Source organism: Myotis lucifugus, unplaced genomic scaffold (genome assembly GCF_000147115.1).
Source record: "Myotis lucifugus unplaced genomic scaffold, Myoluc2.0 scaffold_18, whole genome shotgun sequence".
In the NCBI taxonomy this organism is placed as follows: Eukaryota; Metazoa; Chordata; class Mammalia; order Chiroptera; family Vespertilionidae; genus Myotis; species Myotis lucifugus.
Genome location: NW_005871066.1, coordinates 8,800,470 through 8,872,558, shown reverse-complemented (window position 1 = coordinate 8,872,558; position 72,089 = coordinate 8,800,470). Strand labels below are relative to the sequence as shown.

At 41.2% G+C, this 72,089-nt stretch overlaps 1 protein-coding gene and 1 pseudogene across 1 annotated transcript in view; both read left to right on the top strand.

Moving 5' to 3' along the window:
• The first annotated feature begins 38,043 nt into the window (after positions 1-38,043).
• On the top strand, positions 38,044-39,100 carry LOC102439716 (annotated as a pseudogene).
• Positions 39,101-62,813: 23,713 nt separating this feature from the next.
• Positions 62,814-72,089, top strand: part of PRKAR2B (protein kinase cAMP-dependent type II regulatory subunit beta) — an 80,264-nt gene continuing 70,988 nt past the window's right edge. The window contains exon 1 of the mRNA XM_006085447.2: positions 62,814-62,838. Within this exon, the coding sequence (XP_006085509.2) occupies positions 62,814-62,838 (25 nt within the window). The remainder of the gene's footprint in view (positions 62,839-72,089) is intronic.

Genomic DNA, 72,089 nt, shown 5'->3' with positions numbered 1-72,089 from the left:
ACAAGGAGATAAGCACCTCATTCTCTTATTTTCTCAAGTTTATAATGGTAATGATAAGAAAAGCATTTACAACACAGCAGAAATTAAGTTGACCGATAAAATTAAAGCACTTAGTACAGGGCCTGGCATTTAATAAGCATGGAATAAATGCACTAGCATCAACATCATTATTATTATGTCGAGTAATTGTCTTCTATTCAAAAACCTTTCATAAGAATGCATGTGTAGCCCTGGCCAGTGTTGCTATATGGTTAGAACATCGTTCTGCACACTGAAGGGCTGCAGGTTTAATTCCTGGTCAAGGACACGTACCTGGGTTGAAGGTTTATCCGTGGCCCAGGCTGGGTGAATGTGGGAGGCACCCAGTCAATGTGTCTCTCTCACATTGATGTTCTCTCTCTCTCTCTTTCCTTCCACTCTCTCTAAAAAAATCAACGGACAAAATATCCTCAGGTGAGGATTAAAAAACAATGCATGTGTAATAATGTATGTGTAATAAACTGAAAGATAAAAGTAATCAGGGATGATTAGCCCTACCATATATGAAAATTTACAAAGAAAGCCACTTTAAGTAAAATGAAATGAGGTTCATGCAGAAAGGGATGAATATAAATTGTTCTGAATTCCCTCAATATTATAAAAATATTCATTCATATTTTTCTTCTCTTTCATTCTTTAGATTGAAATCTTTAACCCACGTAGAATTTAAATTTGATATGAGGTGAATTAGAGATTTTATTTTACCAAGTAACTGTGAAGTTGTTCCAAAAATAGTTATTAATAAGTTAATAATATATCTTTTCTTTATTAATTTGAAATGCTACCTTTATCATTAACTAAATCCCCATATATATGTAATAGTGTGGAATGTTTTTCTAGGATAAAAAATATTCTGAAGGCATTACAAATTGCTAACTGTAATTAAAAGCAAATATCTGAGGGAAAAGTTAAAAGCATACATTTGAGGAAAAAGTTAAAAGCAAATGTTTGGGCAAATTTTTATGAAGTCAAAAAACAAATAACAAATACAGAGAAACACTTGCAACACAAATGAAAGAGCTCTTAAAAATCAATTTAAAAAGAGCTGACCTTTCAATAGAAAAATGGACAAAGGACATACAAATGACTAGGGAAAGTATTTAATTGCTTTATAAAATAAATTTAAATTGTAAGAAATTATCATTTTGCAAGTATTAGATTAGCTGACTTAAGTTATAACAGTCATGTTGTTGAAGCTGCAGGAGAAACAATTTGATTCACTGCTAGAAAGAGCATAGATTGGTGCAGTGGTTTTGAGGGCAATTTGATCATATATTTTCCATTAGACATGTACATTTGCTTTTAACCAGCAACTCTACTTCTAGACACTTAGGCACAAATTCAAGGTTATGTATGATGTTCGCTGCTACATTGTTCATAAGAACAAAATACTGGAAACAGTCTAAATGTCCATTGATACGGCACAGGTTAAATACATTCTATACACTAGAATTCTACACAAGCACTGTTAAATTATTACTAGAGGGACCAAATGAAATGCGTCTTTGGCCTAGATGTAACTCATGGGTAACTTATGTGTTGTTTTAGGATTTTCTGTTTATTCCTGCCCTCACTCTTCAATTGATAATGAGATCTACCTATTATCTAAACCCCATCATTCCTACGAGAACATAAGCCTCAAACAAACAAAGACTTTAACGAAAAAAGTACTTTATTTACCAGTCATTTGGCTTTTATGAATAAAACTGACAATGACATTTTCATGAGTTAGTGAATAATGCATCATTTTCTGGGTTATAATTTCCAGTAAATTTCAAAGCCCTTTGTTTTGTTTTATTTTCTAATGGGTTTGCGTTTGCATTTAGGTACCTTTGAATACCCCCTTTCTCTTTGGCTTGGTGATAAATGGCTCCACATTCTTGCTCCAGTTCAGTGAAGGTTCTTTTCAAAGGCGTGCCGGCCAAAGTGTACAGCTAGGCGTGTCCTGCCCTCACCTGTAGATGCATTTGCAGAAAGCAACCCCCAGGGGTCAGAATTAACAAACTAGAAGTGTCCTCAGCGGATTAGTCATTGGCTCGTCACTCAAGAACCCTCGGCTCCATTCCTCTGGGGAGTAAGCTCTCATCTGTTGTGAGGGAATTGGGGTTTTCCCCCAAAGAATTCTTAGCTTCACGCAATGATATCAGAGTGGATCTGGATGACAAAGGGAGGATGATGTAAAAGTCACTGTGAGTAGGCTAGTGAACCTTTTGTATACGGCACAGAAATGTTCCTGACTTGACAATCGGAGTAACTATTTTAAGTCTTTCTAATCCTCTAGCAAGGGAGAAATGTTCTGTGCTGATTTGCCAATTTAGACCAAATAGGCCTTATGTTCATACTGACAGAATTCTTTTCCCTTGTTATGAAACCACTATATGTATCTTTTTAGGGGAAAAAAATTACATTATACATATATTTTTAAATTATAATTGATTTATAATTATATAAATCTTTGGAAAACCATTTTCACAGAAGCACATTCGTATCTGATTTCAGTTATAGAGTGTGGCAAAGGCTAAGAGTTGAGAAGTGCTTCATGTTTAAAATGTTTATGGTCTTAAAACTTCAGATTAACACTTAGTACTTTTAGATATTCCTACTAGGTTAGCATGGAACACTACTCCCCTGGGAGGAAACAAAAGCCCCAGAATTCCCTGCGTTCCAGTTGTCTTCACTTTTGCCCCATGGAGGGAGAAAGAATAGCAAAGGCCACTGTGGTGGGCAATGACCAGACCTGAGGCACCAATTATAACCCGAGTTTTCTCCTAATTCCAAGCAATCCTGCTACAATGCTTGGGGATTCTCAACATTTCAACTCTCTCTATCACCTGTCCCTTCCCCTACTCTGCTCCTCAAATCCAATTTCCCACCATTTTCTTTTTTCTTGAGACTTACTGCCAGCTGTCGCTCCCCACTTGATGATAAACAAACCCCTTTATTATCCCCAACCTATTCAAAGAGGTTCCCTGCCCTCTATGTCCCCTGCTTTCCTTGCACTGAAGGACACTAGGCTCTCCCTGAGACTACCACTTTCTCAGGGTAGTCTATCTGGGGTAGAAGCTGGTCTATATTTCCAAGCTCTGCTTGTGTTCAGAACTCTCCCATTTCTATTTCCAAGTCATTAATACTTCCTCAAGTCCTTCGTTGTCATTCTCATCTCTGACCTCACTGCACATTCGTCTCAAACTCAGGCACTTAGAGCACTAGCTCCTCTGGAGGACCTGTATCTCCATGCCTAAGGCCATCCATGGGCCACCTTAGTCTCATAACACTTGATCTTTCAAGACCACAACTTCAGTTTAATTACTCCCTAGAATCGCTCCATCTCTGAAATCTTAGACTCAAATGCCCACCCGGTTGACCACATTCCGTTTTTCCAGATCACCCCAATATAGCCACCATTCAACCAGACTGGCACCTCCAGTTCTAAATCCCACCCCTCTCTCCAGCCGGTCAACCCCATCTGTGTTCCCTTCACTCTTGTTTCCACATCAGGCTCCATGCTCTCTCACTTTACTCCCTTGCCTCTTGACCTGCTTCTACTGTCTCCAGTGCCCCCCCTGTGTGGACTATGTACCTTCTTCTCCCATCTCTTTCCTCTATATTTTCATATTACATACTCTGCCTGAGTGACCTCACCTACTCTCAGAGCTTTCACTGCTACATAAGCTAATGCTTCCTGGATTGCTATCTCCAGCCAGATCTTTCTCCTAAATTCAAGAGGAGCCGCATAACTAATTGTCTATTGGACATTTCCATAACCACTTGCAATTAACTCAAGTTGTCAAAACTGAACTAATCATCCCTTGCCCACAGTTGGAGTAAAAAATGTGATCCTCCTTTTATATCCCTTTTCTTAATGAATGGTGCATTCCACCTATATCCCCAAGTGTTCCTAGGCTACTTTGTGTAATGCTTATCATAGCATTTTTTTCACATGTTTGTAGCAGCTTGTTCACTTGTCTAGCTTTCACAATAGCTTATATTTTCAGAGGACAAAGGCTTTCCTTGCTTCATAGCACAGTGTTTGGAACATAGAGCATGCTTAACAAATGTTTGCTGAATTAATGAACAAATAACTGGTCCAACGAATTTCACATTTATCAAAGTAGAATCTGAAATCAGGGTGCTTACAGGCAATATAAGAAAACCAAAGTGAGAATTTCAGAGAGAATTTTGGGAAATGTTTATTAAGATAAGAAAGCTACCTCTGTTAGTTTCCTTCTGTCTCCAGGAATAGGTCTCCCCACAAAAAACTGTTATTAAATTAAAATGGAAATAACAAGTTTCTGAGTCTGACTTTTCCTGAAGACAATGAGCAAGAACCCTACATTAACATAACGCAAAAAGTGTAGCATCTGTCTTCTCTGACATAAAAAAATGAAGAGTTCATGGATATCAATGAGATTCTCAAAAACAGTAAGAAAACTGGAGCAAAGAGAAGGGGCGGAAAATCCAGCTTCCCTGAGGATGAGAAGACCTCTCTTGGTCCATATATAGGGGATACATGGAAGTGACAGTGAGATGTCCCATAAGAAACAGAAGTAAGTTGACTCTCTGAGAGTAAATATAAATCAGCACTTAATAGATGAGATTGGAGATAGAGTTGCTACCTCCTAGGGCTGTAAGATTTGGCTACAGTATAATTAGTTTACCTTAAGAATGTGTAACTTTGGACTTGGGTAAGGTATGTCAGCAGCCACTGAAGCATAGACAAGGCTGAGCTGTGAGCCCTCGGTCTGAGGACCTGACCACCTGGACGAAAGTGAATTTACTAAGATTACAAAGTGAATTTACTTTAGAAGCCAGGCTGGTACTTCCTAGACACACCTACTATGGACTGAATTGTGTCTCCCCACCCACTCATTCAAATATTGAAATCCTAACCCCAGTGTGACTGTATCTGAAGGTAGGGTCTTTAGGAGATAATTAAGATGAAATGATATCATAAGGGGGTGGGGGTGCTGTCATCTTATAGGAAGAGGAAAGAGAGAGGTTTCTCAGGTTTCTCAGGTGAGACACAGCCAGAGGACCCAGAGAGAAGGTGGTTGTCTGCAAACCAGGAAGAGAGCTCTCCCCAGGGACCAAATCAGCCTCCAAACTGTGAGAAACAGATTTCTGTAGTTTAGGCCTCCCATTCTGTGGTATTTTGTTATGGTGGCCCAAGCCGACTGAGGCAACACCCAACATCAAGCTGGGCTCTCTACTTGAACGTTTATACTCTCCTCTGAAACAATGGGTTTTCTTATACGAAATTCAGATTCACAGTGTAAAGCCAAAACATGAAATCAGATGGTCTTGTGGAGTCACCCTCTGGGATGCTCTGTTTTGACCTCTGTAAAATGAGAAGGACAGCTCCTGCCCTGTCTGCCTCACTCACATCTTTGCTGTGAAGATCAAATGCCCGAGGACACCCTCTGCAGAACTGGAAGTGCCAGGAAAAGCAAGCCCACAGGGCCAGGTCCTCCCTACGTCTTTAGCCCCGAAGGGAGCCACGCATTATGAATTTTGGCTCTTCGCTTTCTTTTTTATCCAGAGCAAATGCTTATTATAATTCCTAGCTGGAATAAGTAAATGAGGAAGTGTTCAGAAGCAGCAGGAAAATGTCCAGCAGCCTATGCTGGGGAAGTCTCCAGTCAGCTCAGGAGGGAAACTTGGAAAAACTGAGACAGGGAAAAAAAGAGTAAAACAAATGTGCAATTTAAGGGCAGGGGTGCGGGGGGGAGCCAAAAAAACTGAGAGAACTCTGACTTCTTTTCCCAAGACAGCAGCCAAGGGAAGCGGGAGAAGTTTCCACAGGATAGCTCGCTGGCTGTGGGGGTTGGCGAGCGGTGAGGGACTGTGTATTTGAGATCCAGAGAAGACAGATCACTCGCACTAGGGTAAAAACGAAAGGAACAATGAGAGGAAGAAGGCTAATAGCCTGAACTTGGGCTAAAGTAAATTCCGTCAAACACAATTAAACATACACAGTGCAGAGAGCAAAAGCAGGAGCTCAAGTTCATACATCAGCCAAAACCCCAATCTCTCACCTAAAGACCCAGTGATGGCGAACCTTTTGAGCTCGGCGTGTCAGCATTTTGAAAAACCCTAACTTAACTCTGGTGCCGTGTCACATATAGAAATTTTTTGATATTTGCAACCATAGTAAAACAAAGACTTATATTTTTTATTTTTTTTTTGAGTTTGACTTTTTTTAAATATATATTTTATTGATTTTTTACAGAGAGGAAGGGAGAGGGATAGAGAGTTAGAAACATCGATGAGAGAGAAACATCGATCAGCTGCCTCCTGCACACTCCCTACTGGGGATGTGCCCGCAACCAAGGTACATGCCCTTGACCGGAGTCGAACCTGGGACCTTTCAGTCCACAGGCTGAAGCTCTATCCACTGAGCCAAACCGGTCAGGGCTATTTTTGATATCTATTTTATATATTTAAATGCCATTTAACAAAGAAAAATCAACAAAAAAAATGAGTTTGAGTGTCACCTCTGACACGCGTGTCATAGGTTTGCCATCACTAGCCTGTGGTCGGCAAACTGCGGCTCACAAGCCACATGCGGCTCTTTGGCCCCTTGAGTGTGGCTCTTCCTAAGCCTTAGGAGTACCCTAATTAAGTTAATAACAATGTACCTACCTATATAGTTTAAGTTTAAAAAATTTGGCTCTCAAAAGAAATTTCAATCATTGTACTATTGATATTTGACTCTGTTGACTAATGAGTTTGCCGACCACAGCCCTAGACCAGTGGCTCTCAACCTTCTGGCCCTTTAAATACAGTTCCTCATGTTGTGACCCAACCATAAAATTATTTTCGTTGCCACTTCATAACTGTAATGTTGCTACTGTTATGAATCATAATGTAAATATCTGATATGCAGGATGGTCTTAGGCGACCCCTGTGAAAGGGTCATTTGACCCCCAAAGGGGTCAAGACCCACAGGTTGAGAACCGCTGCCCTAGACACAAACGGCCTACCCAGGGGTTCTGGGTGAAGCAATGATGGACAGGAGGCCTGGCAACATCGCAGGTGTGGTCATGCTGCTGCCGGGGAAAGTGGGGTATGCAACCGAGGTGCGTGCAGGGTTAGGTGCACTGAGTGCTGGGGTGAAGCCCTTATGCTATCTCAAGGACAATAATTTTCTGAGACTCGCAAGGGAGGATGAGTAATTTTTATTTGTATGGATTGCATCCCGGGGTTTCCGCAGTCCCATTTCCCTTAACCCAGTCCTGGAAGGAGTGTAATTAGGATTCCAGTAGAGCTAAAAGCAAAGCCAGTGTCCAGAGTTTCCACTCCATGTGGCAGCCAGGTCCAGTTCAGCATCAGGCCAGCTACAGTCCATCAGCCCTTGTGTGGGGGGGTCCGCATGGCCCACAGCAAATCAGGAGAGCCAAGAGAGTGCTTCCTCTGCAACAGGAGTCCCAAGAGCACAAGAGAGAAACAGAGGGAGTGAACTTCTCTTTTCAGGGGATTAAATATCCCGGACGCCGTGCCCTTGCCGTGGCCATGCCTACTCTGGCCAATGGCCTGTTCCTAGATGTGAGTGACAGTAAGCACCTTTGCTCGTCTCCCCAGCTTTACTGGGCAGACATCCACCTTCCCTTTGCCCGGTCCCCTGGGGAATGGAAGGCTGTAGCTTCCTGGCAAAGCTGCCCAAATGACATGCCTATAATATTCAGCCTTCCCTTTGCTCCTTTGCTGTTATTAATAACTAGGTTAATTACAACGGTAGCAATGCCACATCCAAAGCACCGGAGAAGCATTAGTGAATCCTATGAAACTCTGTATTAAGAAAAAAAAATGGCAGGTGTGTGTTAACAACAACTAAAAAGAAGCCAAAACAAAAAGTGAACAAATAGGACACCACTAAAAGTTCCCACAGGCATGTTCCACTCCCCGCTCTACCCCTTACAAGTCCAGGCTCTTCAATAATTCGCTTCACCTTTACGGACCCCAATCTTCTCCTCTACAAAATGGGGTTGACAAGACCGGCTCCATCAGCCTTCCAGGGTTGTTAGGAAAATCAAAAGAGTTACAGGAGAAAGTATTTCATAAGTGAAAAAGTGTCATAAACTTCACTGGTATTCAATACACGTGTTTCCGCAAAGCCCACCTCCCCTGCAACTGAGGTGCATGCAGAGTTAGATGAGAGCTGCTCTGGGACCTCAGCGCAGTTCACTAAAAGGAGCTCACTGCCCAGCCACAGAGCTCAGGGGATGAGCTTCGACCTATGAACCAGGAGATCACAGTAAGGGCATATGCCCTGGCTGCGGGTTCGATCCCCAGTGTGAGACATGCAGGAGGCAGCCAATCAATGATTCTCTCTCATCATTGATGCTTCTATCTCTCTCTCTCTTCCTCTTCTTTTCTCTCTGAAATCATTAAAAATACATTTTTAAAAAAGGGAGCTCACTGCTTTCTTCCTGGGAGCTTGAGCTGTTGGCCCCGCTGTGGCCCTGGTGGTGGCAGGACTGCCGCCCTGGGCTGCACTTTCTCTCCTTCCTCTCCTTCCCCAGAGCCCTGCCCAGCAACAACAAGATGCAAAACCTCCAGACTCCTGCACTCCCCACCCACTTCCTCCTGCTCAAATCCCTCAGCTCCCTGCTTCCCCATAAATGGCATTACTCACGGAAAAAACAGGCTGCTGCAGGGTGTGCTGCTCGCTCCACCCGCCTCTACCTTTGAGTGCAACAAAACGATGGCCCTTTCTCCTGCCAGTGGGAGGGGAATGTATCTGCTTAGCCAGGTTGGGATGGGAGAGCAGTGGGGATTTTCCTGTGATGGTGGAGCTAAGCACCTCCAGCCCTTAGGGAACTTTTGGGGGCCCTCTCGGAGCTCCCTTAGAGGCACGAAGGCAGAGGAGGCTGTAGTCCTGACTGGCATTTCCTCTCCACCCACCTGGCCCCACCCTGGGATGGTTCTCCCCAGTCCCTGGCCTCCCATGGGCCCAATGCACTCACTGGTCCCCACACTAGCTTCACCTTTTCCTGGTCTCCTGCTCTCCCACCTTGAGGACCCAAATAGGGGCCCAGGACTCTGATGAATTCAGTCACGCAGGGCTCACGTTTGTCTTCTTTCTGTTAGGAAAAACAAATTTTATTTTTCCCTCTGGGCTCACCATCCAGTTTGGTGCACCGTTTTTACAAGGGCTTATTCATCCTCCCGGTTTGCTCCTGACTCCGAGGTCTGGGAGGAAAAGGGGGCTTGGAGGCCACCTGTAATGGTGACAGGACATACCAGTAGGTTTCTGTTAGCTTCACAGTTTACAATGGCCCTACACGACGACAGTATTTAGTGGAGCCTCACAACACCCATATTATGGAGGTTGTTCAAATTAGAAATAGAAAACGGACAAAGGCTGAAATAACTGGCCCCACACACAGCCGCGCTGGTTAGAGAAGGGCCTGGATCGCTTCCTTCCGCTTCCTCGCCCTCCCTGCGGGGCCTCTGCAGCCTCTGCTGCCTTCTAACCCCACCCCATGCGACCCTTGGACCAGAGGGAGCCTCTGCGGAAGGAGACCCTGCAGACCCGGCTCCCAAGGAGCAGCTCCCGGAGCAGCAAAGCCAAATGAGAGTTAAGCACAGGGGCCATCAGAGAGGATGCGGCCTCCAGAGCGCCCCTAAAGAAGGCCCCTGGGTCAGAGAGCCCCTCCACTCCCTTCCCCGCCCCCCCCTCACCTTGCCCCTGTGGACACCAGTCTGCATGTCAGGTGCACGCTGTCGCTGTCCTATGGCCTCTTCCAGGAAGTTTCCTGGAGGCCAATGAGAGGTTGAAGCATCCATCTTATATAAAAACTGCTGTTTGAAATTTTAACCCTGCATTTCTGGCTTCTGTAAATGCTTGCTGGCTTACATAGTAAGGAAAATAAGACTACTCCCATTTCAGAGCGGCCATTAAACCTTCCCCAGACGAAGTTATCACTGCTGGCACCAGGCCAAGCCTTTGGTTGAGGTCTCAAAGGCCCAGCACATAGGGCCCTTTAAGAACTTGCAAAGGGAATCAGAAAACCCCATATATGGGAGACAAAGAGAGTAAAATGGTATAAATACAGGAAACTTCCTGTGTGATTTTGCCCAGAATTTTAGAGACATTTTTCTCTGGGCCCGTGTGTAATAATAAATGTAACTCCATCTCTCTAAGCGTTGCTTGGTTCTTCTCCGGTTTTCTGTAACAAGGTGACTCCAACTCAGTGCTCCTCAACGTCGTGCCCCTGAGAACCACCTGGAGACCTTATTAAAGATGCTGATTGCCTAGACCAGCAGTTCTCAACCTGTGGGTCGAGACCCCTTTGGCGGTCGAACGTCCCTTTCACAGGGGTCGCCTAAGACCATCCTGCATATCAGATATTTCATTACGATTCATAACAGTAGCAACATTACAGTTATGAAGTAGCAACGAAAATAATTTTATGGTTGGGTCACAACACGAGGAACTGTATTTAAAGGGCCAGAAGGTTGAGAACCACTGGCCTAGACCCACCCGCAGAGCAATGGAATCAGAGTCTCTGAGAGAGGAGCCTAGGCATCTGTATATTTTTACATTCCCCAGCTGATTCTGCTGCTCAGGCCTGATTGAGAATTACTGCTCCCAGGGGCTCAGAATGAGTGAGGTGCAGACAGGGGATGACAAAAGGGGGACCACAGAATAGGAGCACCCTGAAATCAAATCAGTGTGCTGTCACTCCTTTTCTCCACTCTCCCCACGACATTCCCTTTTATCTTTAATGTCATGAGAGAAAAGTACATGCTGGTTTGTTTAAGTCCCTAACTTTCTATCAGATAGCAGGCTCACTCATTGATGGGGAAGAGCAGAGGAGCGGTGAGGCAATAAGATGAGGAACTGTCTGGTGCTGCGACACCAGCTACAACTCAGCACTTTCAGCTGGAGACCGAGGGGGCTCAGAGATTCAATTATCATCATTAGCTTTCCTTCCAGACATTAATCTAACAAACTCTGAGCCAAGCTTCTCCCAGGCTCCCACTGCTTCCTGCTTCCCGGGGCTAAAGCAAGTAGCCCCTTAAGAAGCACCCCCAGAACCTAGGACACAGCTTAATCGTAACTCCCTCCACCCCAGAGGGTCCCTGTACCCAGACCACGTCACCGGAGCAAGGAGACTGGAAACGGTCTCCTGAGTGGAGGGAAGCGAGGTGCTCACTGCAGGGATGGGGAGTGCTCCCTGCAGCACCCGCAGTTCAAAGGGAGAGGGCAGACGCTCTCATAAACTGTTTCAGTTACCTCACAGCAACCTGTGAGCCAATAATCATTGTCTCTGCTTTAGTAACTATGATCTCAGCTCCACAGAGACCCAAGGAGGACACATACCCGGAACCTAGGAGGCAATAAAAGCAAAAGCATTGCCTATAGGCCTCAAGCTTAGGGGGTGGGGGAGGGGTTTTAACTGCTCCTCAATAATAATTCTGTGCAGAGAAGTAGGTGCTACAGAAACCCACTGGCCTCTCATGCTAACTAAATCCCAGGGGGGGGGAATATTATGCAGCCATAAAAAGAATGACGTTCTGACACATGCTACAACAGGGATGACCCTTGAAAGCATTTGCTAAGTGAAAGAAGCCAGTCACAAAAAGCTACATATTGTATTACCTCATTTATATGAAAAGTCCGGAATAGACAAATCCACAGAGTAGATTCCTGGTTGCTGGGGCCAGGGGCAAATGCTAAGTGACTTTGGGGGTGAGAAAAATGTTTTGGAATTAGATAGTGGCCATGATTGCACAACCTTGCAAATATACGAAAAACCACTGAATTGCATACTCTTTATGGTATGTGCATTATGTCTCAAAAAGAAAAAAAAATCCAAGGGTAAAAGGTTTCAAAACCTGAAAGCTTCCCAGAGTTCCTTGAGGACCTGGAGGGGGCCTGAGAATAATTTTTGTAAGATCTCCTAACTAATAAGTGGCAATAAGCTAAAATTTGTCTGACTCTGAATATTCTGCTTTTGTCCCGTCCAGTGTCAAGTTCAGTCAGTCTCCTAACTCATCAGCAATGCTTGTCAGCTCAGCTGGGTCCCTGGTGCCTGGCACAGTGTCCCACCCACACCTTCTGAGCCTCAACCCATACACGCTGTGACACCTGGTCAGGCCTCCGAAGTGGCAGCTGCCGTTCCCTGAGCACCAGGACCATGTGCCTGAGAGGCTCAGCCCCTCCCTCATCTCAGACACCATTAGGCCTCCCCTCCCTGTTAAGCTCAGTCACCCAAGGTCCAAAGGCCCCGACACTCATCATTACCCAGGGTCATGTGCCCACCTTCGGGTCTTCATACTAGCTGTTCAGTCTTCTTGGGCCCCTTTTTCCTGGTCACCTGTACAGCTAAACTCCCCACCTCCTTGAATCTCGCCTCTGAATGAGGCCTATGCTGACCACTCTATTTTAAATCACATACACACACGCACACGCACACGCACACGCACAGTGCCATTGCCTCCACACTTCTCATACCCTCCTTATCTGGCTTGACCTACCATGTCTTACTTTTTCTCCATAGCATTAACACCTCAATATAGCACATCAATTACTTGGGTTTACTTTTGCTATTTCTTTTCTATTTCCCACAGCTAGAACATATGGGAAAATCTTTGTTTATTTTGCTTATGCTGCCCAACCCACTAGAACAGTACCTGACATATCATAATGCTTTATGAACACATGTGGAGTGGCAGATGAATGGATGAATTTGCATTTTGGTCTGTACCCTAATCTACTAGACAACCAGGGACTCACCTCAGATACATCCCTCCCAGAGTCCTCTGGGACACCTGCTCTGAGCTCAGCACTAGTACCATAATCTCAGGCTTTTACAAAGTCTTTTTTGAAAGACCTCCTCGCCTGAACCCAAGCCTGGCTCTTTGCTGAGACAATCACTTCATCTGCAGTCCTCTTACAAAAGGCAATTTTTTCTCAGCTTAAGTGTATCATCCACTGCGGCACCTTCCCTATCTAGATTAAACACTCCAACTCTCTGTTCCACTGTTCTCTTCTTTCAGCCCTTTCCCTCTTTTGTTTGAAGAATATGTTCCAACATGAAGTTATTGTTTTTTTCATTCTCCCTCTGGAATATAAGCTCCAGGAGGACAGGAACTGAGTCTGTCTTCACTGTCATACCAGTGGCAATTGGCACATGAGACAGGTGCTCTGTCTAAGGCAGAGACAAAGAGCTGAGGGTATGGGAGGCACCAAGGAGCTGGACTTGTCCTTGTTGTTCTGAACTCTTCTGCTTTATTGGGCAGCAGAGAAGGATCTGATGCCTGGCCAGCGTGGCTCAGTGGTTGAGCATCGACCTAGGAACCAGGAGGTCACAGTTCGATTCCCGGTCAGGGCACATGTCCAGGTTGCAGGCTCGATCCCCATTGTGGGATGTGCAGGAGGCAACCGATCAATGATTCACTCTCATCATTGATATTTCTATCTCTCTCTCCCTTCCTCTCTGAAATCAATATATATATTTTAAAAAAGGATCTGATAATGGAGGGAGGAAAGGAGGGTCCTGGTCAGCAAGAAACAGGAGTGTCTAGAGCCAAATCTAAGCCTATTGTCCTGTTCTCTACCACTTGCTTGATTAGAGGAGTCACAGTGGATAATTCCCAAATCCAAGCCATGGACACAGATGGCAACCAGACAGCTAATTCTTCCAATCCAATCCCTGGTAGGATTATCTCCCTGATCTTCCAACTAAATCCAAGCATGTCCACGGAGTGATACCACACGCAATAGTCTTTTCTCCACAATTAGAATAGCAAACTCCCTGGGCCCTTGCTAAGTGCTGGCCCGTCACTAAATGCGCAATATGCATGAGCTGCTCTAATTCTCACTGTAACCATATGAGGTAGCTCTCAGCATCCCTATTTTACAGGTGTATGCCGGGAGCATGAAGTAGTACTCAGGCAGCATGGCTTTGAAGCTCACAGGCTTAACCACCACATCTTCCTGCTTCTTTTCAGAGCAACCTTCTTAATAAAACAATTCTATGTAGTTCACTCGACGAGGATAATAACCCAGCCCCTCTGTGCTCCGACCTGAACCGTGCCTGGTTGACAAAGCTGGCCCTACAGTTGTTGGTGCGAGGAAGGCTCTGGTTCACAAGAGTTAGTAGAAATATTTTTAAAAGCTGTTGTCAACAACTGCCTGTGCTGCTTTATTTTTAATTGTCATTACGTCATTGCCTGAAAACCAGGCGTGTTGCTCCCATTTTGTGAAGATGGGAAAAGCCACAAAGTGTCAGCACCACAGTGGTCATCAAGACCTATCTGTGCCGTGGGCTCCTCCCGGGCCACCTGCTGTAAAGAAAGTTAAGTAGTGGAGAATAAGGCCTGGGAAGGAGTTTTTACATTGCAAATCTCTCTCCGTGCATCACTTACTTCTCCTTTCCAAAAATAGGACTTTATTCAGATCCACTTTGTTCTCCTTCAAAGAGAAACTGCATTTTAATAAAAGCACAAGCACCACCTGCAGTGCTCTGGTGCGTGCACACGGAAGTTATTTCTGAAACAGGACGGCGGCTTTGGGGAGCATCCTCATGGAAAGGTTTACTTAGGATGTTCTGGATTTCCACCTGAGCCTCTGAGTGTGACTCCCGTGGCTTCAATGCTGACTGTGGGAAGATTGCCCAGATATTGCAGACTCTTTTTCATGGCCATCCAAGCTGTTTCTGGGATTCTGTGTCTATTTAACAAACAATATGCTTAGAAGAAGCTTCTGCAGTGGTTCTCAACCTTCCTAATGCCGCGACCCTTTAATACAGTTCCTCATGTTGTGGTGACCCCCAATTTCATTGTTACAAATTGAACATAATGAAAGCATAGTGATTAATCACAAAAACAATATGTAATTATATATGCATTTTCCGATGGTCTTAGGTGACCCCTGTGAAAGGGTCGTTCGACCCCCAAAGGGGTCGCGACCCACAGGTTGAGAACCGCTGTTCTAGGGCAACCGAGAAATGGAAAGAAAGGGGTAGAGAAAGACTGTCTTAGAACAAAGTTAGAGGCTGGAAAAATAGAAGGATGAAGGAAGAGATTGCTACAAGATTTCTTGAAGTTGCAGGGGCCTCAGCTTTTTTTTTTTCTTTCTTGTTTTTTATTTTACTTTATTTTTGCATCAGCAAGGACAGGAAATCTTAGGAACAACTTCTCTCCTACAGCTTTGAAGCTCTAATCTTCCTAGAGCTGAAGGCCACACTGACCCTAATGAGAAAAGCAGAATGCAATCAGAACTTTATCTCTTTGCCTTGAACTTGGAAGTGACAGCTCCCCCTGCCTGTTCACGGAAGCCAGCAGGTTCTGCGGAAAAGTGGCTCCTTGTCTTCTCTCGAGATGAGAACAGCAGGTGCTGGGTACCACTCTGAAGGAGCCCTGCAACTGGATTATAATGATCCAAGCCCCCGAGCAAACTGACGTACAGGCCTACCCTAAAACCACTTTGCCACCTGACTAAAGCGATAGGGCTTGACTGTATTCCAAGTACATTTCATGAGGGAGAAAGACCTTGAGATTCAACTGGTCTCTTTAAAATCATGATCTTCCATGAAGGGGACAGCGTCCTCAAATATCCAAAAGAGGACTTCTCAGAAGTGGATCTCAGGACCATCTGAATCATCTAGGGTACCTATTAAAAACTCTGAGTCCTGCTTGGCCAGTGTAGCTCAGTGGATTGAGCATCACCCCATGCACCAAGAGGTCACCAGTTCAATTCCTAGTCAGGGCACATGCCCAGGTTGTGGCTTGATCCCAGAGGCAGCCGATTGATCAATGTTTCTCTCTCATCAATGTTTCTATCTCTTCCTCTACCTTCCTCTCTCTCTAAAAATTCAATGAAAACATATTAAAAAAAAAAAAAACTCAGAGTCCTGGGCCCCAGCTCAGACCTACTAAATCAGATTCTCTGGGAGTGAGACCTCAGAATTTGTATTTTGCAGAATAGGAGATGCTGAGGTATATTAGGGTTTAGGAATCACTGGATTCGAAAACTGAAAACACAACTCTCAGAAAAAGCTGGCCCAGGTGCGATCAGATGTTTAGACTGGTATATCTTTCAAGCTCCTTCCTGTTATTCCCTTAACAGCAAGACACTCAGGGAGTTGCCGATTCATTGCAGAACAGATCTGCCCACAGACCTGTGGCATCCAATTCACTTAAATGCCTCTGCCTCAATAACAGTGCTGTTGGCTGCTTCTTGGCAGTTTGCTCTGAACAAAAGGAGCAGAGAGAAGGGGTGTGCAGGTGAATCTGACTTGTGCTTGCCATCGCCGTGGAAACAGCAGCCTTTAGCACTAGATAGGGTTCCCTCGAAGGCAGTCCTGCAGGTCCGTTTTTAAAGCCCCCACTTCTGCTTGCCTCAGACGGGAAATCCTGCCTTCTCGGAGCATGGTTCTGAGGGTTCATACATGTATGTCCGCAAAAGACGCACATAGAGAATTGTGCATTCCTAACACTCTGTTTTCGTCTCTGAAGTGTCTTCCAAAAGCATCTCAGCATAATCCAAACAGGATGGAAATTCTTCTCATCACTTAGCACAAATCTCATCTTGCCTCTTGCTTGTAGGGGAATAGGAGGGGGTGAGTTTGGGGTTGAAATCATACATTTGCCTTCTTCCTTTCCCTTCTTAATTTGTCAGCCTAATAATAAATGCATCTTCGCCAGGATTTTAATTAAGTTGAAATTTCAAAACATTGTTTATTTTAGGCTGCTTTCGGGGGAACTTTTAAATAAAAGGATGAATACGAGGGAAACAATGCCACACTTTTGTTCTAGAGACCTAGACATTACTGCTGAGCGTGCCACGCACAGCGTGCACCGTATCAGACATCATGAACTGAGCGTTTTATCTTTGCCTAAAAATGGTAAAATGACAGCAGCTACAGCATATGTGTTTATCACAGAGGAAACTAGCCTCAGTGGGCTGTGTCTTTACCGAGGGAACTTTCCACATTGCAGAGTCAGGCCTCGCCCTTCCAGGCTCGGAAACCCAAGCCCTCCCTGAGTGTGCTAATCTCCTCAGGGCAGACTCCAACCCACTGAGCTCCCAAAACTAAGTGCCAGATGGCTTCATTTACAGTGAGAACTACCTCTCACGGGGACAGGAACATATATGTTATATAACCAGCCCTTTCTCTCCCAGTTGTTCAACCTACAGAGGAAGCCAAATAACATGATGGTCAAAATGCCATTTGGCTCACTGACAATCAGAAAAAACAAACACACACACATTATAAGGAATGAAAAACTAAGAGCTTTTGTAACAGATCTGCAGGCAGAACTACAGAGGAAGTCAGCTAATAAGCAGAGGTTGTCTGGAGAGCAGGAAATTAGAATAGAGACCTCTTCAGACGCATCCAGTGTTTAATGGCATCAGGCGTGGAGAGCCTGATGCGCCCAGCTTTATACTAGTAAGAGGATTGGTCCAGCCAGTGAGAGGGGGTTATTACCTCTCCCCTGGGCTGTGCTTTGAAGAATCCTGCCAACTGCTCCTGGTGACTCCGTTTTTTGTGCTTCCAAGCTGATCACTATGCTCCTGACTTTCTCATTATTTCATTAGCTCTGCTTTTAGCATCAGTCAGGTTACTGTCTTGCAGGCTGGGGGTGGGGTGGGGCGCTGTCTTTTAAATGGACTTGCATATTCCATGCCCTATATTCTGTATCGTGCTGTGTTGATGTCATAGATTAACTCTGTGCCAGCTGCCTTATTTCAATTTCTGAGAGCAACCTCCTCTCTGAAGATCCTCATAGGCAGGCAACATATCTGAGTAGAAAGCTACATTGCTTCTCTGACTTGCAAGTGACTCTGGCTTGTATTTGAGGTCCAGTAATAAATTCACAATTCATCTCTTCCTTAGCGTGGGTTTGCTTCGGACTGTGAACTGGCTAAGCCACTGCAAACGCCATTGCAGGGGCACCGTTAGCTGCTTTAGAGGAACCACTCTCCTTATTGTGCTTGTTTGCCTTCTCCCCTGGTTGCCATTTGCCCATCACCAGTTACCCGTTAGGTGAAGGCTTGTGTCTTGAACTGAGAGGGCTGGGGGCAGATGGGAGGGGTGGGTGGGTGGGGTAAAACAGAGGCTGAGCAAAGGAGTGCAGATGGGGCCCTGGGGCCCCCAGGGCCAGTTTGCAGAGGAACAGCAAAAAGTCCACTAAAGACTTTTAAATTTTTGATTTGTTCTATTAGTTTTTTTATTATTGCACTGAGCATCTATTGCATGAATATTCCTGCTTTTGCACATAATTACCTTTTCAGGTAAATTCTAGTAAGCAGAAGGGAAGGGGGAACAAACACTTTATATGCTCTCTTTAGGTTACTGAGAGAAAGGAGCTAGGGACTCAAGTTCTTCTGAAAGGTCTAGCCTGGAATGGAGCCACCACTCGGAAGTAAGGGATTAGGTCTAAGCAACAAAATAGGACGTAAAAAAGCAAACAAACAAACAGGGCAACTCAATCCATAGGGTCCAAAGGAGACGTGTGGGTGGGGCATGGAAGGATGCGAACCTATTGGAGGGGCCCAGGCTTTACCTTCCCCTCCCCTTTGACCCTTTCCTGTACTTTAGCATGTGGGTCTCATGTGAAGCAGAACCAGCTAGTTCTCGGCTGCAGGAGCATCATTTTAGGGTTTCTGCATGGAAAGTGAGCACAGCATTCAGTTTTCACCCTAAAGAGAAGGCAGACTCGTGGAGTGGCCTTGGCCCTCTCTGTGGAGTATTTGTGGGACCCTGCAGCAATGTAAAGGCATGTAGACTTCTAGTCTGGGCTTCTCCCATCTCCAGAAAATTGGGGATCCAACCTGAATGAGGAGAACAAAGGAGTCTTAAGATTCTGTTGAAAAAGTCTGGGGTTGTTGACCATGAGAGCTGTGTTGGTCCAGGCTGGTCAGGAAAGAGACAACTCCCAGGATCTGTAGGGAGCTAGTCAACTGCTCATCAAGTTCCAGAGTAAGACAGAGAAGGGACGTATGCTTCAGGGTTACCCACAGGTAAAGCCTAGTAAGTAAGTAGAGGCAACTCAGATAAGCAAAAGGCCAATTTAAGAATTTTAGGTCACGAAACACAAAGATTATGGAGTCTTAAACTTTGAAATCTGGAAACCACATGACTCAGGATAGGCACTGTGATTCCTATAAGGTATGTTAAAAAGAATTGAATTGAATAGATATTTTTTGAACCATTATTAAACGGAGGGAAAGAGAAAGTAAGGAAAAGTGAAGAGACTGGGAAATGTTTTATCATTTGGATGTGCCAGAGTTATATTTCTTTCTTACACAGAATCTTTGGAACTATCCAACTCTACACTGACTAATTGTGAAAAGTGTGTATGTGTGTGTGTTTAATTTGGAGACATAAAAATGCTAGTTATATTCTATGAAACAACATCCAGATAGAAGTAGAAGGGGGTGAGAACTCCAGAATTTTAATTTAATTGCTTGTAAAATCTCTACTTAAATAATCATAGAAATCTATGCAGGTGAATTCTTCTTTAAATAAATCAATTATGGTATTAAATCCATTCCTACTTCTACACAGTCTAGTTTGGCAATATTTCCTATTGCAAGTAAACATATTTAAAATATAGAAACTGTCTTCATTCTCATTAATAGAATAAATGAGACTGTAAGTCTTTAAGTCAAGCCCTTTTTATTCAGTGGTTTGCCAGGATCAATAGCCTGACAGCCAGCCCCTACTCTGCTCACCTGAGAGCAAGCCCACAGCCCTGCCTGCTCCACTCTATGCAGAATGTCAGCCAGAAGAGTCCTTCTTACGTTGCACCAAACAAAGCCATGTTAGCTACTCAGTCTTTCCTTCTTACACATAAATAGACAACTTAGGATTGCCAGGCACAGGAATAAAACCAGCAATAAGAGAGACAAAGATAAACAATCAAAAAAACAGAAATAATTCAGGAAACAGCAAATTAGCTACCCATAAACCAAGATTAAAGTACCATAAATAAGGAGCAATCGGGAAACAGAAAGAACTATTAGGAATTGTTAGTTACTGATATAAAAAATGCAATAGAAGAATAAAAAAACAGATTTCTCAGATCTTAAAACAAAGAAATAGAGAAAAAATGAGATAAAAGTTGAGACAATTTTATGTTTTGTGTATTTTATCTCTCCCCTCCCCCTAACACACACACAAAAGTTGAAACAAGACTAATTAACAAGTGTATCAATCAACAAATCAATTCGGAGAGGACAGAGACACCACGAAGAAGAGGAAATTAGCAGAGGAATAACGAAAAAAAATTTAAAGCCAAGAGATCACAAATCTTTAGATTGAAAGGATCTATTAAATGCCCAGTTCAAGAATTTAAAAATACTATGAAATTTCAGAACACCAAGAATAAAGAGAATATCTTTAAATCTTCCAGAAAGTAAAACCAAGTCAGGCACAAAATAACAAGCCAGTCTAGCATCAGATTTTTCATTAGTAGCAGCAGGTGCTAGAAGACAATGACGCTACACTTTCAAAGCTCTAAGACAGTGGTTCTCAACCTTCCTAATGCCGCGACCCTTTAATACAGTTCCTCATGTTGTGGTGACCCCCAACCATAAAATTATTTTCGTTGCTACTTCATAACTGTAAGTTTGCTACTGTTATGAATCGTCATGTAAATATCTGATATGCAGGATGTATTTTCATTGTTACAAATTGAACATAATTAAAGCATAGTGATTAATCACAAAAACAATATGTAATTACATATGTGTTTTCCGATGGTCTTAGATGACCCCTGTGAAAGGGTCGTTCCATCCCCAAAGGGGTCGCGACCCACAGGTTGAGAACCGCTGCTCAAAGGGAAAATAATTTGCAACCTGTTATGGAAGAATTATATCTTGAAGTGTTAATCTGTATCTTTCTTGTGTGTTTCTTTCCCTCTTTACTTATTCACTTAAACCCATAGGGTCTCTTTTTCTTCCACTCAGTTCTACTCAGGCATGAGTTACCCACTTTAGAAGCAGCAAAAAGGGCTATAAAATTTAAAAAAGAAAATTCTTAGAAAAAGGACCAGACAGAAAGATTTTCATGCTTGCAGAACTAGTTTTTCCACCCCCAAAACTAGACAAAATATCAACTGGGGAAGAAAAGAAAAAGGCAGAGGGACCACTTCAGAAAGGAATGAAGAAAGCTCTAAATTTAAGGGGGTAATTGGTGAAATAGGAAAAGACTTTCTTCACACGTATTGGTTGCGTGGAAACCGATTTGTGCTGAGCTGTCCACAGTGGTTTCAGTCTCAAATGAGGAACTTCATCCTCCTGATGGCTGGTCATCAATCTATTGAGTGTCCGGTTTGAAGAGATACCATTAATATGACTGGACAATCCACTGTCTGATGGTATATAGCCAAGGTGTTTGTGAAATATTGGTGGCATAAGTAAAATGCGTTTTCCTCTGATTAACCAGTTGAATACTACTCTATTCCAGTTACACTTGAATACTATACCCAACCAAACTATCAAATGCATTGGCAAAACAGATATTTTGAGACATTCCTATCTTTATTTTACACCATTATTAGAAAGTTTGTTGATCTATTTTAGCAAAATGAGGGGAGGCAAGAGAGGAGAAGCTATGGGATTCAGTAAACACAGCAAATACAATACAAAAGAGCAGTAAAGGAAAGTCCTAGTATTCTTGAAATTTTTGCTATAGTGCAGGCCTAGAAAATAAGCAATTCCTATAGGAGCAGGGGGATGGAGGTCTCTGGAAGGGAGGGAAATCTGTGGGAAGGTCGTCTCTGTTAAAAAGGTAATCATGATGAAAAAGATGGTGTATGGACAGAATGTTTGTGTCACCCCAAAATTCCTATGTTGAAACCCTAACCAAAAGGCTATGTTGGAGCCTTTTGGCAGTAATCAAAATTAGATGAGGTCATGAGGGTGGTGCCTTCATGAATGGGATTAGTGCCCTTATAAGAGTCACAAGAGCCTTCTCCCCCTCTCTCTGCTCTCTGCCCTGTGAGGATATAACAGGAAGTTGCAGTCTGAAACCTCAAAGGGGCCTTCACCAGAACGCAGACATACTGGCACTGTGATCTCGAACTTCTAGCCTCCAGAACTGTGAGAATTAAGTTTCTGTTGTTTAAGCCACCCAGTCTATGGTATGCTGTTATAGCAGCCAGAACTGACTAAGACAGGTGGTATTATGGAATAAAAGGTATAAGAGAAAGAATTTTTTGAAGCAGTTCTTTAAGAAAAACCAGAGAGAGAGAGAGAGAGAGATTATCTTGTATCTTGTCTTATGAGGGCACTAATTTCAACATGAGAGCTCCACCTTCATGACCTAATTCCCACTTCACCCCCACCCACAAAGGCCCCAGCTGCTAATACCATCACATTGGGGATTAGGGTTTCAACACATGAATTTCTGAGGGACACAAACGTCATTCCATAGCACCATAGCATTGACTATAAAACTGGGCAAAATGAGCCCTATGTATGTTTTAGGGAGGAAGACAGAGAGTCTGAGAAATATGAGGGACAGGCAGTGGAAGGAGATATGAGAGTCCCAAGGCCCAATAAGGGACTGTGTGGCCCTTTGTGATTTCTGCGGATGTCATTAGGGTGAGGCTGGGAGGGGAGGGAGAGGCCCCTGAGGGCTCTTTTCTGTCCTAAGGACTTGGTGGCTGTGCTTCCTCTGTGACCTGAAGTAATAGTGCTGTTTCTGGGCATGAGTCCTGTTGACCTCCACTCCCCAGGTTAAGCCGTGTCTCTCAACCTTTTTCCCCACTTTGAGTCAGGCCAGGCCACAGAAGCGCATCTTGGTTTGCAGATAGGCAATAATGACAATTTGGCGTAGGTATGGCCGATTTTACTTTGGTTTTCTCCAAGAGCAGTGAAAAGGAGTAGCACAAAGGATATAAATAGGTAAGTTTGCTGGAGTGTAGAAATGTTTCCCATTGCCTCCCTGTATGTTTTCCTTTCTCTTTTGTTACTATTTTTTTATTATTATTAATTTCATTGTAGTGACACTGGTTAATAAGATTCTGTTTCAAGTGCACAGTCTATAATACATCATCTGTATATTGTATTGTGTGCTCATCACCCAAAGATTAGACTCCTTCTGTCACCATACATTTAACCCCTTTTAGCCTCTTCAACCTCATATGCTCTGTGAGTAACACCCAGCCTCCTCCCTTTATCTTATAGAGACCTTTCTAGAATCAGTGATCTTACCAGCCTGCACTGATGCGTTTTATGCTTCAAGTAAGCAAAAACTTACACTGGCATACAATGATTTTACTATCCAGGAAGTTATATCTCTCAGGCCTTCTATCTGGTTTATTGCTTTGAAATCTTATTGTGTCAGCCCTGGGACAAATCCCCCCTTTTCTGTGCATACGCTTCTGGCTGAGTTTTCCATTTATGTCCACTTAGAGATGATGATCACTACACATGCCTGACCTTCCAGGTGTGGGACCCACTTCTGTGACTAACAGCGGCTCATTCTAGTGGAAACTTAACTGGACAGAGGAGATGGGGAGAGGATCTATTGGCAGCAGGGAAGCTTCGAATACACCCCAAAAGAGAGGGAGGGTTCCAAGCACTGTTTCAAAAAATATATATTTTTTAGTGTTAATGTAAAATAAAACAAACTTACAATATAGACTTCTTGATAAACCTTAAACTACTTTTCTATTGCTATGAGTTATATTGAAAGTGGTAATAAGGATATTTAAAGGTATTCTCTTTAATTTTATGTATCCTAATTTCAGATGCTCAAATTTTCAATACTTGAGGAATATGATTCTTTTAAAATTGGGATTTTAAAAAAAGCTGTTTTGTTTTTCTTGTTATCAAGAAAACTTTTAAAAACACTTTCGGCAGCCTAAGAAATTATCTTCTGTACGTGGAGGGTAAATTGTGATGACAGTTTTTCTTCTTTATAACTCCCCCTATCTTTTTGGAACAGGCTGTAATTGTGGGTGGATTATTCTGATACTATTGCTTTGGCTGTGCAGCATTTTGCAGCTTAAAAGTGAGAAGTTTTCTGTTATTGAACATGCATCCTTGCCAAACATACAATGGTTTATTTAGATTCTGTTATTTTAGTTCAGTGGCTCTCAAATTTTAGAATGTATTAACATCACCTGGGGAGAACTTTCAAGTGCACATAGCTAGGTGTTAGTCACAGAGCATATGATTGATTGGTCTGGGTTGGGGCCCAAGATCAGCATTTTAAGCTTTGGTCAGAGAACCACATTTTGAGGGTAAGTCATTGCCTTAGAGCAGGTTTCTCAGCCTCAGCCCTGCTGCCATTTTGGTTGGATGAGTATTTGTTGTGGGGCTGTTTTCTGCATGGTAGGAGATTTAGTAGACTCCCTAGCCTCTACCCACTAGATGCCAGTAACACCTCCACCCTCTCAGTTGTGGCAAACAAGTGTCTCTGGATATTGCCAAATGTCCTGTGGAGTGATGGATTTGCAAACCATTGCCTTAGGATCTTGGTTCTTATTAATTGAAATATCCTAGCCACCCAAGCCTTCTGGTGAATGATGGATTTGTATATGGGACCCTAGTCCCAACTTATTTTCTTAGGACTCTATGTGATTCAATGAGCCTTTTGTCATGGAGGGCTCAAACTAAGGGCCTATGACTATTTCCAGCCTCAGACAATATTTATTTGACCAAAACAATTTTTTAAATTATTAAAACTAGTTGCTAACATTTAAAATTTGAGATTTACTTATTTCTGGCTTTGCTTGAAAATTCAGATCTTATGACACTAGCCATTCCGGTAAGAATCAGCTGAACTAGGGGAACAGCTGAAATAGACACCCACGTGTGCTCTCCAGCTGCCCAAGTCCCCAGTCGGCAGACCTCACTCATCCATCCACAGTACCTGGCTGGCTCCTAAAGGCACTGCATCTGCAATTCTTGGTTTAAAGCTCTACAACCACTAGCTGAAAATGGAGCGTCCCATATGGAATAATGCTGCTAGGGCTGACAACTGTGATGCTAATTCTTGAATGTATTAAAAAAAATGAATGAGATTGCAAGGCAATGGACCAAATATTTTAATCTCCTGTGATTAACATATCTTCTCACTTCGTAATATATTTATGTAGAGTTTTGTTTATTTCCACCTTTCTGAAGTAAAATTTGGATCATAGGCAAATGTCCATCAGTAGGGACTGACTGAATAAGCCACACAATGGAGGATTCTGAGGCAAAAGGAACAAGCAGATCCCGACATACTAATGTGGAGAGATTGACAGGTAGGTTGTTCTGAGAATAAAGCAAGGTGGGGGTCCAGAATAGGCATATGTTTATCCGTTTAGTATAAAAGGATTCAACTGAGGACTATCCAAATGGAAGAGTGCAAGAACTTTCATGCTCTCTGGAAATGCCACTCTCCCCAAATCTCCATGTGTTCACCAACTCAGAAGCTCTTGAAATTCTTAATAAATTCTGAACAAGAGGCCCCACAATTTTATTTTGCACCGAGCCCTGTAAATTACATAGATGGTTCTGTCTGGAAGTGAGGCTAATGCATTTTATTATTGTGGGAGGTGGAGGTGTCCAAGAACATCACGTTCAGGAATTTCATTGCTGTAGAAAGAAACAGGGTCCTTTCCCTTGCTGATATTGGAATAGATTTATTCAGGAAATTAACAACCTCTTAAAACCAGCTTGATGTAGAGAATTCCTAGGGGTGAAGAAACACAGATGACCAAAAAAAGGCAGTATGGTGGTATGGAGACCGGTGTAAATGGATTCTAGGGAATTTAGACAAACCACATGATTTCTCCAAGCCTTAGTTTCTTTGTTTGTAAAATGAGGATAATCGTTCTGATCTTAAGAAGTTGTAAGATCTAAATATGCGTGAGTGCCTGGTATAGTGATTGGCACATAATAAACCCTCAATATATGACAGTTATGTGGGTCTTTGCTCTCAAGGGGTCTAGAATCTAGAAGGGGAGATAGATGTATCAAATCATGGCAGTAGAACCTGGCGTATTAGTCAGCTCAAGCTGCCATAACAAAATACCACAGACTGGGTAGCTTAAGCAACAGAAATTTGTTTTCTCATGGTCTTGGAGGCTGTGAGTTGACATCAGGGCACCATGTTGGTCAGGATCTGATGAGAGTATTCTTCTTGGCTTTCAGAAAGCTGCCCCCTTTTGCTGTATCTTCAACATGGCAGAGATATTCTGGTGTCTCTTCCTCTTCTTATAAGGACACCATTTCTATTGGGTCAGGGCTCCACCCTTAAGACTTCATTTAATCTTGGCACTGGCTGGGTAGCTCAGGTGGTTAGAGCATTGTCCCAATATGCTAAGGTTGTGGGTTTGATCCCAGGTAAGGGCACAGACAAGAATCAACCAATGAATGCATAAATAAGTGGAACAACAAGTCTATGTTTCTCTCTCCCTTCCTCTCTATCTCTCAAATCAATAAATATTTTTTAAAGACTTCCTTTCATCTTAATCACCTCTTTAAAGACCCTGTCTCCAAATACAGTCACATGGGGGGCTAGGGCCCTTCATATGCATTTGGGGGATACATCTAGGCCAGTGATGGCAAACCTATGACACGCGTGTCACATTTTTTTGGTTGATTTTTCTTTGTTAAATGGCATTTAAATATATAAAATAAATATAAAAAATATAAGCCTTTGTTTTACAATGGTTGCAAATATCAAAAAATTTTCTATATGTGACACGGCACCAGAGTTAAGTTAGAGTTTTTCAAAATGCTGACACGCCGAGCTCAAAAGGTTCGCCATCACTGGTCTAGACCATAACACCTGGTATAACTACAACTAGGGCATAAGTGAAAGTGTGCAGCTCTACAGGTCGGGAGGGGTCAGAGAAGGCTTCACAGAGGTGATTCCTGAAATGTTTCTTTGCCCAAAAAGTATAAAAGCACCTAGCCAGGTAGCTCAGTTGGTTGGAGTGTCGTCCCATACACCAAAAAGGTTACAGGTTCGATTCCCAGTCAGGGCACATACCTAGGTTGCAGGTTCCATCCCTGGTCAGGGCACGTACAGGAGGCAACCAACCTATGTTTTTTTCTCTCATCAATGTTTCTCTGTCTCTCTCTCTTTCTCTCCCTCCCCTCTCTCTAAAATCAATAAACATGTCCTCAGGTGAGGATTTTAAAAAATAATAAAAAATTTTAAATGTATAAAAGCTTCCTGGTTTGGTCACTTTTTTGTGTCTTATCCTTGTGGGGCTCCCGCACATATGTACTTAATAAATGTTTTCTCTTGTTAATCTGTCTTTTAATAGAGGTGAAGGTGTCTCACTCAAGATCCTAGAAGATTCGAGAGAAAATTATTTTTCCTACCCTACACCTCCTTCTAGAAAGTATTTACATTTTAAATGTTAAGAAAGGTAATGCTTAATCCAGGATAATTGATCTCTAAATGTAAATTTTAAGGACCAAATCTCCCAAATAGATGAGATCTTATACCCCTCAATCATATTGAGTGGTCAGAATGTGAGCTTTGGAGAGAGGGAAGGGGACGCTTGTAGGAAGACCTTGTAAAGGTAGGTCAGATGGTGAGTAAATAGTTCTCCATCTTTCAAATTATAAAAAAAAATGAGATACCTGTTCCCAAACTTATGTTTGAAAACAGAAAAGTTACTACATAGCCTTCTACCTGGAGCCTACAGTGCAAATTCCTTTACCTTCAAAAACAACAGCAAATTCCCAAAGCAAGTGGACCCCGAACTGAAAAGCAGGCTGCAGGGAAGGAGGGGAAATAAGAAAGACTATATCTCACGCGGCCTCTTTCTGAATAAGCTTGCTTTTCTAGAGAGCTGAACTGCTCCCACGCAGGTATCAGTGGTCTCATTAACTAATTGTACTTCTAATAATAACGATGGGTTTAAAGCAGGCTGTTACGTAAAGAAGGGGTTTTGTTACAATAAGTATTAAGTTACAGATCTGAGAGTGTGGCAGTCTTCAAAACTGCAGAGAGAATTGACATCAGTGGGAAAGAGTTGCAGTTCAGAGTAACAACATAGTTGAGAATGGAGCCTCGGTTCTGCTCTAAGTACCTCTCACTGCCCTTCACGTTGTGTGATCCCAGCTGAGACATGGAAAGGTAGGGTGAACATCACTTCCTGGTTTAAAGCTGCAGACCATTTAGGTATCCAAACATACCCTCAGCAGAAAAGGAGAAGAAATGAGGTGGCTGTGGATAGTGGGTCGAAGATAAATGTTAATCAAGTCAGAAGACTAATGAGAACGTTGAGCTATAATGTGTAGAATAAGTGCTCTGCCTGCCATTAAGGAAACAGTGAAAAGAATTCTTTTAGAAGGAAAGAGGTGTACATTAAATCCCAGTTTTGTCACTATGTTGTCATCCATGGACTGTAAGCCAGATGTGGGCAGGAACTCTGTCTGTTTTATTCACTGCCTCAGTGGTCCCCCCTTACCCCAATTTTACTTTCCGTGGTTTCAGTTACCTGCAGTCAACTACAGCCCAAAAATACTAAATAAAAAATACCAGAATTAAACAATTCATAAGTTTTAAATTGCATATCATTCTGAGTAGCACCATCCCAGTCCCCCAGCCAAGGACATGAATCATCCCTTTGTCCAGTATGTCCACACTGTATATACTCCCCACACTGTCCTGGTTATCAGATCAACTGTCCCAGTATTGCAGTGCTTGTGTTCAACTAATCCTTATTTTACTTAATTATGTCTCATTCACTTCATTTTGTCTTATCATGTAGGCATTTTATCATCTTAAATAATCATGAGAAGAAGGGTGAGTACAGTACAGTAAGATATTTTGAGAGAGAGAAATGAATGGGTAAAGAGACACACACAACAGAATATTATTCATCCATAAAAAAGGAATTATTACCTTTTACAACAACATGGATGGACCTTGAGGCTATTATGCTAAGTGAAATAGGTCAGACAGCGAAAGACAAATACCATATGATCTCACTTATATGTGGAATCTAAAAAACAAAATACAAAACATAAAATAAAAACTCATAGATACAGAGAACATATTGGTGGTTGCCAGAAATGAATAGGCCAAACGATACAAATTTCAAGTTATAAAATAATCAAATCATGGGAATGTAATGTATAGCATAGCAACTATAGTTAATAATACTGTATTGGATGGATATTTGAAAGTTGTTAAGAGAGTAAATCTTAAAACTTCCTATCACAAGAAAAAAAATCTGTAACTATATATGGTGATGGATGTGAACTAGGCTTATTGTGGTGATCATTTCGTAACATATACAAATATCAAGTCATTTTGTTGTACACCTGAAACTAATACTATGTTCTATGTCAATTATATGTCAATTAAGAAGGTACACATACATGGAGAGCACTAGATCAGTAACCAATATTACTATTAATACTATAATTTTTGTTGGTAACTTTCCTCCATTATTAATAACAGCCCAGGAATGTATTTTTATTACATCCCAGTCCAGGAATGTTTTTCAATAAATTAATATAATTTTTTAAAAAGAGTAAAAGAATACAAAAACCCAAATACTAAATCAGAGTTCCCTATGACACGCATAGATTGCTTAGATGACATGTGTATCTTTATACTAAACCAAGAACATGAGAAAAGAGAATGCCCATAAAAAACTTTGGAGACATTTACAGTCGTGGGGATGGGCCAAGCATTGCTGCTCTCCTAGGAGATCAGTTGCTTGAAGCCTGCATCAGAAAGTGCAGTTCAAAAGGGTCAGTCCAGGAGCCTGTCAGCTGGCCAGCAGTGGCCCTGGAAAGCCTGACCCAGCTGTCTTTCTCTGGACACTGCCTCCTGCCCTTGCCACCAGTGGCTTCCAGCCCCATTACTCTTGGCCCCGAGTAGTATGTTGCAAGATCGCTCAGACATACACGTGCCCTCTAGCTCTCCATGCTATTTCTACAGCTTTGAACTTACACCCAATTTGCCCTTGTATTTGTCATCTGTCAATTTCTTAGGCTATTTTCTCTATCTCCTCCAGCCCCAAGGCCTCTCTGACCTCCTTAGGGGCCATTACATTTTCTACAAAGACCCAGAGGAGCATTGGGTAGGCACACTGCATTCTGCCAAGCTTACAACTCTAGTTGTAGCAATCTGCCCCGAGAAAGACCTTTAAACCTCCATTCGGTCCTGTCTTTTACCCTCTGTCATCTCTGAATATAGACATTCAGGCTGGGATTGAGCATAAGCTATGCCTTTTCTCAACCTATTTCATTACAAATGAAGAACTGTACCATTTTAAGACATTAAAATGGAGGCATTTCTCTCCTTCTAAAGTAACTGTGTTCAGCAACCCTCACAGAAAATTCTCCTATATTCTCAGCTATCCCATGTGCTAAAGTTTCAACCTGCTATTTGTTGAAGCAGAGATTGGTTCAATATTGGTTGTCCTCAAATATCTTTTCTCCCCTTCTTCTATGGTGATAGAACCCATAATTGGTAGATATTCATATGAATGTTCAGTATAAAGTTTGCATAGCGTAGCCCCCTCTACAGTTAAGTGTGGCCATGTTACTAAGAGCTGGCTAATTGTAAGTGATGGGAAATTATATGTTCAACTCTGAGATGTGTCTTAATGGAAGAGGCATGGCCATCACTCCCCCATTTCCTATCCCATGCTTGTAATATGGATGTGATGGCATGCTATAGAGGACCATTTAGGTAAGGGCAAGGTCCTAAGTGTCATAGAACAATAAAATAGAAGAGACTTGGATCCCTAAATGACCTCATGGAGCAAAACCTCCATTCCATCCCTGGAACCATCTACTCCTTAATTATAACAGGAGAGAGAAATACATTTCTACCTGGTTTAAGTCACAGTTACTTTAGGAGCTTATATAATAATAAATATACTTGCTCTCTGTCCCTGAATCTTCTCTTAAGTCCAAATCGTACTCATTCTTTTGACTCTCTTCAGATAATTGTCTATTTTTCCCTGTCCGTGTAGCTTTCCTGTAAACTTCCTCCAGATACTCTTTATTCAAAGTACTTAACTTCTCTGAGATTCTATCTCCTCATCAGTAAACAGTGGCACCTACTTCACAGTGTTATTAAACATTAAATGAAATTTTGTATATACTACATGGCCGATTAAGGATGGCCACAATTCTTTTGGTTTCTCCCCCATTGAAAGGCAGGTTCTGTGCCCTTTCCTTTGAGTCTAGGTGAACTCTATGACTACTTTGACCAGCAGACTATGGCAGAAGTGATGTTGTGGCCCCCATTAAACATCGCCTGGTGCTTGAGTTAACCTACTTACCCTTGGTTAGGTGACCTTCTGAGGTATAGTACAACGTTAGCTTGAATCATTTTTCCTTTCTCGTGACTTCATAGACTACATCAGATTAGGAAAATGCCCATATTTATACTCTCAGCTTCCACTTCTGTCTCTTGGAACCCTTATTCTTGGAAGCCAGCTGCCATCTGAGAAGTACGACTATCCTGAGACCACCACGCTGTGAGAAACCAAGCCGTGTGGAAATTGGGGCCAAGGAGCACTGAGCAAACATGTGACTGTGGGTCTCCGAGCCCCAGATGCCCTAGGGCCTGCCATGTAGATCCTAGACAAATTGCCCAGCAAAGACTTCCCCAAGTTCCTGACCCATGAAATCAGGAACAAATAAAAGGTTGTGTGAAGCTACCGAGTTTTGGGGGTAGTTTGTTAAGCAGCAATAGATAACCAGAACAATGTACATTGGCACATGGTGAGTGCATCCTTGTGGTGCTGACCCTGGTTCAGGCTTAGCAGGAGCGCTCAGTGACTCTTCGGAAGTCCTCCAGCAGGATGATATCCCACGTGAATAACGTCTAACATTCATAAAGCAGCACAGGTATTATTCGTATCACAGTTTTATGTTTTTATTATTTTTATAACAGTATTTTTACTTAGTTGGTTTCCTTTGTAACCTGTGTATTTTGTTTTACACAATTGAAAACCTTATACTGAGATAAAATCCATAAAACTTCATTAAACTTTCAAAAGAATCCATGACCCAAAAAAAATGTAATAAGGAAAAAGAGAATAAACTAAGAATCCTTGTTGGGGGGTGGCAGAGCCAGCAGGTGAAAGGAACCTGGGTCCCTGGATAGCTGCATGAAGCAGAGTCCCCTCCGTAACCATCTCCACAAACTTATGGTGGACTGTGATAGGAGCTTAAAATAAACTTCTATTGTGAGATGTGGGAGTTTCGTTATTTAGCCCATTCTTCCTAATACAGTGTCTCATTATAGAAGATTTCATTCAGACCCATCAAAAAAGGCTACCCAAAGGAGAGACTCTGATAAAGGACAGAAGAGTTTAGCCAGGATAATCTAAAAAGACAAGAGCAATTCTGAAGATTATAACCAGTCTCATGAACCACCTCAGCCTGGGACCTTGCTGTTGTGGAGCCCCCCTTTCCCAGGCTCTCCCATCTCCCCGTGCGGACTCTTGTGTGCCTGATCTCTTCCTTGAGGCTGACCCTTGGCCTCCTCTAAGCTTCTTCCAGGTAGAAGAAGGGGCAGCCATTGCTCAGTGTTGACCCCGCCGCCTGCGAGCACTGGCCTCTGCCTTTCCTTGGATCAGGTTGATCTCCTTAGCTTCCCCCTGTGCCTCACTCTTGGCCTTGGCCTGAGGTCTCCTGGCCTGGCTCCCACCCAGCACCCAGAATGCCCCCGTCTAACATTGCCTGATATTAAGCCATTAACCCTGGGTTGAGTGACCTTCTGAAGGGTTAGTCAACACTACTTGGAATTACTTTTCCTTTCCCACAGTTACTTTGAGCAGATTGAGTTAGAAGAATATACATATTTGTACTCTCGGCTGTTCCTGTTACCCATCATATAGTGCATGACAGTAAAAAAATCAAACAAACACAAAAAAAACCTATTTATTGAGCACTTTACTATGTGTCAGCCAATATGTTAAATACTTTTGCATTTCATTTAATCATTGCCAAAATACCCCTTTGAGGGAGGAATTGTAGCAGCATATTTTCAGAAGAAAAAATGAAAGAAACTCTATAAGATTAAGTCACTGCCTGAGGCCACACAACTATTAAGAAGTAGAGCTGGGAGTCTGAACTAGGTTTATCTCATCCCAAAGCCCATTCCCTTTTCACTCCACAATGTTGACCACCCCATTTGGGGCTATGATTATTCAAATCGGCATATGGAGTACTAGGTAAGCCTGGGGGAGAATAGAAAGTGTGAAATATTTCATATTTCTCTTGACAACTTGAACCATAGAACAGAAATGTGGCCATCATTTCCCAATGACGTTAAGGTCATGAAAAGCAGTCAAAAATAAACATGGTAAAATGTAACAAGGACAACACTTCAAAAGGAAAATACAAATACACAACTTAGAGGATTAATTCTGTGTGTGCTTACTTAAAAATATTCTCAGGTTCATAATGACTTAGCAGAACAACCCTAAAGATATGTTTTGATGTAGGTGATAGTGTTGAATATTGTGTTGTTATTTTTTAAAGCAGGACTCCAGGAGTTATTGGCAAAAGCATGGCATGGAGAAACCATGATGTAATCTTTCCACTCTGCACAACTTTGGCCAGGACCTCGTTGGATTATGTGGCCATTTTGGAGCCACTAATTGCAAGCGATGTGTGAAGGTCTTTGGCATATTCCAGGGACAAAGCAATAAAAATTACCAGCTTGGGGTAAAGAGCCTTATTAACAAAGCCCAGTTGACCACGTTTATGGAGAAGCAGGAGAGACCAGTGATTAGGATGAAAAATCAGGAATTTCAGTCACTGTTGAAGTCTTTTTCAAAGCGTTCACCAGAGACCATGTGTATCAGCATCACCTGCAATGCATGTAAGAAATGCAGACCTTGGGAAGACCCCACACTTACTAAACCAAACTTCTGTGGGTGTTCAAGAAATAGGAACACTAAAGTTGAAAAATCTTTGTGCCAGTGCTTCTCAGCCTTAGCTGCATGTTGGAATCACCAGGAAATCCACCCCAGAGAGAATCATTGATCGGCTGCCTCCTGCATGCCCCACACTGGGGATGGAGCCCGGGACCAGGCATGTGCCCTGACTGGGATTTGAACTGTGACTTCTTGGTTCATTGGTCGACGCTCAACCACGAAGCCATGCCGGCTGGGCTAGAATGCTTCTAAACAATGGTGACTGTCAGAGAATGATCTGAGACCTAGTCCTCAGGGTGGTCTTTCTCTTCACTGTGGGCAACTCCAGGCACTAAGTCTGGTCATTGGAAATGTCCTAGTGGCCATAGGTACAGTGGCAACTTGCTCCATAGCAGAAGAGAGGTGATTACTGCTGCTATTGGCCATCTGTGCCCTAGATTCCATTTGAATCCATTACCAGGGGACTTTGCATTTTGGACCTTATCTGACTGTGTAATAACATCAATTGTCTCCTGAAGATATTTGACAATTTCTGGTAGAAGCTCTTCCCTTACCCTCTTAAAATTTTATTTTAGGTAATTGTCTTCTTTTGCTATGGATGCATAATCTTGTACATTATATTTTTAAATCATGACAAAATACACATAACATAAAATGTACCATCTTGACCATAACTTTACACTTCAAGAGTGTTAAGTATATTCACATTGTGCAACTAATCTACAAAATTCTTTTCATCTTACAAAACTGAAACTCTACCTATGAAACAACTTTCCCACTCTCGCCTCCACCAGCTGCATAGTATCTTTTGAACATAAGAGTTATCAATTTAATCAACTCTTTTAAAGGTTTCCTAACATTCATTGGCCTACAACGTTTCACTTGGTGTTTAGCCACATTTGCCAATCCAGTCTTATTAAATCAAAATACTTTCTCCTTCATGGATCGACATACCATTGGTCTATACACTCCAAACAAAAATCCATTCTAGTTTTTCTTTAGGTAAAACATTTCTCCATTTAAGAAAGAATAAAAGTAGAATTCTATAAACTAAATTTCTCTTGAATCAAAATAAAATATGTAGACAGCATTTCACTGCTATTCAACTGCCACCTTTATAGATATAGTCCCAAAAATAAAAAAAATAAAAACAACCTAAATGTTAATCAACAGGAGACTGGTTAAATACTTACAGTACACTGTATTATATAACTGTTAAAAATAATGTGATAGCTCTGTGTGTGCTGATATGGGGAAATCTGCAAATATATTATTAAATAAAAAATTCAAGGTATAACACTTTTTTGGAAAAAAAACTTAATTATATACACACACATATATATGTATACACATACATACATATGTGTATGTGTGTCTGGGGACATATACCCTTTTCTGTTAAGAAGGGGTGGGAGATTGTGGGAACACTACAATTTATCATTTACACCTCTCAGTAATGTTTGAATTTTTAAAAATACTTCTAAATTAAAAATATACATATCAATAGTTATCTAGACAATGGGATTTAGGGCCATTTAAATTTTAGTCTTCATTATTTTCACCATATAAAGAAGCACACTTAAAAAATATCTGGCAAGACAAAACAAAACCCAGAATTTTATTTCATGCCTTATATATTTGGGCAAATACTTTCACGACTAGTTTAAATCATATAGTCTTCCATTGTTTATGTCTCTACAATAAAAAGCCAGACCAAACTAAATCAACCAACCAAACAAAGAAACAAACAAAAAATCCCTGCTTTCTTTTCTCTTCTCTCTCTCTCTCTCTCTCTCTCTCTCTCTCTCTCTCTCTCTCTCTTTCTCTCTCTCCTCTTTTTGGCAAGACAGTAAATGACATTTACTAAAAATCCCCTCAGTTTTCTTCTTGGTGCTCTGAAAACAGTCTTTGCAAAAGCTTTGTAATGTTATTATTTTTTAGTAGTAAGCTTTAGTACAGGATTCATCATTTTCTATAGATTTTGCTTAGACAGTTTTACGCAAAGATTCTATTGTTTCATTGAATAGAATGTAACATCTAACTATCCTTCGGGGTCTGAGACACTGAAAGGTCCTGTCTTGTAATAAGATTGCCACTTTGTCTTCTTCCAGTCCTGGTCGTTAAGCTTTGTTGCAAGTGAAAATGTTCTGCTTTTCTGGGGCCAGAGAAGCATAGTGTTAATATCCATGCTCCCACAGGCAGGGCAGTAGAATAAGAGATCTTCGCCTCTGGAAACAAGCTCAAGATTTCCATGAATGCCATGCCCCAAAATTTAGTAAAAATATTTCCTTTTTTTCTGTTGTGAAAGGATATGTGATGTTAATTTTCCGGTTACTACTAGTATAGCTAACAATGTTCATCTCTATGCATGAGTAAGTGCATTGAGCAGGTGTGTGAAAAATGACATAAATGAAGCCATTGCAAAATGGAGTGGGAGCTGCCATTCCAGAGAAACTGCCTTGCACGTCTTCCTCCTTGAAACTTTGGAATGTTTGGACGGGGTCAAACCAACCTTGTCTTACAAGTATTTGTGAAGCCAGCAAGATAGTGGACATCCTGACCACAAGGACTGATGTTAGGAACTCTCTATCTGAAGACAGAATCAGTAACCAATCACGTACAGACAAGAGCAGCTCAGCTGATCAGCACCTGTAGGAATTATTTGTGTGTGTGTGTGTGTGTGTGTGTGTGTGTGTATTTAATTATTCCTTTCCTTTTCTCAGAAAACCTCTTACCTTCACACTACCTGGGTTTCTGCCTGAATCTATGCTCCCCAAACTGTAATTCTTCAATTCCAATTAAGTGTTTCTTGACTCTCATTTCAACAATTTTAAGTCCACACTTGTAGCAAATCAGTTCTTAATGACTTCTTAAGAAAAAAATATGTTTTTGTTTAAAACCGATCACTTTGAAAGAAAATAAGCAAAACCCAAACACACTTTTAGCTACCAGAACATTAGAGTTACAAAAAAGTCCAGGCTATATTACGTAACGTTAAATGGTGTTCCTAACTGAACTCACCCTACTGTGCCCAGCATAGAACTGCAGAATGTACTTACTTAGAATTGAGCAATATTCATTGGAAAATAAATTTCTGGCAAATGTACAAAGTATGTGTGGTTCCCATAGAATTAAACAAAAATAGATCTTGTTCAAAATAATAATAAAAATCCCATGGGACTGACTAATAAAAGACGGCTGGCACAATTTGAATTCTACTGCAAGAGCTAAAGTAGAACTTAACGAAGTGGTAACACAGTTGAGTCATTTATCATTCTTTGCAACTACAGCAGCCATCCTGGTGACTATGTTCGGATAAGAATTCGGGCTCCTGACCACACTGGAAAAACAAAACAAAAATTGCTTCTGTATTTTGGGGTTTCAGCAAACCGACAATGCGCCATCCGGACACCACAGATGTTAGCCATCATGCTGATCACAGAAGAGTCAGACACTAAACACAACTTCTTGTTTCATTTGTGCTAATGTTTCTAAAATGTCATTCCATTGGGCAGGGGTTTTCTCGATATAAAATTCTAAAATAAGAATAATATGATCAGCCCTAACCGGTTTGGCTCAGTGAATAGAGCGTCGACCTGCGCACTGAAAGGTCCCGGGTTCGATTCCGGTCAAGGGCATGTACCTTGGTTGCGGGCACATCCCCAGTAGGGAGTGTGCAGGAGGCAGCTGATCGATGTTTCTCTCTCATCAATGTTTCTAACTCTCTATCCCTCTCCCTTCCTCTCTGTAAAAAAAAAATCAATAAAATATATATTTTTTTAAAAAGAATAATATGATCAGAATATATTGTTCTTCACATAAGGATGAAAATTATCACGTCAGATTTCAGTTCACTTTGCATATAATAAATACAGCCCAGTCCCAACCCCCTTCCACCGTCATGTAATGTTTACTATTTTCCAAAAAAAAAAAATTATTTACAACCATCACTAAATGATTATGCAATTTTTCTATCATTGTAACATTTTTCACATAATAAACTCAGTAATCAGAAAAACATCCTTTATTCAGAATATTCGTCTTAGAAAATATAGTCACTGAGCCTTCTTTCCCGGTTCCTCTGAGTGCCGCTGATGGCGAATTCTCTGGCCCGGACTACCTTTCGCCACCGGGGCTGGCTGAGGCCCTTGCAGGTTTCAGAAGATGACGAAGTTAGTGACACCCCTGATCCAAGACAACCGCTCAGGTTGGGGTTCCTGTGCGGACCCCCGAGCGGTTTCAGGATGTGCCCCACCAGCCTTGGAGCGCATCACCACGAGGAGCGAGATGCCCCTGCGGAGCCTCCAGCGCAGGGTCCACCCCGTCGCCACCGCAGGGGACCTGCCATCCGAAACCTGGCGGAAACCCGGGGGACCGACGCTGTTCTGTCCACAATGATGAGCTGCACCTGCTCCGTGTATTCCTGGGACAACGTGGTCCGGAGAGTCGGGTCCCAGCTCCTCTTTGACCAGACGTACAGCTCTGACTTTGACCTCCTGACAGTGAGCGGCATGGCCAAGCCCCCTCAAGGTGAGGGTAAGTCCTTCAATGCGCCGCAACCTGTACCACAGCGTCTCCCAGCAGCGCCTGGGGATGGGGAAAGGAAGATACAACTTCCCCAGCCCAAACCCGCTGTGGAGGCCGACACGGATAAGAATTAAATCGCCTGGAGACGACGTTGACCTGATTGCCCGCGGTGCGCATGGCTGGGTCGTGACTGGAGCCCATGGGGGAGTGTCCTCCATCAACATCAAGGCCCTCAGCGAGTGGGACTCGGGCGCTCTAATGGCGCTGCCTGGCATCAGAAGCTGGAGTCGCAGCCAGGGGCCGCATTGCCACCCGCCGAGCTGAAGAACAACAGCTACAAGTTGTCCCGATGGACCTGCTGGGCTTTGCTGGCCAGATCCGAGGACCTCAAGTTTGGTTACCTGTCCTGGAACCGTGAGAAAGACTTCTCGCACCACGTCATCCTGGGCACCCAGCAGTGCCCGCCCCACGAGTGTGCCAGCCAGAGCCACCTGAGCAGAGAGGACGCTGGGGCATGCTCACTGCCTCCTCCACTTCTGCATGAAGCTGGAGGAGGGCCAGTACCTCGTCCTCCAGGACCCCAACAAGTGGGTCATTCAGGGCTATGGGCAATGAGGATGAGGGTGAGGATGGGGAGGAAGAGGAAGAAGAGGAAGAAACAAGCCAGAGGGTGATGTGGAGCTGGCATTTATAAATCCATGGAGCCCAGAAGGGCCTTTGATGCCTGGTGGAATGTTTGTCTGATACTTGCTCTCTGGAGTTTTGACAAATAGAACAAAGTATGTCTCAGAGAAAGAGAAGAGAGAGAGAGTGAGAGCGAGAGCGAGAGCGAGAGAGAGAGAGGATACAGTCATGCAAAACATAGTAAAGATTTGCCTACTTCTTCTTGAAGAAAAGTCTCCTAAGAGACCATAGAAGGAAAATATTCCAGTAAGAAAAGCATGAACTGCAAACTACTTGTGTGTACAAGTGTTCGTTAGCTGGTTTGCCCTTGGAAATGGCTGCCTGGGGGTATTCCCCACCCCCGAATCCTTTCTAAAGAAAATGAAAAAACCCTTTTCCGATGCTGTTATTCGTTCAGGTGGCCAGTCCAGAGAAGCCCCCGCAGACTAGAGAGTAGTTCTCCGCATGGACCTCACGCTTGCTGGTGCACAGGCCTCCTATCTTCCCACCTCAATGGGCTCTGAATGGCCCCGGAGGTACCACCGAGTCAGGCTGGTGTCAGGGACATTGTCTTTCTAAATGATGAAAAAACAGTTAAACGTCACTATAACATGTTCCTAGAATGGCACTGTTACTGAGATGCATGGTGGCAGAATAGAAAGAAGATGGGTTTTTATGTTAGATGAACCCAAACTCAATATCTTGCTTCTACCTTTTCTAGCCAGTAACAATAATTATTTCATAGAGTTTTGGAGGAGAGTAAATGTGATAACATTTTTAGTGTGTCTTGAATATAAAAAGACACTAAAAATCATAGCTATTATCAGTGTTGTTGTTACTGTTGGTATAATTTCCTTCTCTAATTGTCACACTTAGAAGTTCTATTCCCTCCTTGCCATGCCAATATTTTTCTTTTCAAGTCTCTCATGGTGCTAAAATGTTGGTTAAACAACAGTCTCCCCTACTAGGTTGGAAGCGCCATGAAGGCAGAGGCCTGGTCAACTTCATTTTGTATCCCTCCTTTTAGCCTGGCCTTCATAATACAAGTCGTTTTTTTTATATGCAGAACATGTCTGAATATATCAGAGGCTAATAAAGCTTTTAGGAACCTTTCCAATTCGAAATTACTAAAAATATGCCAGTATTTCAAAAAGCCTAAACTCACCTCCAGAAATGCTTATGAAATACATTTCAACACACAGCCAAGGCCAAGACATAATGGCAATGTCAAAACGCACAGCAGCACCTTACTGCTGCTCACTGCTGCTTATTAGAAAATAATGCTTAGTGCACCCCTGCTTTTGCTCTCGTTTGAAGTTTTCCCATGAAATACGTGATGCACAGGTATCACAGCCTCATCATACGGGTGCAGAATGTGAGACAAATAAGATCTGTAAACAGATTACTGAAAGGCTATTGTGCAATCGATGGCGACATTGGCACAGAACCATCACCTCCTGTCATTCTCCCCCTTGGAAACGGACATTTATGTCTCAAGATTAAGCTCGGGTTTACATTTAGAGTTTAATATCTGCTGCTATTATAGTTACTGTCAATATCATTTGCTTTCCCCATTGGAATTATATTCTAAAAACATTTGCTAATATGTCTCTAAGGGCATTTATTGCAGACCCTCAAAAACAATATTGCTTTTAATTTTTCAATCTGAACTATCCAAGTGTTCTCCACAGAGTAGGCTGATATTATTAGAAAGATTACTGTCCTAGATTAGTAGAGTTTTCAAGGAAATAAAGAGTTGCAGGTTTGTTCCCCGGCCTGGTTTGGGTGCATGTGGGAGGCAACCAATCGATGTTTCTCTCTCTCTTCCTTCCTCCCTCTTTTTTCTGCTCTCTCTAAAAATCAATGGGAAAAAAATATCCTCAGGTGAGGATTAACAACAACAACAAAAAAGAGTTGTACAGAAAGCTCCACGGTTTGGATCCTTGTTAAATTGTTAGTCCACAATTTCCTCCTGGCGTACTAAGAGGAAACATTACTATTAAGAGAGGATTGCATTTCCTGGATAAAGGGAAGGAGGATAGTTTCATACTTACAGTTGTTTTGGTATTTCTTATTATAATCTGTTGCAACTGTGTAATAACATTTTCCCTTTGCTTTCTTTATAAAAATCATCCTGAGAAAAAAAAGACAGCTACCTTTCTTAGCAACTGGCCCCTCTTCCAAGTATGCTGTCTGCACCCTCACCAAGAGAGGCTTCGGCTTGGAAACTCATGTAAATGCTGTAAAGTCACATAGACCCAACCCCTGAGGCAGAGCCAGACAGGACCTGAGGACATGCCTCCTCCACTCAGCCGTTTTCCCTGACACACAACACAGACAAGTATGATTTCTGAAGGGCCATAGGGGTATGCCTACCATGTGAGTGGGAACCCATTGGGTTTGCCTTGCTAAAAGCAGAGAGGCAACTAGGTAGAATAGACAATGTTCTCCTTGTCACCCCAAATTCCTTCCCATCGGGATAACTGATGCTTGAAATTCTGTAAGTAGAAGTCCTTAGTTCCCTAATGAGAATACTCCTGAAGAAAAACAAGAACACATTAAACCTTTGTTTGTCATTTTCTCTTTCTGCCTCTTTGGAGAAAGAAATTGATCAAATCCTTTCTTGAGAGCAATGTAATAGAGAGTGAGGGCTATTGGGTAAGGAGAAAGCAGAAGAGGGAAGCATCACTGGCCAGCTTCTCCTGGGCCGTGTGTATCAGCGAGGTCCCTCCATCCTGGGAACATCTCACCACTAACAGGCCAGTGAGGAATCTAGAACTAGTCCTTTAAAGTAACTGGTGTGTTAGCTAGACTTGGAGATGAAATGCCATTTTCTGAAAGTCTTCCATAACTAAGTTGTATGTTGCTCAAGTTTCTGATATAATGACTGATATCCTAGAGCAGTGGTCGGCAAACTGCGGCTCTCGCTTTAAAAAGTATACCCTATGAGGTATTCTAAATTCTTAGTGTGGCCATTCTATCTGAAACAGGAGTACAAACCTTTTTTTTTGCTAGAAACACTGGAGAACAGAACCCAATGTATATTCCATAACACTATTCAACTTTCCTTAAGAACCTGATAGCTGACAAATTCTTCAGCGCTGTTTTCCTGTCTTGCTGGTAGATCAAGGAGTTCAAGGCTCAGGACTCTCACTGGCTTGCTTCCTCCTGTCTGTATCGGGGAACTGCAGAAGCAGCTACAATGGTGGCGGCTTCGATAGCCCTCCTTATCTCTGTCCCTCTTTCCCTAATTCTAGACTCGGATTGGTCACCCTTTTCCTTTCAGAGACGCCTCTTGGAACGTGACAGCTCACACTGTTATTTTGCTGTAAGGCAAAGTGACATTTTAAGTATTGTAATAATGCCATAGTATTTGACATTACCACTCTGATATGTGAGAAAGGTCAAAAAATGAAGGTAATACCTGCTTTTACAATACAAAATATATAGCCAGGAGTAAAAAAAAAAATACAGTTTATGCTTGAATATTGAATAGTAGTCTATGTGGAATGCTCTGGGATATAATGTTCGGCTAAAATATTTTTCTCATTTGGCCCAATACTTGTATATAAACTAAGCTGACATGGTTCCCAAGCTAGCTGGAGCCTTTTGTCTAGTGCTCAGCTATGAGCCTAGAACTGACCTCCCATTTTCCATGGAACCAAAGAATAATGTGAATACCACGTAGCCTATGAGCTTCACATCAGCACAGGAGGCATGCGGCTGAAGAAGCCTTCTTCAAGTTCCACTGCCTCTCCTCCTGTCGCCCCTTCCCCCTCAGTCATCCAGTTTATCCGACCTTGACTTTCTAGAAATAAAGTCACTTTAATTATGACTCAGCTATCTGTAGAAACTCTTAATGCGTTACGGTCATTTTCTTATTCAACTTGCAACACCTCTAACAGACCCACGGGAAACATAGTTCCATTATTACAGCAAAGAAAAACAGGTGCAAATAGTCTAAAATATCTGCACATAGCAAGGAATCAAAAGCCTAACCGTTAAAATGTGATTGCCTCATTTCTTTAGAACCCAAGATTTTATTTTGGTGTGACACTGTCATGAAAATATGGATAAATGCTACTTAGTAAATGGAAAAAAAGTACTTTAACCTTTCTGATAAAATTCAGCAAGCATGAGATTGTCACAATTAGAATCAGTTGTCTTTTCCAAATTTAGGTGACCTTTTTTAAGTGGAGCAATTGAAATCTAATTAAACACTAAGAAGTTAAGGTTTCAGTCAAGAACCAGTTTCTAAATTCACAATGTCAGTGCCAAGGCTCTGCTTACTTGTAACAGAAAAAATAATTAATAGAGGATTTTTGAAATGTTGCATGTGCACACTGCAGTATTTGAGATAGTCTCATAAAGAGAATATTCAGTAATTTTATTAGCTACTTTTATATGTCAAAGAAGTATAAAATACTTGAAAAAGAAAGTCACTGATAATGAATGCTGCCATCAACTTTGCAGGGCACAACAGTCACCAGATACGTAGGGAGATAAAAGTGTTCAGTATCGGACTGTACCTTTCATTTGTGACCTAAGGGTACGGTTGTGGGGGGGGTCAGTGGGGGGCCCAACAAGTGGCTTTTAGGTCAATATCAAGTCAACTTCAGGAGCTCCACAGAGCAGATTAGCTCAATGAGAAGATCTGGGAAGGATCGCATGTTCTTTTCCCTGACATGATAAAAACAAAGAATCTCAGCCTGATGCGTCCCTATTCATGCCATTCCTCACGCCAAGGATGGTTTGGGCACTTAAAAACATTAATAGCAATGCTGATGCTCATATGGGCCTTGAAGTGTTTTCAAAACACTTCCATATCCTTTCTCATTTTGTCCTCACCCAGCCCATTGTCCCCATTTACCAAATGCAGACACACTCAGTTTCTCTGAAATCCAGGTTGCAACCACTCCACACCATGAGATGCAATCCAGACCTTGAAGTGGGTCAGAGAGCAATATCTGGGCCCTGCCCCGCACCCCCGGCCCTCAGAGGCTGAGAGCAGAGCTACCGCCAGACGTAAGTTTCCTGTGGGTCTGCTAGAGGCGTTGCAGTCAGTGAAGTTCTTGCAGGAGAGGACAATCTACTGGACCTCGGGTGGGGATTAAGGCCAGAGTCTTCTGTGCCATCCAGCACCCAAATCCCTCCTTTCCAGGCGGAGGCACTGTCAGATTAAGCACAACGTGCCCTGTTGTGAAGTAGGCCCTGTGAGGTACCCCAACATTCCATGCAATCAAGCCTGCTTCGGAACATGTATACAACAATGATTGCAACTCATGTTGGGTCAGCTGCAGTACATATAACCCATCATGAAGTCTCCCACGAAAAACTTCACATTCTGACTCTAAAATGTCCAATAGGAATTAGTTCCATCTCTGACCTAAATTAAAATGAGACACATGCAACATTTTCCAAAAAGCAAAGCACAAATCCATCTTATCAATCAAAGAATACCAAGGTAGCTAGGCAATAGGTTTCAGAGAAACATGGCTCCATTTCGAATAGAGCCGGAATTCACATCTTCCCCTCCCGAAAAAAATGTTCTCTAACAAAACCATAAGAAATATTTTAAATTTCCTTAGAAAATCCCTAGTTCTTGTTTGCAGTCGTAAAGGGTAAAACCTAAATAGCTGTTGGAAAGAACAACTTGTTTTAGAAACCAAGTTACTTTGGCTCCCAGAGGCCCCATAGACAGTGTTTTCCTATTTGCTGAACAAGTGTAGATTTCGGCCGGGCACTGCAGCCTTTTTCATGTTAAAATTTCAGAACGCTTTGAAATACTATTATGACCACCACCTTTTTACAAAAAGGAAATTGATGTAAAAAATAACTGTCCAGCAATGAGAGTCAGTTTAGGGTAGTGATTCTCAACGTGTGGGCAGAGGATCCCTGGGAGTCTTGGGGACTTTTCCAGTCCTTCCTTTTCCAGCCACATATCTGTGTGAGGCAGGATTTTGTCCATATACTTCAATCAAAACAACATATGGCAACAGTTTCAATGAGGAATCAAGCTGGAGAATCAAACTGCCTCTTGTTGGGCCACACATTAAAGAGATTTGCAAAATGTAAAACAATGCCATTCTTCTCACTGAATTTGTTTTTGCTTTGCAAAATACAGTTTTTGTCATAAAATATGTTATGTTTATATGTAATTGGGTTTCTTATTGTTACTTTAAAATAAAATACTAAATATTTTTTAAATTCCTTAGGTTTAATTTCTAGTGTGATAGATAGAAATAGAAGTAGCTCACATAAACAAGAGCTCTTTGAGGTCCTCAATACAGTTTAAAGGAAGCTGAGGTCTGCTGGGTGAGGGAATAAAACCCCCATAAAACGAGCGAGTCTAATCACATTATCAAAAGAGAATAGAGTAAGGGTGAATTTGAAATCCAAATGATGAGATCAATGTTGTAGTAAAAGGAAAAAAAGAATTCAGAAAGAAAAGATATTTTCAGTAAGATTAACAACAAAAATAAAGTTGTAGGCAAACTATTTGTAAGGATTAAAAAATATGGAAAATTAAATTCAGGTAAGAGCCCTCTCTTTTTGAGACTTTCATGGGAAATTGTTTTTGAAGGGGAAATTTGTGTGAATTTGCTCTTGAGGGGTGATAGCAAAATCACTGGGAAGGAAGAAAGGAAGTTATGTTAGCAATGGAAGTATTACCGATGGATCAAAATATTGATACGTGAATTGATTTTAATTAAAAAACAAGTCAGCATACAACATAAATGTTTAATAATTGTGAATTGGTTACTTAAAGTGATACATCCTTATGATGGCATATTCAGCCAATTATATTCTAGAAGAATTTTAAGGGCTTAGAAAAATATCCACAAATCAAAAGGCAGATTGCAAAACAACATTTGGAAAAATATAAGTATAGAAAAAAAAACACGAAGGCTATAAACAAAGATGTTAATTTGGGTTATCTCTGAATGATCAGATGAGTGATTATTTTTGATTTATGAAAGTACTTCATTATGAACCCCTTAGTGTATATTTAAAATACATTTAGATTTCTATAAAATTTTATTTACCATAGAAGTTTTTTAATTGTTGACACAATTACAGATGCCCTTCATTTTCCCCACCTTTGCTCCCGCCACCCCTCCCCTGGCCTTCACCACTCTGTTGTCAGTGTCCACGGGCTATGCATTTATGTTCTTTGGCTACTCTCTTCACCTTCTTGACTGATTATTATTACATTTTTTTGTATTTTATTATATATTTAGTTTTCCCAAAATAATAACAATATTCCAACAAATTTGTTTTGGTAGAGCTGCCTAACAGTCTCGTTTTCTTCAGAGGGTCCCAAGTTGGAGCCATCTCTACCCAGACAAGCCACACCCACTGACTCCTCCCTGGTTTTAATAAATAGGCCCAGGCCGTCAGTCTCTTCCTTCCTTTTTCAAGGGTCACGGGAGAACTCTGTCTTGTTTTTTAATTTAGCAGCTCCAGATTGTGCTAATTGATTTTCGTCTGCAGATTGATAATTAGGTAGTTTGAAGCAGAATGATGAACTCTCCCTGAAATAATGAATGCAAATTAATGGGAAAGTATAACCCCAGGATTTCCTGTAAGAATCTTTTATTACAGTGACAGTTAGGAGTTTTTACAAGTACTTACCATAAATAATTTATTGCCTCTGGTGGCATGCCAGATACCTTCCCCGACTGTTACTGTAGAAACATCAATATCCATATACAATTTAATTCTATTTCCAGAGGTGAAATGAAAGTCGGCATTACCTTAATGTTACTGATGTGAGAATTGAGGCATTCACAGGCTAAGAAACTGGCTCAGATCCAACAACACATCAGAGGAAGAAGAGCTGGAACTAGTCTGCTGACACCCAAGCCAGGGCACTTGTGGCCTCTTCAAATCCTGCGCACTGCAAGCTTGTTTGGCACCGACTCTTCTACACGAGGGTGACACTATGACAGCCCACTACAAGCGCAAGGTGGGAAGTGTCAGTGTTATCTAGAAGGAGTTAACAGGAGGAAGAAGACGGTGCAAGGACAAGGCTCTGAATTACCTTCGGAGTAAAAGTCAACAAGCCCAGGCCCTGAGTAAGTGAGCACTAGCCCGTGTCCCCGACTTTGCCCACACAGGAGAAGCTCCGGCTGGTGGGAAGGGAAGGGAGAAAGAGTGCGAAGAAACATTTAAACAAGTGGAAAGAGGGCTGTTTTATTTTAAATAAATGTGGCACAGGAAAGAAATGCAGATGGAAAGACTAAGATACTTTTAAGTAGCAATTGTCAAAAGTTCCTTCTGCTTCCCCATTGTCGTAGGGAAATGATGATCCTTCCTTTAGGTCATCTAACCCTCTGTTTTGGTATGAGGGCAGTGGGGGGTGGGGGAGAATCCCAGAAAACCTAGATAGAGAAGGTCCACATTTATGGGAAACAAGGTTAGAGTCAAATGACTTACAAGGAGAATTATTTTCTTGCAAATTGATATAAAAAGTCTACCCTCCCACTAGCCACCACTTTTTAATCTTTTAATACTATTGAACAATCATAGTAAATAATCCTATATAATGAAAGCGCAGCATGCAAATTGTCCCCTCCACCAGGAGGTCGCCTGGGAGTTTAACCGGGGGGCGGGGCTGATGGGGGTGGGATTGGGGGGAGGGAGAGAGTTCCGGCCGGTGGTAGCAGCCCCTAGGGACTCTACCAGTGCACAAATTTCATGCCCTGGGCCTCTAGTACTTAATAATGCTTTACATAAATAACAATTTGTTTAAAAGATTCTAGTATTTATACCATGAAGCTGTTTACACTGGTCTTGATGAAAGAATTATAGGTCCCTCTAAACCAGGGGTCAGCACATGTTTTCTGTAAAGAGCCCTGTGGTAAATATTTTAGTCTTTGTAGCATACAAAAGATTTCTTTAAGAATGTAAAAATCATTCTTTGCTCCCCTGTACCAAAACATGGTTTGCTGCCCCTGCCTTAACCGATTGCAGCAAGCAAAGAGCCATCAAGGGCAGGGGCCCAGGATGAATGGGTCAGCGGTCTCCTCCTCCCCATAGACACTGTCCATCTTGTTCACACTGTACCTCCAGCCTCTAGAGCAGAGCCTAGTGTACTTAGGCCTAACACTCTAATTGTTGACTCAGTAAATACAGTTCTCTCCAGATTCAAATACTAGAGAGAAGTCACAATTTGTTGAAAGTCTCTAAGTCCTCCTCTCTTCATCTTTCTTAAACAGAATTTAAAAAATAATTTGATGTTAATTCTTTTCTATTATGAATCTTTGTGTTGAGAATCCACAGTAATGGGCCTTTGTTCTCTGCTGGCCAACAAGAGTCTTATCAATAATAAAATGACTAAATACTACAAGTTATAGCACAATACATTCTACATGTATGAGCATCTAAATAGAAAACAGTATTTAAAGGGAGTTAACATGTAACTGAGACTTCCTTCATGTGCAAATCCTCCTGGATAGAGGAACACGGGTATTTCCTGGTAGAGTGGCAGGAAACTAACAGTTCCTGAGCCAAGTCTATGCTAATGTGTTTAACACATTATTTAATATAATCCACACATGTCATTGCAAAGTAGAGAGTATTACATTTTATGGGTAGAAAACTGAGGCTCAGAAAAGTTGAATAACTTGCTCAAGTTCCAAAAATAAAATAAGTGACCAATCAGGATACAAATCCAAGCCTGTCTGTTGCCAAACTTCAGGCTCTTTGTATTATACCTGACTAAGGTAGAAATTGAATTTTTAGCTCTATCAACAATTTGCCGTGTGACCTTTGAGATGATCGCTTCACCTTATTCATTAAACACAAATACAAATAGCTACCCACCTCTCAGGGAGTTCAAAGCATTCATGAATGTTACAAAATACAGCCCATAGCACTACCTTGCACTCAACAAATATTTGCTGAATTTGAATTTTGTTGAACATCTGAATTGGCTGACTCCCATGAGAAAGAGAGAAAAGTATATGAAGCCATGAGAGGGAAAATGGAAAAAAATATGAAATGTACTTGGGGGCATAAATATAGACAAAGTAGGTGAAAAGCAGGATCTCTAGACAGTAGAAGATATTGGGATTCTAGAAAACTTAACATGAATGTTGTGTCAATGATTTTCAAAGGATTTTTATTTGCTTTTGCTGGCAACAGAGCCTTTCTTCAGAAATCTTATTTCAGATACAGAGCTATTCTTTGCCTTGCTTTGGGTTTCCATGGTGCCCCCTGAAGAACTTTCATGGCACCCCTAGGCCAGCCCAGGGCATGGTCTGAAACTTCTTGTTTTTATATCTGCCTCCTTCCTTAACACCCAGTCCGTATACTATTTATACTTAATGAAGGGTGGGTGTTCTCTTTCTAATAACATTACAGAGACCTCCTCTGTCTACTCTGCATTTTCCTGTTGATGGTTACCATGCTCAGAAGTTGAAGTGACTTTAGGCATGGTGGATTTTTTATGTATTAGTTGATTTAGAGAGAGAGGGAGGGAGAGAGAGAAACATCAATCATCTGCCTCCCACACGCACCCCGACTAGGGAGCGAACCTGCAACCTGGGCATGTGCCCTGACTGGGAATTGAACCGGTGACCTTTTGTGCATGTTCAACCAACTGAGCCACGCTGGCCAGGGCTAGGCATGGTTTGATTCAGGCTCTAAACTATGGGGTCAGGAATCTGTGTCTCCATTTGCTACACGGCATTTTCTGTGCAGACTCCATTCTCAAGGTTCTTTCTACTTGAGGCCAAGATGGCCACCAGCAGTTTCAGGCTTATGACATCCTTAGAACCTACCCTCTCAGGAGAGAGTGAAGCTTGCTGAAGAGCACAAGTCTCCTTCAAGGATTTGATTGGCTCATCATCAATCATGTGCTCGTTCTGATCCAATTACTATGGTTGGAGCAGTGCCCCAACACATGGATTGGAAAGGATGAGTGTGAAGCGTGATGCCCCAAAGTCAAACTGAGCAAGAAAAGCACATGTTCACTCCAGTGATCAGAGAATTGATCATGATGGTGAGCAAGCCCAAGACAGGAGATTTGAAGACCAGGTTGACTGAAGTGGTGCAGCCTGGCCGGCGTAGCTCAGTGCTTGGGCACTGATCTGTGAAGGAGGTCAAGGTTTAATTCCCAGTCAGGCTCAACTCCCCAGTGTGGGCATGCAGGAGGCAATATTCTCTCTCATCACTGATGTCTCTCTCTCTCTCTCCCCCTCTCCCTTCTTCTCTGAAATCAGTGTGTGTGTGTGTGTGTGTGTGTGTGTGTGTGTGTGTGTGTGTGGTGTTAAACATACAAGTAGAATTCAGGAGAAAAAGAAGGAAAGAGAAAAGATGAAAGAAATGTTTTGCCCTAACTGGTTTGGCTCAGGGGATAGAGCGTCAGCCTGCGGACTCGGGTCCCAGGTTTGATTCCGGTCAAGGGCATGTACCTTGGTTGCGGGCACATCTCCAGTAGGGAGTGTGCAGGAGGCAGCTGATCGATGGTTCTCTCTCATCGATGTTTCTAATTCTCTATCCCCCTCCCTTCCTCTCTGTAAAAAATCAATAAAATATATTTTTTTAAAAAAGAGATGTCTTATTAGCAGTGTGCACTTGTACTTTCACAAGGAAAAGAAAAGACTTACTTGGTCTCTGAAGGAAAGGGGAATGGATTGTGAAGCCATCCACAGGACTATTTGTCGTTGGGATAAGATGAAAAGCAGTCAACAAGTGTCTGCACGAGGGTTTTGTGTGGGAACTCAGATTATAAAGTCACTGGGGAAGACTTTAAGAGACATTTTTGCAGTGATTAAGTTGCCAAGGGTGAAAGAGCAGAAAGAACAAGACCTAAGCTTTAGGAATAGAGCAATGGCTTATTTATTTTGGACACAGTATCTAGAAGGGAAAAAATCTAGAGCTATTGGCTGGACACAAATAGCACTAAGTTAACCAAAGATAAAGACCACTCCCATGGTAGTATTGCATAGTGGTTAGATGCTCAAGTTCTGGAATCAAATAGATCTAGGTTTAATACAGACTTCTCTCACTGGTGGTGTGATCTTATTCTTTTTGGACCGTGGAGTCCTCATGGGGAAGAAGAAGGAGAAGGAGAAGGAGAAGGAGAAGGAGAAGGAGAAGGAGAAGGAGAAGGAGAAGGAGAAGGAGAAGGAGAAGGAGAAGGAGAAGGAGAAGGAGAAGGAGAAGGAGAAGGAGAAGGAGAAGGAGAAGGAGAAGGAGAAGGAGAAGAAGAAGGAGAAGGAGGAGAAGAAAATATGATCAAACCAGGCCAAGATGAAAGCATTAAGGTGAAGCTGAATGACAAAGGTTAAGGCACAACCAAAAAATTATTATCAGAAATGAAAAGGATTAAGATTCATCTCCAAATGAGGAATAGTGAAAGATAAACAGAAGGATGCTCCACAAGGAAACCAAGTACAGGGCCGGGGGAGTAAGAGTTCCAAATAAGCTATACAGCAGCATGCTGATTTAAGGTGCTGCAGTTTAAAGAGAATTTTTAGAGCGAGGTTGGTTATTTTTTAGACGCCTTGATAAGTTCATTTGTTCATTCATTCATTTCAACAAATAGTTATTCATCTTGTTCTCTGGCAATAACAAGATGGACATGTTGAATACAGATTTTAGAGCCTAGCAATGGAGACAAGCAACTAAACAAGCAATTATAATAAACTGTGATGCGTGCTAAGCGGTTGAGTTTACATGACAGGTCCTCACAGGCTGCCTTCATTTCCATGTAAGATGTTCCCCCAATCCAGGGGCTGGCTCTTGGGCTTTGTAGGTGCAGAAACTTGATCTGCTCCCATGGCTGCATCCATCTCTTGGGGATGGATACACCTTAGCCAAGCTCACAAAGACATAACCACCAGAAGGCCAATTTATTGATTTATTTAGTGAGAAAAATAAATATGAATGATTTGGATAGTTGTATTCTCTGATAAGCACATTCTTTCATGATAAACAAATCTAAGTGGAGCTGGATTGCTCCAAGAGAATGGGTCACAGCCGGAGGAGGGGAGCTGGGTGACCTCAATGCCTACTGGTAAGAAGCAGATAGCCCAGTGCATTCACCTGCACTCTAGTCATCATCTGCCTCAGAAGATAGTGGTGATCATGGGTTAGGGTGCCATCCCTCTGGCCACTGCTAGGGGAGCTGTCACATTCTATCTTTCTCAATATCTTTTTATATATAGTATATATAGACAGATTCTCCTACTTCTTTTTTTTAAATATATTTTATTGATTTTTTTACAGAGAGGAAGGGAGAGGGATAGAGAGTTAGAAACATCGATGAGAGAGAAACATCGATCAGCTGCCTCCTGCACACCCCTCACTGGGGATGTGCCTGCAACCAAGGTACATGCCCTTGACCAGAATCAAACCTGGGACCCTTCAGTCCACAGGCCGACGCTCTATCCACTGAGCCAAACCGGTTAGGGCAGATTCTCCTACTTCTATTTACACATTCATTCTCCAGACACGGTACAATTTAATTAACTAAATATATTTTTGCTTAGATGTAATTATAATTCAGTCTTGCCCTCCTAAGGTGATAAATACACAGATTATATTCGGGCACTCACAATTTGTTGGGACATCTCTCTCTGTAGGTCTGATTTTATCTCTAATGTTTGAATTATTCCTATTTTTATGTTCAAAGTGTAATTTTAACCTCATTTTGAGAGTGTTCTGCCTACTTTCCACTTATTAGTGTACTCTCTTGCCAGCTAAGGTTAGATTTGGCCAATGAATGGGATGTCAGAGATCACAGGGAAGGAAGAAAATGAGGTTGGGATATCAATACCTCACTCCTCCAAATAGGCTGCATCTCTAAGAGCAAAGATCAGAGCTCTTGTTGGGCCGGCCCACTCTGTTTCTGTACTGTTTCCCCCTTTTGACCTCAGGTTGGTAACAGTTCCCCAGTATTGCTAGTCCCAAGATAGTGCACTGTCCCTGGTTGGTCTCCCTAAATCCTGTGCCCACCAATGTAAAACCTTTTTATTAACCTCTCCTCAATTATCTACTTTAGATAGGACATCTCTTTCCTTTGGGGCCCTGATATAGGTTGAGGTTGACTTTAAACCCACATATTACCAAAGGGAGGTAAAAGCAAATAAGGCTGGAGCACAAATATATAGAGATTATATGATGATTGACACCCAAAGAGCTAGGAATTTAATTTGGGGGGCAATTAGGTAAAATAAATAAGTAAAGTAAAATAGAATTTTGAGTTAAAAAAGAACCTTTAAGAGTGTCAAGTTTCTTAACAATGTGTAAAATTGAAGCAAGTTAGGTTAAGTGACTCAGCCAAGATCACAAACTTCCTTAACTACAGAATTGAAAGTATATTTGGCTTTCTGGTTCCTAGTCCTCTGCTACTCTATTTCCCCTGGGAACATTATTTTGGTTCCTAGAAGAAAGCAACATAGATTTTTTTTTGTAGTTTTTGTTCATCAAACAAGAATTTCCAAAAAGGGAGGGAGGAGGCGGGTGTGGTGATTTTATAATAGGCCCACAATTTTTTCTTAAATAATTCTCTCTTCAAAAAGTGGAGCTAGATTCCCCTCCTCTTGAGGGTGGGCTGGATTTACTGACTTGCTGCTAACAAGCAGGATATGGTAGAAGAGACGATGTGTCATTTCCAAGACTAGGTCATAAGAGGAGATGTGACTTCCTCCTTGCTCTCTCTTGGACACTTGCTCTTGAGGAAGCCAGATTCTGTGTTGTGTAGACACTCAAACAACCCTATGGAGAGGAACAAAGGCCAATAGTCCCTTCAGGGCCACTTCTTGGAAGCAAATTCTCCAACCCCAGACCAGCCTTCAGATGATTGCTGCCCTGGATAACAGCTGGGCTTCAGTCCAGAGCCAGAGCCACTCCTCTAAGCTTCTTCTGCATTCCTGATCCACAGAAACTATGTGATGATAAACACTTGTTGTTTTAAGTTGCTGAGTTTGAGGGTAATTTGTTGCATATTTACATAGTTCATTCATACAGCAGGGAAGAAGAAGGAAGGCAGAAAAAAAAGAAAGAAGGAAGAAACAAAAGTAGTCAGGGTAAAAAAAAAAAAAAAGCTACTCGCACCCTGTGGCTTGACTCAGTGCTTGAGTGTTGACCTATGAATCAGGAGGTCACTGTTCAATTCCCAGTCAGGGCACATGCCCGGGTTTCGGGCTCCCTCCCTAGAGTGGGGTGTGCCGGAGGCAACTGATCAATGATTCTCTCTCATCACTGATGTTTCTATCTCTCTCTCCCTCTCCCTTTCTCTCTGAAATCAATAAAAATATATTTTAAAACAACAATCCCTCATGTTCTTGAAACCACTCCTGCACAATATGAGCACCGTGGCATGGCGCATTGTCTTGGAAGAAGCCATCTCCATTGGGATATGCCATCAACACTATAGGATGAACTTGATCAGCAACAATACTTAGGTATGTTGTGCTATTCAGACGTTGTTCCACACGAATTAAAGGTCCCAAATCATGCCAGGAAAACATGCCCCAAACCATAACACTGCCCCCACCAGCTTCTACTGTCGTGGTAAACAACCTGCTTCTCTATTTATAATGGTCTGGCCCTCTAGCAACTTCAGCGCGAAATTATAGCAAATTTGCCTACAAACGTCAGGTGGTCATAATAATCTGGCCACTCAGTGTGTGTGTGTGTGTGTGTGTGTGTGTGTGTGTGTGTGTGTGTGTAGAGAGAGAGAGAGAGAGAGAGAGAGAGAGAGAGATATTATTTTTTAAAAATATTGAGTTCTCTATCATTGTTTCCCTAAAACTGTCTCTAAGGTCCAAGAGTTGATCCTTCCAGCTAAAATTCTTGTAAGAGTCTTGGCAGAAATCTGGAAACTTAGAGGCTAAAGGAAGCTCTGTTGGTTCCACGTTCATACTTGGGGAAAGAATGGCTATCATAGACTAGTAAGATTCCATAAAATAACCAAAGTTATAGTCACTAACTACCTCAACACAAAATTTAATCTCAATGAAGATCAGTTGTTCATCTTGTCAAACAATTCTATGTTTTGGGCCTTTGAGAAAGACACAGTCCTTCTTACTAAGTATAGATGTCTCCCTATGAAACCATATTTCTGTGGCTTTACATTATATTTAATACAGGATGAGGGGCCCTCTGAAGTCTCTGCCGAAAGTCCCCTAATTGGAGATTCTGATATCTGCTGGCTGCCAGACATCCTAATTGTGGATTATTTCTTTTATAACCTGATTCCTTTCCATTCAGCTTTCATCTTCTCAGACTCAATGATGAACAAACATTAAAGGAGGAAAACCAAGCTGAAGAAATAGGACTATCCATAAAAAGTAAAAAAAAAAAATTTCTTTTGAACAGGGTAGTATAAAGGTAATCATTTGCTCCCAAACAAGCAAAGCTGTGTAACAGAGAGCAGATGCACTTTGTGCTTCGAATCAGAAGAGTTGATAAATAAAATGTCTAACCCAGCATATGTGAGATTGGTCAGCCATGTCAGATCATGAGACAGAGATGTCAGGGAAAAGGAAGGTGGTCTGGGGAAGGGAATCTGTGTGACACTGAGGAGGCAGCCAAAAGAGTGGGAATCGCCCTAGCTGGTTTGGCTCAATGGATAGAGCGTCAGCCTGTGGAATGAAGGGTCCCAGGTTCGATTCTGGCCAAGGGCACATGCCTGGGTTGCTGGCTAGATCCCCAGTAGGGGGCATGCAGGAGGCAGCCAATCAATGATTCTCTCTCATCATTAATGTTTCTATCTCTCTCTCCCTTCCTCTCTAAAATCAATAAAATATATATTTTTTTAAAAAAGTGTGGGAATCAATCAAGGAGAAGAAGTCGCTGAAATTAAAGACAAATTGAGCAAATAAGTTTATGAAAGGTGAAAGAGGGTACTGACTCAAGTAAGCTGTACTGAGATATACTAACGTATGTAAGTTAGATAAAGAAGAAAATGGTCATTGGTTGGATAGCTAGCCATCTAGATAAGTAAGTAAATAAATATCGGTAGAAAGAAAAGATAGAAAGAGTATGAGAGTTTACCTCATCATTTTTTCCTCCAGAAAAACGAGAAGCCTGCAAGAACTTGTGAGTGACTCCAAGACTCCTGGAGAGTGATTAATGTCTACACAGGCCAACTCTGAAAAGACAGCCTCTGACGAGGATGCAAGTATTAGGGGATGAAACAGGACTCCTTCTAATGCTCTCGCCTGGTACTGTTTTATTTTCCTAATGGGAGACTGGATTTTAAGTGGCAGCGGCAAACATCTGAGAGTTAGAGGAGGAAAAATAGAGTTCCTGGAACAGACTGGCTTCCCACTGCATTTGCAAATAATTCCCCTCTTGTTAAAATAAGCCTTTGACCTATAAAGTCAGTTTGATTCTGGAGAAAAGGGAAATAAGAAAACCCATGACACCAGTGCTTCTGACTATTTCATTTAAGGAAGCTAACAAAAGAATAGCAATAATTGGAGATGCTCAACATTTTTGGATTCAGATAAAAACTTTTTCATAATTTCATTGCAAAGACTAGTAATAGCAAGTGACAGAATAATACCTCAGGCCTAAAATTATGCTATAAAAAGATGACAGACAAGACTTTTCAATACCTTAAAACCAATAATAGAATGAACAAAAAGAACTTGGTTATGCCTTTGTCTCAATACAAAATAGAGCCAACATATGGGTTGCCTTCTAACTGTGTTGAATATATAACAATGCTTGTAAAATGTAATTGGAATTTTGATACATACGGATAGAGCTCAAAATAAGGCAAAAATATTCATGCAACCCTCTGAATATGCATAATAATAGAAACTCTGAAAATACACTACACAGTAAAATGTTAATGAAACATTAATAAGCAAAAATTTTTGTGCATAATCAGTGAAAGTAGGGAGCTATTAAAGATTGGAAATCTATTGTTTAGGAAAAAGTGAAGCTATATAAATAAAGAGGACAGAATTAGAAATGGTAGCATTCTGTACTGTGTATCAAAACAATCAGGAGAAAATAATATATAAAATATAATTCCAATCTTGTTTTAAAAATAATAGCTATTGTCTCCATATTTGAGAAATCCTAACTTTTTCTTTATATTTTCTTATTTTTCAAAAATTTCATGTATTATTATTTAAAATATTTTTTTAAAAAAATTGCGCTGCAAGTAAAGGCCAGTACACTGAATAAATAAGGAAAAGAGCACATGTCAGTTGTAGCCTACAAAAATAATGTTATAAGGATGACAAGAACAGATGGATCATGGTTTCATTTTGGTGACAAATACCCAGGTCTAGATGCAGTGTAAACAACTACAGAGTGGCTGACAAAGAGAAGAGGAAAAAATATAAAAAGAATGAGGACAGAAAAATAAAGTTTTATTAATCTTAAGGGTATTATTTCTTTAAAAGATGAAAGGATACTGACAGAATAGTAAATAAAAAGAATATTAAACAGAGTTGATTTCCTATAGAGTATAAAACTATAACATGTATGTACATTGTATAGGATATGGAGTATTTCTATTGAGAAATTGATAGAATTATGGAATCCTAGACCTAAAAAGAATCTTAGCCCTAGCCAGTTTGGCTCAGTGGATAGAGCGTCGGCCTGCAGAATGAAGGGTCCCTGGTTCGATTCCGGCCAAGGGCACATGCCCGAGTTGTGGGCTCAATCCCCAGGAGGGAGTGTGCAGGAGGCAGCCAATCAATGATTCTCTCTCATCATTGATGTTTCTATCTCTCTCTCCCTTTCCCTTCCTCTCTGATATCAATAAATATATTTTTTCAAAAAAGAATCTTAGAGGTTATTTAGTATCCAAATCCTTCATTTTATAGGAAAAAACTGAGGCCCAGAACAGCATCAATGTGACCCAAACCTAGTGAGGGAGGCTTTGGAATTTGAACACAGGTCTTAGCATTCAGTGCTCCTTTTGTTTGATTCCATTGTAGTTTACACTGTTATGTGGGCATTGCAATCATCCTCTTACAACTTCCAAAAAAGAGAAGGAACATGGATTAGAGGGGAGCCATGACACGATAAATGCATATTTTAAAGGGATGTGTTCGACTTTTCTAAAACTGAAAAGGATTGGATAACTAGCAGGGAACTCAAAGAAAGAGGCAAGTTACTTCTAGATTGAATGGAGAAAATGGGGGTGGGGTGGGTACAAGGGATGTTAATGAAAAATGCAACTTAGAAAGTATGAGTAAAAGAGACTAACCAATTGAGACTGACCTTGAATTATGGGAGGGAATGGATAGAACTGGATAGCTCTCTATAGAAAACTGGTGATTGATGAAAACAATGAAATTTTAGGATCTAAGTTTACAGAAAGATGAATGAACTCAGAAAGCATTTTTTTAATGGAAATCCAAATAAGAAAGGTTTCTGGAAGTCTTGAACGGAGAACAGAGGGTTAATAGAGTTCTTCTGTTCAGTGAACTATTACTTAAATACAAAGGAGGAAGTAGAAGAAGGGTAGATCACAAAAAACACTGACCACAGGAATACAGAAATAGGTTAATTTTTTTTAAATATATATATTTTATTGATTTTTCACAGAGAGGAAGGGAGAGGGATAGAGAGTTAGAAACATCGATGAGAGAGAAACATCGATCAGCTACCTCCTGCACGCCCCCTACTGGGGATGTGCCCGCAACCAAGGTACATGCCCTTGACCGGAATCGAACCTGGGACCATTCAGTCCACAGGCTGACGCTTTATCCACTGAGCCAAACCGGTCAGGGCAATAGGTTGAATTTTTAAAAAAATATATTTTTATTGATTTTAGAGAGGAAGGGCAAGAGAGATAGAACTATCACTGATGAGCGAATCATTGATTGGCTGCCTCCTGCATGCTCCCCACTGGAGATTGAGCTGCAACCCTGGCATGTGCCCTTGACCAGAATCAAAGCTGAGACCCTCCAGTCCATATGCCAACGCTCTATCCACTGAGCCAAACCAGCTAGGTCAATAAGTTGGATTTTTAAGGAATTATTTGATATAAAATAGTGCATCCAAGCCTTAGGAGGAAAATCTTCTCTAATGAGTAGAAGTAAAAATGCACAACAAAAATGTATAAAGCTCGGGTTGAGGTATTTAATTTAGGTTTCTGTTGCATTAACAATTAATAAATCTGACCTCCAAAATGGAACAGGATTTCATTAAAGAAACTCATCAATCCTATATAAAAAAAGGCTAATATGCAAATTGACCAAACGGTGGAATCACTATGACATGCACTGACCACTAGGAGGCAGACGCTTAATGCAGGAGCTGCCCCTGGTGGTCAGTGCGCTCTCACAGGGGGAGTCAGTGCGCTCCCACATGGGGAGCGCCGCTCAGCCAGAAGCCTGACGAATGCAGCGGCAGCAGTGGCAGGAGCCTTGCCCCCACCTTCCCCGGGGCTCCCAGACTGCGAGAGGGTGCAGACCAGGCTGAGGGACCCCCCTACCCACGCAGAGCACGAATTTCGTGCACCAGGCCTCTAGAATAGAAATAATGCAAGGAGAAAGACTGGCTTTTGATAAATATTACAATTGTGCATGTTTTGATTTCCTGGTTTTTTTTATATCACCCACCCAGAAAAATTGTTTTAAGTTAAGAATATTTATACAGAAAGCATTGGCAACTTGAAGTTAAATAAAAAGATTGTCAAGTATTTTCTTCATGACTGATGCTGACCCAGTTCCCACTAAAATCAGAGGCTTCTGCAATATACAGCAAAGCCAGCTGTGGAGGCCAGGCAGAGGCCCTGCACACTGAGGGGGGATGTGTGTTAAGCGAGGAAGTCCTATGCAAAATGGCTACCTTTTGCCAACTGCTAACTCTGGGGCATGGGCTCTGCGCCAAGGATCATAATAATGGCATCAGCTGCTCCTGCTCTGACAGCCCTGCCGCTAACATTCTCTGGCTCTATTTAATGGCCAAAAATGGTGTGTCTATACCCAATACCAGCAGTCCACAAAGAGGACACAGCTACTCACTGCCAAATTAATTAGTTCTCCTAGTTTATTGTTTCTCAGACCATCCTGTATTTCTCCATAATTATGTAATTTGTTTTTCCATTTATTTGCTTAATGTCAGTCTCCTCAGCCAGAATATAAGATCAGGTACATTTGCCTTCATCCTAATTTTCCCTTCCTAGCACGGTGTCTTGCACAGAGTGGGTGCTATAAATAATGCTGACTCCTGGATGAATTCTCTCTGAGAGCCAAATACAGCTACTAAAAGGAAATGTTCCTTAATCTATATCAAACAGGTAATTTTCCGTATTTTTTAATCCTGGAAAACGGTTGCATTTCGAATATCTTCTGAGGCTTATTCTTATTCATTTTGCTTAGTGCGAGTCTCAGCATTAATATTTTCCATTCACCGAGATGTGCTCCAAAAATAGGAAATCAAATCTAAATACATAAATTGGCCCAGGAAGTAGCATCTTGGACATGTTATTATTGATGATAAACTCTCTTCCCAATAGCTTCCCATCCTCCCTGGATGATTTCATGCCAAAAAAGGCATGCTTCACAGAGCTCCGAGTTCCTTAAGTAGCAGGTTCTATTTAAATAGATAGATAAGCCTTGTCAGGCTATGCTGCTACTAGTAACAGTGAACTATCGTAAAGTGACATTGCAGTAAAAACAATACTTTCGGTAGCTTTTTATGCTCCTTCAATTCTTCCTTATTTTTTGAGACCTTGTGAATTTAGGGCTTGGTTAAAAGAAATGCCCCCCCCCCCCAAAAAAAAAATCAAGAACTAAGCAAAAGCTAAAAATGCTATTATAACATTAACATTATCTTACAAGCATACACAAACAGCAAGCATATTTGATATCCTAATTACTACGTGGTCTTATTTTGAGGTAGTCCCTGAAAAATCATGGGGCTTATATGCTCAAAGCTTTGCTCAATACTCTATAGAGTTTAGGGGATTATTAGCTTGTGTCCAGCCTTTTAAGACAATGGCCTTATTTTATTGGGATTCATGGTGAATAACACATTTCCTGAGAAAACACAATCTTTCATGTTCTTAAAGTACCAAACAGTGCCTAGAAAAAATGATTTAATGAGATTTAACCTCAGGTGCCCTTACTGAGTTATTCTGATTAGCTTCAGATATTATCTGAACTTTTCCAGTAGCAGGGTATTACCCTGGAAAGGATGAGGTTGCTAAGCTGCTCTACAAGTATATATTTTCACTTGATCTTAGCCAAAAGGCAGAGCAGCTGTACCAGTATATGTTTTCAAATAATACAGTTTATATCAGGATCTTGCTAATAAATAATTGGAAAACCTTGGGAATGTCACTTTTAATTTCCATCTGGCCTGGTTTTTCTCATTTACAAAATGAAGGAGTTGAATAAGATCAGTGGTTTAAAATATTTGGAACAAAACCCTTTCTTCAAATGAAATATTTTGTCAAAGACTAAAGTATGGAATTGACTATAACTCCAATTAACATAGCTTTAAAAATCACTAATCTAAATATTATCTTATGTCCATTGGACTATGAAATATTATCATTCCATGAACAGATTCATGGTTCATATAAACAAATATTCACTGAATGCCTGCGTGGTATTAGGCCCTGCAAGGATTCTGCTGCACCCTGTGAAGTCAAGCCATGGCCCAATGCTTCTATCATATTATTTTCCAGAAGGAGGCCACACAATTCCACAAATAAAACAAAAGGCTATAATACAAGTACAAAAGGATGCACCAAATAGGGAGTGAATACTTCTGGCCAAGGGATCAAAGAAGTGCTCATGAGCGGGGGGGGGGGGGGGGGGGGGATTTCACCAAAAGGTGAGATTTCTGACTGGGGAAGATGCATGAGGGTTTCCAAGTGGAGGCAGGCAATTGAAAGACATGGTAAGAAAAAGACAAGTATTCCAATTTGGTTGTGGTAGAAATGGCATGACGGGGATTTTGAGCTAAAAGCTGGGAAATTAGGTTGGAATCACATTATCAAAGTCCTTGAATTTCATGATAATGAGGTTTGCCTTTACTCTCCAGGAATCAGAAAGCCATCTTTTTTTTTTTTAAGCAAACTGTGCCATAAACAGAAATGTACCTAGAAAAGATTTCTCAAAATAATGTGTCATTAGATATGAGAAAGACCGGAGATGAGGGCGTTAATTAGAAGACATATTCTGGCAAGAGATGAGGAAGACCCAGCCTGCCACAGTGCTGTGGACTGAAATGTGTCCCTAAAAATGTCTGTGTTGAAGACCTAACCCCCAATGTGACAGTATTTGGAGACAGGGCTTTTATGAGGTTATTAAGGTTAGCTGAGGTCATAAGGGTGGGGTCCTAATCCAGTGGGATCAGTGGTCTTACAAAGAGGCCACGTGAGGACACAGTGGGAAGCCAGGAAGAGGGCTCTCACCAGAACCTAACCATGCTGGCTCCCTCATCTCAGACTTCCAACTTCCAGAAGTGTGAGAAAACAAACTTCTGCTGTTTAAGCCACCCACTCCATGGCATCTTATGGCAGCCTGAGCATACTGACACAGACAGACAGGAATGGCGTGGAGAGGACAAATGTCAGCAAGACACCAGGAAAATGGAATCAACAGGATTTGACAACTAATCCACTTTGGGATGCGAGAGGCAAAGGTCATCGGAGGCTCTGAGTCTAAGCCAGTGACTAGAAGGTGTTACGATGCTATTTACAGATATGGCGAACAGAGGAGGAAGAACAATTCTAAAGGGACAGAGCTTAATTTTTTGTTTCTGATAAGTTTGGTAATTGAATTTGGGGTATTGGCAACATGGCCATGAAGAGGCTTCCAGCAGGTAAATGGAATTGTGGGTTTGGTGGTTAACAGAGATGACTGAATTAAAAGTCTAAGTCATTTTAGCAGCCTGGCTGGCATGGCTTAGAGGTTGAGTGTTAACCTATGAATCAGGAGGTCATGGTTCCATTCCTGGTCAGGGCACATGATGTTTCTATCTCTCTCTCCCTCTCTGAAATCAATAAAAAATACTTTAAAAAATAAAAAATTTTAAAAGTCTAAATCATTTTAAAGTCATCTAAGAGGAGTAACACCAAGGACTGCTCATAGATGAATAAAAACATTCATGCACAAAAAGATCTAAATGCCCCTGAGTCTTCCTAAAATGATACCTATGGCTATTTGCTAAGTATGTACCGCTTACATGTGCTTTTACAAATTCTAGGACTTGTGCAGTAAAAGAATTGAAAAATGCAGAAAATTTACCTTTAAAATGGTAAATAAAATGTCGTTTAAATACCCCAAGTATCCCCTTCTGCTTTGATACATGTGTAATTTGTTTCTGTTGGCAAGGAAAAGAGCAAACAGAATTTACTAGACCACACAGTTCAACAAAAGACACGATGACTCTGAGGCAGGGTAAAGGGTAAGCTGTTCTTCAGATAAAGCACACATTAGCTCTAAGAGGACTGAATGCAAAAATGGAACATTCTATCCCACCGGGATGATGACTGGCAAGAGAATTCTACACCTGGGAATCTTGGTTCTTGAATTTCACAAGTGACAATGAAGTAACTAAATTGGAGAAAGAAAACGAAGAGCAAAAAAAAAAATGAAATTACTGATAGAACAAGATATTATAAAACAAAGAAAAATTTCATGAACATTAAACTAAGTGGTGCAATAAATGGAATATTTAGAGAATGAATAATACTCTGTAAAATGTGGCTACCTGTCTTAAGAACAGCTGATTTCTAAAATTTATAGAACCTGAAGATACAGGGTTGGGATTTCCCACCAGAGGTTTAACCCACTAAATAGGGGCTGGAAAAATCTCAGCTATATGGTCCCCTGAACCCAGAAATAAAGGAAACAGCTGTATGAAATGTGGAGATCCCTGTAACTGAGTACCTGCTTTAGAAATTCATACTCCTCAGTTTAACAAAGTAATATGAGTATTTCATTCCCATTTCCCAGGTGGAACTACTTGCAATTATTTAAGCTATTTCTTTTGCTATTGAATGACATGCTTCTAAATAATATATATGCTACTATTACTTGATCCTCCATTTCAGACATTTCTATTGATTTCCTGTTACAGAATATTCAGGTGCTCTTATTCCATGCTCCCAAAACATAGACACAGAAACACAAACAGATTCACACTCTTCTCTTTCTCTTTTTCTGCCCTCTATAATCATACCACACTTTTGGATTGTACCAGCACTGGTGTTTTGATTGTTATGACCTCATAAATATTGCTTATGGCTAAGCCACATAGTGTTCTTTGATTTTATTTCTTTTCTTGTTCAACCTTCTGTTTTCCCTGGAGTGGACTGTGCTATTTTATTCAATTGTCTAGTTTTCTCTGAAACTATCTTTTATTCGTTCCCCAACCCTCTGCCAGAGGTGTAGTTTTCCACAATACAATCAAACGAATTACACAATGTATCAGTGCCTTTCTTTTTCCTGGGGGATGTCCTTCTGTATGCCTTTGATTTCCTGCTTCCGTTGGACCTGGATGATCGCTGAACCTGCTGAACAGCTATCCCAGGCCTTTCACCATTATCCTAAGCATTCCCTTAGCTTTTCTTCAGCATGCATCCCCCCTCCTTCTTTCTTTTTCCCCTCCTTCCATTTTTTTTTTTTACTCAATACATATTGAGTGTCACTGTGTTCTAGGCATTGTTCTAGGAACTGTGGATAGAGCAGAACTAGTAATAGAGAGTTGAACAAGATAAATAGGGGTGAGCCTCTTAGACATCTCAAGGCAGTTGAATACAAAAATATTGAGTTCAACCCGGCCGGTTGAGCATCGACCTATGAACCAGGAGGTCACGGTTTAATTCCTAGTCAGGGCATATGCCCGACTTGTGGACTTAATCTCCAGTGTGGGCCATGCAGGAGGCAGCAAATCAATGATTCTCTCTCATCATTGATGTTTCTATCTCTCTCTCCCTTTCTTTTCCTCTCTGACATCAATAAAAATAAAAAATAAAATTTAAGTATTGAGTTCAGAGGTGGATCTGGAGGTATAAATTTGAGAATCATTTACATATAAATGTGTTTTAAAAGCATTGGACTTGATGTGCTTCAATATTTAGAGGTCAAGAGGATAAGACTTTTTTACTATCCAGTAAAAAAAAATTGAGAAGATGTAGACAGAAGAGGAGGAGAACAAAGAAAAAGTGGTGTCCTGGAAACAGCTCAAGTGCCAATCAGTAGATGACTGGATTAAAAAACTGTGGTACATTTCACCATGGAATACTATGCAGCTGTAAAAAAGAAGGATCTTACCCTTTGGACAGCTTGGAGGGATCTGGAGAGTATTATGCTAAGTGCAATAAGCCAGTCAGAGAAAGACAAGTATCACATGATCTCACTTACATGTGGAATCTAATAACAAAATAAACTAATGAACAAAAAAGATCCAGAGACATTGAAGCATGGAACAGACTGGCATATTTCAGAGGGAAGGGGGAGGGGAGCAGGAAGAGTTTATCCAATGAATTTCTGTGCATATATGCAAAGCCCATGGATAGACAACGCAGGGAAGGCCTGAGGAGGGGAAGAGAGCAGGGTGGAGGAGGTTAATGGGGGGAGAGGGTACGGGGAAGGGGACATCTGTAATACTTTCAACAATAAAGATAAAAATTTTTAAAAAGTGGTGTCCTGAAAACTACGTGAAAAAGGCGATTCACATGGGCTTCCTCAACAGGGCTGCTCTCTTCATCAAGCCAGCAAGGAGACTTTTCCCCTCGGGGAGGCTTAAAGAGTTTTCAGCTGATTAAGTCAAGCCCTGGGTAAACTCACTGTGTATTAACTCAAAATCAATTGCTTTAGGACCTCAACCATCTGCAAAATATCTGCACTTTTGCCACGTTTTATTGACTGGAAGGAACAAGGACTACTTACACTCAGGGAGGAGATTCTACAGCTCTGAATACGAGGGGGCATGTGTCAGTGGTCCCTTAGAGTCTGTGTGCTACCGAGTGGTTCAGTTGAAAGGAAAACAGTGACAAAGGAAAAGAGATGGCAAGTGCAGAGCAGTTTCCCTGAGTAGGTCAGAGGGAACAGGGTGGAGCACAGGTAGACAGAACATGGACATCTGAATTCACAGGCACAAGTAAGCTGGTTGATATGGTGGGAGCATATGTCAGTTTTCTGCTTACTGGATCCTATATATTCCTATATACTTCTCAGTTTATGTCCTTGTTTTGATAACACTCAGATTCCTGAGAAAAGGTCATCGGAGTTTGTATTATCTAAAATGACATATCTGAAACTATCATTATTCCACCTTTATTTTGCTGGATACTAACTTAGCAGACTAGATTGCTGGAGAATTCTGGGCTGGAAGTAATTTTCCTCCCGCATTTTGAAGATATTGTTCCGCTCTTCTAGCTTCCAGTGCTATTGCTAAGAAGTCTGATGATATTCTGAGTCTTTATGCTCTTCTGCTTATGTTAGTGTTCTGACATTTCAGAATTACAGTCTTGGTGAAGGTGTTTGTATTTTTTGTTCCAGGGGCCTGTCCATGGGCCCCTCCAATCTAGAAATCCATATCTTTAAATTCTGGTGGGGGGGGGGGGGGGAGAAATTCCTGTATGAATTTTTAAAAAAATTTTCTCCATTTCTCATTGTTTTTGTGTTTTTTTCCTTGAACTCATATTGAGCTTTTTTTTTTTTTTTGGTTATTTTTTTCTCTGCCATTTTCTAGATTTAGATTTTTTAATTCTATTTTCTGATAAATTTCCTCAACTTTATCTTGAACCCTTTTACAGATATTTGTGTAATCATAGTTTTAATTTCTGTGTTATTTCTTATTACTTCCAAATATAGAATAGTGGCCATAGAGCCAAACTGCTTGAGATCCCATCCCAGTACTATTTGTGAGCTGTGTGATCTTAGATAAGTTATTTAACCTCTCTGTGCCTTGGTTTATTAATCTTTAGTGTAATAATATATACATCACATAGGGTTCTTGTGAACATTAAATAAGGCAATAGATATAAAGTGCTCTGGACAGTATCTGCTAAATAAATGTTAATAATTGTTATTTTATTTTATTCTTGTATATCTGAGGATATTAAAGTGCTTTTTTATATATTTTTTCCCTGTTCGCTGAGGCACTTTTGTTTTGGTTCATTTATTTTGGTCCCAGTCCTTCATACTAAAAGTTTTTACTGGACATGTGGTGATTCTTACCTGAATTCATGTTTATGAAGGATGTGGAGGAGGTGGTAGTGGTTATTGACTGGTGAACTTCAACATGGGGCGAAAAGACAGAAAGCTGGGTTTTTCAACCTCAAATATCAGCATCTGTTCTTCTTGTCTCTTGGGCTGGTTAGTTCCCTAAAGAGGAACCCCTTGAGTTTCTGCCTGGGAGGGTATAAATCTGGTTCTCAGAAATGTGGGGGTTCAGTGGAGGAGGAAGGCCACTGATACGGAGTTCGCCAAATCAGAATCAATGCCCTTCTTTTCAGTACAGGACCTTCTCCCCACAACCAGCTGCACAAACCTCTACATAAAGTCAGCTCCTCCATCTCCTGCTGGGAATGAAGGAAGCAGGTGCTGGTCCGTGTAGGACAGAGGAAGGGCCAGAGGGTGGAGAGTCTTATCAGCCCCCTATATAAACATTGCATCAATCCTCACTCCTTATCCCCTTTCAGAGGCACCCAGTATCTCCAGTATCTCCAGAGTTTGTGCTTCTCACTCTGTGATGCAGATGTGATCTTCCATCTTGCTGGCTTCCCCGCACTGACCCCTCACCCAAGCTTAGGTTCCAGCATTCTCTAGTTTGCTAACTTAGTTCCAAAATTGTAGTAGATCATACTTACCTGCTCTTGTCTCTTCTCCTATTCTATTTCTTTTGTAATTAAAAAAAACTTTTAAATTTAAATTATGGAAAAATACAGATAACAAAGTTTCCCATCATAATTAGTTTTCAGTCTATAGTTCAATAGTGTTAAGTATATTCACACTGTTTTGCAACAAACCCCAGGATTCTTTCATCTTGCAAAACTGAAACTCTTTACCCATTAAACAATTCTTCATTCCTCCCTCCCCTCAGCTCCTGGCAACCACCATTCAACTTTCTGCTTCTAAAAATTTTGACTACTCTAGAACCTCATATAAGTGGAATCATACATTATTTGTCTTTTTTTTTAAACTGGCTCATTTTACTTAGCATAATGTCCTTACGTTTTATCCATGTTATAGTATGCATCAGAATGTCCTTCCTTTTTAAGGCTGAATAATTTAAATTTTTTATTATTTTTTTTAAATTTCACTATGGTTCTCTTGTCCTTTTGTCCTTATGAGTTTACAGTTTTATTTTCCCCATCCCTTTAGCCACTATTTAAGTGGAATTTCAGGAAACAGAGATAAACTTGTGAGTCCAATCTAGTCCTTAAGAGGAAACCCATATTCTATTTATGAGATGTACCATTTAAGGTTATATTCTCTGTTGCTTTTGAGGACCTCTTTAACTTTGCAAGACCCATTAAGGGAGAACAGGATAATGAAGCTGCATTAAGTTTTAATTTAGCCAAATAAAAATTAAGCTTTGATGTTTTGCAAAAATGTTACTTCAAGCAGCTATTTTTTAGCGGATTATAAACTCTTCCTCGGGAAATCTAGTCTAGTGGATCTCAAAGTGTGGTCCCCAGACCCGCAGCATAAGCATCACCTGGGAGTTTTACAAAAACGCAATTCCCAGGCCCCACCTCAGAGCTACTGAATCTGGAAATCAGGAGGTGGAACCAGCAACTGCGTTTAAATAAGCCAGGCAAGTGCTCCTTAGGCTTGCTAAAGTTTGAGAAGTGGGTCTGCCAGAGGCAACCTTTGGCAAAGCCACATCTACTAGAGATTAAACTTTCTATTTAGTCATAGTCCAAATGTTTACTAGATTTTTCAAGTTAGGAGGTGACCAGCTTTTAGCAGGTAAGTTGTGAGGTGTCTGTACCACTTGCAATGCCCATGTTTTGCACTTATCTCTCTCCTGAAGAGCCTAGCTTGTCATATACTTATACTACCTGGCCACTTCCTTATCCTGCACCCCACTGCCCACACTGACCTAACCAGGAAAGAACTTCTCACTTAAGACCAGCCAATCCAACTGGATCCTCTCTCTTGAGAACAGGAATGAGAATGGGAACTAGAGACCCAGAACTATAGTCAATGCTAAACTGCTAAAGTATATAAAACTGACAGTGATGGCCACAGTGGACTCTGTGCAAGTGCAGCTCCTGTGTCCTTTCAATTTGCCTATCTTTGTCCCTTGAGTGGGTATATATTTCTTGCAACAAAGACACTTGATCATGATATACCTTAAATATAGATAAGAAATGCTGTGTGATTGATTGGTTCGTAGTTATTAACATCCATTGTGAAACCTGCCCAAACTATTGACTTGTCCATACTATTTATCCTGCTTTGGCAGCTGCATATAAACAAATTAATGTCTGTGTTCAATATTTTTTTTTTACTTTCCCAGGTGTAAAAACAAATTTGGTAGCACTCTTATTTTATTCCAATGCTGAACTCTTGGAGTTCTTTTGCAATTGCTTCTGATTCCCTGAGAAAATAGTGCAAACTGCTTTGTAAATCAACAACCAAAGAATCAATATCAGTGATGTTCTTTTAAAGAATTCAAAGATAAATAGTCCCCATAAGCCACTGTCACCGAATTCTAAGGTTCAAAAGGAAATATTCTGAAAATGAAAGCAAGGGAAATCAGACATTACCAAAATGTTTATGTGATAGTGAAGAAAAGCCAGAATATGATTTGAAATGTGAACATTTGTTCTGAGAACGATATTAACATAATAGGAATATCATGATCAAGCTTTACTTTTCCAGGTCATGGTTACTGATTTAAGAATTGATGCAAATAAATATTGTTATAAGAGAGCTGTTTGCAAAGATATTTTAAATCCAACATGTCTTCTTTTAATATCATACAACTGTACAATATAGCAGTATGGGAGAGACCATATAGGTCATCTAACCAATTATGCACGTCATGCCTGACTCACTTCTATATCCCTAAAGAAATGACAGCCACATGACCTTGGCTTGTAAATCCACAAAGAGGACTAGATGCATTTTGAAACACCAGGTAGGATGCTCCTTTGAAATACAGCTGTTGTAAATGTTTGGCAAAGAAGTGCTTTTTTTCCTACCATTTCTGGGGGAAAGGGTGTTAAGCATTGTGACAGACATTGATTATTGTTCCCAGAATCCATGCCCCTTCCTCTCCAAAGGTTTACTTGGCACATGACTACCCATAATGAAGATTACATTCTCAAGCTTTCCTTACAGCCAGGTGTTTCAGTTAATATTGCTGTGTAACAAATTACCCCGAAACTTGGAGGCTTAAAACAACCTTTTTATTAAGCTCACAGATTCTGTGGGTCAGGATTTCAGCCAGGGAATGCCAGGACTGGCTGTTTCTGTCACACTGGGATGACTTCTGTCAAAGCAGTCACACGCCCGCCCAGATTCAGAGGAGGGGAAATAAGACTTCAGCTTTCTAAAAATATATATATTTTATTGATTTTTTACAGAGAGGAAGGGAGAAGGATAGAGAGTTAGAAACATCGATGAGAGAGAAACATTGATCAGCTGCCTCCTGCACACCCCCCCACTGGGGATGTGCCCGCAACCAAGGTACATGCCCTTGACCAGAATGGAACCTGGGACCCTTCAGTCAGCAGGCCGATGCTCTATCCACTGAGCCAAACCAGTTAGGGCAAGACTTTAGCTCTTGATAGGGGAGTGGCACAGTCACACTGTAGAAGAGCACATGGCACAGGAGATAGATATTTTTGCAGCCATTTTTGGAAAATGCAGTTTGTCACACCATAGATGTGCCCATCTTGACTAAGTTCTATGGGGTGTGTGTGGGATTGAGGGCAAGTTCCCTTCTCTTTTCCAGTTTCTTCTTGGCTGAAATATGGATGAGATGACTGAAAATAGAGCTGTAATTTTGGACCACAAACTGAGGATTACAGAGTAGGGGGCTGGAAAGAGCCTGGGTGCCTGATGATCATGGAACCATAACATTCCTGAACTGCTTACATTTTACATTATAGAGAATTAAGCTTCCATCTTGTTTAAGCCACTGTATTTTGCATTTTCTGCCATGTGCAAACAATGCTAATCTTAATAAAAACATCATGAATAAACACAGATGATGCAAATTTGTCTTAAATGACTACATTTATAAAGATAATAATGCTTATATGGTCAGAGTTTGATTAATAATGTAGGCCATGCAAGTGAGATGATGGTATTTAATAAAAGCTTGCCTCTTAAGATGCTTAACACTCACAAGTAGAAGTACATTACTGTATTTAAAAACACATGAGGTTGAAAAGAAATGAAAATAGATAAAACATTCACTTATGGAGTGAATTCACGTTGGATTACTAAAAAGGTTACTATCAAGATGTATTTTTATAAAAGTGACTATTTTGTTACATCTCAATTTTTAGTCTCTGAATTTCCTGAGTCCTGTATTTACTCTTTTTTGTGGGTAGAAAGATAACTCAGAATAACTAAGTGAGCTTGCCCTTGAAATACTTTATTCACAATAATATGATGGTCATTGTGAAAAATGAACTATGTGTTTTTAAATAGCATTTAACTGGTAAAGGACAATTGTATAATTCAAAATTGTAAACATTTGCAGAACTAGCCTCATTTCAAAGTCAAGATTTCTACTTTGAAAACACACATCTCTAATTCTATTCTCTTTATATTGAAGCATTCTTATTTTGGAGATATCATTCAAAATCAGTCAAGGCCTAAGGGAACGTCTTAAAATGAACAATAAGAGTCTAATCACGCAAAGTTTTCCTTGCTTTAGGACCATCTGTCCTAACTATGACATTTTATTCTAGTTTCTGCACTATCCTATTTGAAGGGTACGGACTAACTTTGATAAATGCCTCACAATAAATGGTCCATTTGTTTCAATAAATAGTAGTAAATGAATAGGGTGGAAAATGGAATAGTATCATGAAAGCAAAACATAATAGACAAGATGGATGGAGAAAGACTGGATAAAATGTGGTGGGGGGGGGG